The 59,258-nt window shown below is 40.9% G+C and overlaps 1 protein-coding gene across 4 annotated transcripts; it reads left to right on the forward strand.

Annotated features, from left to right (window-relative positions):
* The first annotated feature begins 473 nt into the window (after positions 1–473).
* Positions 474–44,689, forward strand: jag2b (jagged canonical Notch ligand 2b). 4 transcript variants are annotated; one of them, XM_054618251.1, is made up of 26 exons: positions 474–826; positions 1,623–1,949; positions 17,486–17,540; positions 21,487–21,744; positions 22,786–22,846; positions 25,574–25,704; positions 27,310–27,429; positions 27,730–27,843; positions 28,074–28,187; positions 29,691–29,804; positions 30,213–30,259; positions 30,441–30,614; positions 34,324–34,486; positions 34,583–34,744; positions 35,256–35,369; positions 35,536–35,649; positions 35,813–35,926; positions 36,621–36,737; positions 37,406–37,433; positions 38,060–38,145; positions 39,320–39,433; positions 39,624–39,739; positions 40,349–40,606; positions 40,707–40,838; positions 41,209–41,359; positions 41,493–44,689. In XM_054618251.1, exons 1-26 carry the CDS (start codon positions 758–760, stop codon positions 42,035–42,037), a joined length of 3,798 nt encoding a protein of 1,265 aa, XP_054474226.1. In that variant the 5' UTR covers positions 474–757; the 3' UTR covers positions 42,038–44,689. The 4 variants fall into 4 exon arrangements, with proteins under 4 accessions (XP_054474226.1, XP_054474227.1, XP_054474228.1 ...); XM_054618252.1 differs by having other exon boundaries at positions 41,496–44,689; XM_054618253.1 differs by lacking the exon at positions 29,691–29,804.
* The last annotated feature ends 14,569 nt before the right edge of the window (positions 44,690–59,258 follow it).

Raw genomic sequence — 59,258 nt, forward strand, 5'->3', positions numbered from 1 at the left:
TATTTTTTCAAAGGTTTGTTGATGAATGCTTTGAATTAATTACGCCTGATATATATATCATTATTATTATTTTTTAAAAGCAAACAGTCATACATTGTTTCCCCCTGGCTGTAATTAAATTTATGGCAGTCCTCATTTGAAAAGAATAGCCCTGCTCATCATAATATCTTCGCGGGCGGCGTTTAATTAAAGTCGACCCCTGCTTTGTTCGCATGCTGTAACGCGGCTTGTCCCAAATGAAGCTCAATACAAACCCCACCATAATACAAGTTTTGGTAGGAGGAGGAGGAGGAGGAGGAGGGAGGAGGGAGGAGGGTTGGTGGTGGTGGTGGTGGTGGGTTCGCGTACTATTGTCCGCCCCTTAATCCGGTTGGCTCAGAGGCTGCCCCGCAGGCCAATTTGTAAGTGGTTTGCGGAGCTGCCAATCAAAGCAGACATCCTCTCCTCAGGCTGTGGCTACGGCACATCTCAGTTGCTGTGTGGAGAGATTTGACGGAGGGACACTCCTGTACATGGACCATCACTGCGCTGCAATCCGCCGCCTGCTCACAGACAAACAGACGCACACACACGCACGCACACGCATGTAATGCCTCGCTGAAAATCTGGACGTACTCGGTGGAGAAAAACGCGCATGTGAATATTTTATTTTTTTGCATGTCAGGAGAGGAGGAACTAGTCGCCGGGTCCGCGGCTGTTTGTCTTTTCTTATCGCTTGTCCCCCCCTCCCCGTATGTCACTCTAATTAATCGGAGGCATGTGGAATCGCACCAGGATTAGGAATTGCTTCCCAATAGTGTGCCTGCTGTTGACGTTATGGACGGAGGTAAGAGGGCTCCTATTTTTTTTATTTATTTTTTTATTATTCCAAATATTATTCTGACGCTGCACTCCCACGTAAATAAAAAAAAAAAATGTTTAAAATAAAAAAAAAATGACAAATGTCAAAAGTTGGTGGGCGTGGGCAGATTAGCGTATTTCTCTCTCTCTCTCTGCATATTCGCATCACATTAATCGATAATTGAATTACGTAGCCGTCAGTTGTGGAGCATGTGATCACGTTACCATGAGAAGACAAGAAGTCTGAGGAATTGATACAGGGGCTTCTCTCCATTTTGGTTACAATCCTGAGAGCCCTGTACGTTTTTTTTTATTTTATATATATATATATATATATATATATATATATATATATTTTTTACTTTTTTTATTTTATTTTTTGGATTGGGCAGTGAGAATTAAACCTGAACCAATAAGTTGTAAATATTCATAGCATCAATTTGCCGGCTGCAGCGTTTTAATTTGCTCCCGTCAGAGTAACCTGATTGTCTAAATCCCCAGCCTCCAACTGTAGGCTGTTCACGTGCTCCAAGTCATGATGCAACACATTATTTGGGGAAATATCTCCCCCCCCAAAAAAAAAAATCTGAATATTCTTGTATCATTTAATTGGGAGTCAGGCACTGCTTGGCCACTTGTCCATTTTACGCACCAATGTTTGAGCAACCCAAACCATGCTGCAGCCTGTAAATATACAGGCCTAAATATATATATATATATATATATATACACACACACAGGCTTAAATTGGGTCTTTTTGTTTTTTTAAATGTTGTTTCTAGGTGTCCCAGTCGACCGGCTATTTCGAGCTGCAGCTGATCACGGTGGAGAATGTAAACGGCGAGCTGGCGGACGGGGAGTGCTGCGACGGCTCCAGCAGGGACTCCGACCTGCGCTGTACCCGAGACGAGTGCGACACTTACTTCAATATCTGCCTGAAAGAGTTCCAGACGCAGGTCGTCACCACCAGCAGCGGCACCTGCACCTTCGGAGCTGCAGCTACGCAAGTTCTCGGTGGAAATATGTTTTCTTTTAAGAGCGCAAAGAATAACGCGAATAAAATCGACGAGGCTGGCAAGATTTTGATCCCGTTCCAGTTTGCGTGGCCGGTGAGTTTCTCCAAATTTCTTTCTATAAATTCAGTCTACCTGAGTGTTTCTTCCCAGCAACATTGATCTGGATACAAGTTCATCATTTTCTGTCACTGCAAACTACTGATTTCATTCTAAACAAGTCTACACAAACATATGTTATTGATTATTCACATGGTCTAAAAAATACCTATCGCACCGTCCTAGTCATCAAACACCTCCTACTGTCAGACCTCCAGACCAATTCCAACAAAATATATACATTTGCTATCATGTGATACGAAAAGTAGCAAATTCTAACATTTTGAGAACCAGGAATCATTGGATTTTTGGCATTTACGCTGGAAAAGTGACTTAATTGATTAATCGACTTATTGTTGCAGCTCTAATTGCAGCCATCTTCCGCTACAGGAAGCTGTACAGTAGGATGCTGGACAGAAAGAAACTCTCATTAAAAGTTGACATTTTTATCAAATTATAAACTGCACCTACATGGATCATCATTGATGCCAAATTGAGCAGAAATCCTTGTTCTTGGTCGTGTGTAGGTGCCTTTACAGGGAGTATAGACTTCTTTATACTTCTTGGCAGCATCCTGTCCGCATCCCTGTCAAACGATTGCACGCTTCACAGGGATCCGATTGCAGCTACAGTGGTAGCAGTGTCATCTGGGTCATCTTTTAAAGTTGCCCTGATATATGGGGGTTGGCTTTGTTCCAATCCACCAGCTTGCACCTGCCAAAGCCATGATAGGGTAATTAGACAGAGGGAAATGCTTTGATATGTAGAACCTGGAAGGGGGGGGGAACTCTGTTACTTCTCGTATGGAGAAACGGTAATGGCAGTGCTGTTTACCTCCGGAGCATGACATTTGGCTGATTCACAACGATGTTAAGGGCAGTTCCATCATAATGCATTCCATTAAGTGGAATTTGGTTTGTTAAGACTTAAAGGATTGGTCCACACCGTTTTGGGAAGTATCCAGCGCAGTGAAGGTTGATTTTTAATGTTGAAATGGTTTGTGTTTTGGATTTAAAAAGAATACTAACAGTTTGACTCAACATTCATGAGATATCTGATTTTTACTTGTATGCAAGGCAACATTTAACTGACAAATTTATCACAGAAGTCTGGGGGGGGAATGTTCAAAATGACATGAAGTGTAGATGCAGCCTGGTTGGATGTGTTGGATGGATTCTCCAATTGATCCTCTATTATAATGAAGAATGGGTGACATCATGCTGTGAGTGGGAAGTATGTGTTCGATGCCTGCGGGCAGTGGTTCGGTACGGACCGCTGGCTGGTTTTGACACCTCTCTTCCCTCCTCTGCGCCCCACAGCTTGGTGTCCTGCTGTGGGTGCCAGGTGGCCCCTCCAGGGCAATTAAGCTCATGTGACTGCAGATAAGTGATAGCTGATGGATTAGGCACACTGGTCCTGTAGCAGTGAACACACATTTAGTTAATTGTTTGAGAGGAAGTCAATCCAATTTTTTATGACCTCTAGCTCCTTTTGCCATCGAGCTTTAGTGAATCTATTGTAAATGGTTTTGGACAATGAGATGTAATATAGTAGTGTTTTTAGGAATAAAGCTATTGTTGTGTTGCTTCATGTTTTAATTCAGAATTGTAATATAGTGTTGGTCAAAGGAACTATACTGTAATGTGAATGGTGGACTGTTGTGCAGACCAGAATATATGTGCTTTTTATTGGTCTGACGACTAATATTTGTCGATGGCTAAAAAAAGTAATAAAAAGTAAGCAAAATGGCCATCCTTTTGTAGTTCCAGCTTTTTATTTGTAGTAGTTTTGTTTTGGGATTTTGGACAGTTGGTTTGAACAAAACAAGACATTCGAAGACCTCACGCTGGGCTGTGGGAAATTTATATTTTTCACTGTTTTCTGACGTTTTTATACACCATATGGTGTATATCAATTATTTATGAAAAAAATCAGCAGAATAACTTATAATGAAATGTTTGTTGCAGCCCTGGATAAGGCTCTTTAATGATAGGTTGGACAAAACAAAACTTAATGTTTAAGTGATCAATAAAAGAAGGGAAAAAATAACAGATCCATCATCCGTTGCATGGAGCCTTGTTTTGAAGAAAAGCTGATCCAAATAATGAGCAGCTATCTATGCTGTTCTCCTGAAAGCTTGGCATTTTTTTTGCAGCCTTTTATGTTGAAGGCATCAAATGTTTGATCCAGGTTTTGTTAATGATTTCAGGGCTCCCTTCAGCTGTTTATAACAGAGGCCTTTAGAAAAACTACCAGCCTTTGCTTATGTGTTTAAGCTTGATGGGGAGAATTGCCAAGGTGTGATTTCACACGGTAAAAAGCCACATATTTAATGAGGGAGGCTTTGGGTTGGACCACCAGGTGGGTTAGGCTCAACATTTACCCCCTGGGCTAACCAAGGTGCCACCACAGCTACATGTATAAAACGCCACTCATCTAGCATTCATGCATCACATAGAATATGAACCAGTGGTAGTCTCTTGTTGGACTCATTGACTGACACCTCGAGGCAGAGGTGAAGAGGGCTATTCTGGTGTGTTGTCTTTCTCTTAAGTGGCCGCGGCTGATAACAGTGCACTATTCCAGTGCCAGATGTCACAACAAGCCTGTGGGGTCACTTGCTGTGGCGTTGTCGCTTTCCTCACTGAAGAAACAAAGATGCAGTGTACTATAAGGCTGTGTCATCTGGCCAACTGCCCATTTTAAGCAAAGAGGGCTGGACTCTTCTGTCGTCCCGAACCCAGCATCTTGAGGAAATCAGAAAAATGAAATACTTATTTTACTTTAGGTTCCAAATATTACATCTTTCGTAAGCCCCTTAAATGTCAGCGCAACAAAATAAATCTGCATATGTTGAATATCTTCCCTACAAAAGAGGGATTTTCAAATGGACCTTGAAATTCAGAGACGTTGGAACACCCTTTTGATGCCTTTTTAATTGTCTGAATAGACACTTCTCAAATTCTCAAAGAGCACTTTTCATCTTCCAGTTGAGTGTCTGGCTGTAACAGTTACACTCATCCTGCTTTTCTGGGAAAAGCCTCTTCTTCTGTGAAGGCACACAGAGAGACATCATAGCCTCTTCTCGTCTCGGCCCTGCTATCATCACACCAGTGGGATGCAGTCGCTAATGGCTGATTTTACTCAGATTGCATGATGCTTATCCATTCTTTGGAAGTCCTCCAGCTCTGGCTTGTCATGCCAGCATGCCAGTAAAGAGACTATTAATGCTACTGCCACCTGCCGCCCAGCCTACACTCAGTGCTTCCCCCACGGGTTTGGATTTAGAGTAAATGCGCACTGCTTCTGCTTTCTCTTCTCTTTTTTAATATTTTTATCTTTTGTTAAGGTGTCAATGATATTGTACTCCAAACTTATAAAACGAATACCACTCTCATGTCTGTGTGTTAAGTACAGAGCTGGAGCCAGGATGTGCTTAGCCTAGCTTAGCAGAAAGACGGGGAAACAAGGAGAAATTAAAACTCTCTCTCTAAAATAAAACAAACTTAAGAGTCTAGCTGTGTCAGGGTTGCTGGGCGCCGGTTCAAATCCCTGTACCGACCAAGTACAAAGTGTGTACCCGTAGCTGGGGGACTGTTCACCTCCTTGAGCAAGGCACCGAACACACAGCTGCTCAGGTATCCTGTCCACTGGCAGTACTCTTGATCTGACATCTCTACATATGTCCTGTTTGTGCGTGTGAGTCAATTAATACGAGTGAACACTCGATGGCCGTGTCCACGTAGGAGACTGGACGTGTACCATTTCAACCATCTTTGCTAGCACTTCACACAAAAGTACAGCTGAGGCCGATGGGAATATCATACTTTTTTAGCGTTAGCATAGCTAAAAATAAGCCTCCGACAACAAGACTGCAGGCTGTCACTGGGCCTGGCTTTCATTCATCAAGAAATAGTTCCACTCCTCCTAAAACCACAAATTATTGTTTTCACATCCCTTCCTTTGTGTACAGCTTAAACAAACAAGATGTGTGTCAATGAGCTCCAGAGGTGATTATTTTGACATTTTAAAGAGAACCAAGCTAGCTTCTCCCCGCCCCCCATTTCTAGTCTGTATGCTAAGCTAGGCTCTTCCTATCTCCAGCTCCATAGCTTATGCACATAAGACGTGGCCGGCGTAGCTCCAAGTCTCGTAAAGACAGAAAATAAGTGTATTCCCATAAATGTTTATACTAATATATTTTAAGAAACGGTGTTCAGATTTAAGGTGTTTTTCAGTGTCAGTACTGTAGCATGTGGATCACACCGTACCACGTTCGGCCGGTCTGATTGAGTTTCCATTTTGTTGGCCCATGCTGTGTGAGCACTTCAGGAGAGAGACAAGGAAAGAGACGTCTTACTTCCATTTGATCACTAATGAAATTGCCGGTGGAATTTCTCTCTCTCTCTCTCTCTCTCTCTCTCTTTGTCCCGCTCTTCCTCCCCGCCCCCCAGCTACATTAGCCGGACGTCCGTTAGATGTGAGCCTGCTTGTAACTGTATCTGCTCTGAACTCGGATATGTATCAGACCTCCCTCGGCTAGTAAATAGATGCACGTAGCTGACCTGCAAACAGCCACCAACCTCATCCGGAAGCTTGAGCAGTTGCGGATTCTGAACTAGAATTTGTTGCACTATCATTGTAGCAAGTAGTCATGACAAATTAAACCTCAATATTCCTGTAAGATTAACACTCAGCCTTTGGAGAGTATCTGTGATTTAAGGGATTAAGTGTGTGTACCAAGTTGGTTTGTTTGGTCTGTTGCTCGTGCACTCCCTTGTGTTGCGTGCTGTCAGTCTCTCGAGGCTGATCATCTCAAAGAGTGGGAGGTGTAGACGATCTCATTCACATTTAAGCGACGGGTTGATCTGCACAGACCTGCTTGAGTTTGTTTCGCTTGGAACAAACCCAAACTATTTAAATGTCTTTTGGCTCTGCGTTCTGGCCACGTTCTGGCCACGCCAAATGCACACGCTGTAGCTGTCATACTTTTCTTTGTGCTACTGTCATGTATTGTTCTGCATGTCTCATAGTTGAATTACTTGAACATGAAGAAAGTCAAGGTTTTTGCTTCTCTGAGATCATGAGCCGATTGAACTTCTATAGAAATACAAACGAATACAAAATACTTATTAATGTCCGAATTACTGTGGAAAATGTCATTTTTGAGGTACATTAGTACAGAGATACATGTCTTGTTTCTTTTCTGTTTGGGACAGAGGTTTTATAAGAAGCTTATTTAAACACTTTGACTGTGTACATGTTTCTCCTCTGTGGATGCACACGTGCTCAAATAACCAAAGGCTAACACAGGCTGCCATGATTAGCCTCACCTGATGCTGAGTTTGTCAGAGCTGTTGCTAGGAAACGGCTACATAGGCCTCTTGTAAACAATTATCTTTCCTTTCTGTGGCTCCCTCCCCCATCCTTCCTCCCCTGGTCCCAGGGCTGCTGCGTGGAAAACCACTCACGGAAGCCTCACCTGAGACTCGGCTCAGCTTTGTATTGATTATGCAATTATTACCCAGTCGGGATGAACAGCCAAGGTGAAACGACAGCGTTTCCTAAGAGCTGTTTTCTTTAGCTTAATTTTAACTTGTTAAGCTGACAACAACCACAACAATTAACAACCTACACATGTGTGCAATGAATGATACCTTTTTCTGATCTTCTGACAAACAGCTGTGGTAATTGTCGGTAAAACCTTCAGTACACGTATTGATTTCCTTTTTGTGTACGCTGCAGGTCATGTGCAGTGAAAGCTCTTTAGTAATGCCACAAGCTGCATGTGTCCATCTGCAGCTTGCAAAGTCCCTACATGAAATGGTTACCCTCACCTTAGGCTTAACTAACAAGCAATGACACTTTTGTTTGGGTGGTCCCAAAGTGTGGTCCCTTTTTTAGGAGGCATTTAGTGTGCAAATTCATATTCTTGACTTGTCACTAACTAGATAATTTTATTACTTTTTAAACTTTTTTTTTTTAACGGCTCTCCACTCATCAACAATAATGTGTTTGCTTGAATCAAAAAGCTAATACTTCAGGCACAAAGACTGCAGGAAATCTGTCTACTTTTACAATAGTACACCCTCTATTTTTGATCGTATTTTGCTTCTTGTATTATCTTTTTTTCTCCCCATAGATATCTATCATTATATGTCTGGCATAAAACACGCTATTTTTATTTTAATAAGTTCTGATGGGTCCAAGTCCTTTTTTAAAATTACATTTTTAATTAATTTTGGCTATATTGGAATTATTAGTAGTGTTTTAAAAGTCATTTTAAACTCAATCAGTGAGTGAGTAAGAAGAAAACCACTATCACTGTAACCCCATGCCCTGATTCGATATCCGTCAGACATTATTGCACGTCTTGAGTCTTAGAAATCTTACATACTGTTCCCTTACATTAGAGTTTACAAGCCTGACAGACATCGGCGTTGTTGCTTCGTTCATCAACAAAGATGCAGTGTAGTTTTCACTGTGTGATCTGGACAGCTGCCCTGTGGAAACCCGGGTGGACCGAACTCTTGTCATCGCCATCTGACTCTGACTACATTCTTGATATTAAATGGATCTGTGTTATGGTGTCGCAAAGGAGGCGCTAGGGATTTCCTCTGAGAACACTCTGTTTTGTTCCTTCTGTGATTTCACATGAGGGCACAGCATGTACAGGTGGGTAATAACTTCTTTTAGGGTCCATTAATTAAAGGATGTTTTTCCTACTCGGGGGGGGCCTCAGGGAAACAATGATGTTTTAACGTGTGCTCCATTAATGTTGTACAAAAAAAGTTTGAACAAGAATCTGGCAAATTGGTTTGGAATTAATAGCAATTTTTTGCTGTTGAGAAGGTTTATCACTTGCTTGGAGCATTTTCAGTGTCAACCATCATGAATTTTCCACCTAATTTCTATCCTTTTAACTTTTATTTTTATGATTGAAGTTTCTATGATGCTGTGAGCTGTTAAAGTGACTTTCTACTAATTTTGGACATATTTCTGCCTCTGCCAAAATGCACCAGTTTCCCTCTGGTACTGTCCTCCTAACCTAGTTCACTTGTAAAGTTGCTAGTCCGGACTACATCCAGAAGTTTGTTTTAATTAACAGTTGTCTGAAAATCAGTTGTGTACAAAATCAACCTCTGCAGTACCTGGCTTTCTTAGTCTATTGTTAGCTTTTGGCTTACCACTCTGACATGATGATAGGTTGCTAAAAGGCAGTGATGATGGAGCTAAGTGTCTAATGTCTCATGTTTTTAAGTGGAGCCATCAAAAACTGTTGGAATCCATCATGTCTGTTCCCGCTCATGTCTGCACGTTACCAACAAAGGTATTCAAAAGCAAAACGGTTGCGACGTATCCTGTAGCCACCGTGTATAAAAATGCTCTAATTACTCTCCTTCAGGTTGGTGCCTCTCTGCAAACCACAGTTTAAGCAAACCACTGCACTGTGAAAAGCCAATTTTTCATGTGTAAACCAACATTCAAATTGTTTATAGGCATGGAAAAATTTCAAATAGGATCAGGAGGAACTGTTTAAATTATTTCACTATAGTAACCTAACCCCTGCAGACCACAGTCAAGATGCAATGTGACAAGCCAGAAATATTCTTTCTTTCAAACTTATTGAGACATGGAGCTGCATTTATTGTTGATATTTGGATGATTTTGTTCAGCTCTTGTATCTTGAAATGGGACTGCACGAATGCTTTTGTTATGATGGTGCAGGTATTCCTATGGGGTGCATTCATAAGCGGGATTAAGGCGCTGGCCTAAGAGCAGACTCTCGTGGGTCTGCGCTCATGTGACACTTGACGAAGCGCCATGGTTTGTTCACGTCTGCAGTATCTAATGCCAAAAGGATGCTAATGTTTTTTTCAGTCATCCTGTTATTATGCCTGCAGTGTATTCACAAGGTGTTCTGACTGGGTTTGAAATGGTGCAGATCACACTGTCTGTCCTTAAACTGTAAGTGAACTCTTTACAAAATGTAGATTAGGAGGTTTACAGGCTATCGCCAGACTACCACCAGTCCAAACGATCAATAAGATAATCAATGGTTGAAACTTTTGACCTCTTTCTCATTTATGTCTGTTTAGGAGGCAACATTGTACTTTAGGTAAGAATTGTTTTTAAATTTCTTCAGAAACGATATTATTGCTGTTTCTATTGCAACATGAGTGAAACGGGCTTCTTTGGAAATAGCCCTTACTTTATGTGATAGCACAGCTGATCCCTTGTGAATGAATGAATCAATCAATCAATCAATGTGCTGTCAACTCAGTGGGGTGAGGTGAAACTGCAGCTGTAGATTTAGAAGCACTGCTACTACTGTAGAGGTGGCGCGTTTCCATCAATAAATCATCACTACATAAATTTTGACACAGTAATATTAACTGGCCTTCAAATACCAAGGCTGAGAAGATTGAAAACCTCCACAACATAATGCGAAAATATCGATGACTACACAACACCTACAATAATGTCCCCTTTTCTCAAACTATTTCCTCACATCCCACTGAATCTTTGTCTTTGTATCGAGTAAAACGGCTTGAAACATCAGTTGCTGCCTCCGATAAATGACTAAATGTATTACTTAAAGTCAGCTGCTTGGGTACTGCTGAACAGCTACACAGATGTGTATTGTTCTCTGCATTGATTTGTGTTTATACACCGTTTGTGCGTGTTGCTGTGGCCCGCTGCGTCCCCTGCCTCTTGTTAAATGAATGGTGTGCAGGTGCTAGAGGCTCCTTGTGGGGGTAATTAAATCACGTCATTACATGGGCAGTTAAATTGTCACTGTACTGTTGAACCTGTTTGAAATGATAATGGGACTCGGCTGGAGGCGGTGCTGTATTGCACTCCAGTCAGGCGCCCTGTTGTTTTGGATCAGGAATTAGCCTGTTAATGTATCTGAAGCATGTCAGTTGCTGTAGTAGCTCTTAGACTTCTTAAGGCAAATTTAGCACCTGAGGAAGTAAAATATATCTACGAGTCCACGAGAACTGAGCAATTAGGGGATTGTTTGAAGCTTTAAAGTTGTTTGATTCTTGGCACACATGATGATGATGATGAAGATATGTCATGAGTCTTAAAAGGTATTGTTATTACAATCCTTGTCAGACCAGTATTTTCAGATTTAAACACCTACATATTTTGATACAAGAGCAACCTGCCCTTTTCAAGGAATGGAAAAACTACTTGGTCCATTCATTTTTTTTCATTTTGAAGCATGCAAGAAATTCAGCTCAGTTTGGTGCATTGTTTGAAATCAACTCTGTTGAGTTTAACAGTAAATTACTTGATGTCAACTCGCACATATCTTTTGTTCGCATTCGAAATCATTTAGCTTTTCTATGCAAATGCAAATGTGTTGGTGTTTGTTTTACGTGTTGCATACTCTTGGATCATGCTGGTTAATTAGCACCAGGAGGGGAGGGGTTTGTTGTATTGGAAGTGCATGGGTAATGACCCTGTTGGCATAGTAGCAGCATGTTCAATGGGCCGTGTGTGTATGTGCACAGCCGGTGTACACCAGCCAGCCAAATGCCTTGCCTTCAGTGTGACATCTCTTGGCAAACGATTCTGGCAAGCAACTTGCGTGGCAGCACTCCACCTCTCCACCCAACAGATATATGACTGTCATGCAGTCCGTAACCTTTCTCAAACACACATCGTAGTCTTAGTGGTGTGAATGATTGTCAGTGGTGCTTGCCTTGTCTGCTGGGCTTCATTCAAACTAAACACCAAAGAAACTGGTAAGGATACTGGTTTGTCCATGTATCTCCCAAGTTGAAGATTTAAAATGGCACGTGGTGAAGACAATGGGATGGAGTTTAATTCAGCACATACAGTGATAGCTGACTGACGCTGGGGTTTTGGGAAAGCACAGTGGTTGTGGTGGCACACTGTGGAGCTAAAACGATCAGTCACTTAAAAGTGCTAGATTAGAAATGCAGAGCATATCTACTACCTCCACACGACTCCCAAAATGGTAACACCTGAGCCGCTGACTCGCAGTAAACGGTGCTAAAATTGCAAACAACAGCAACAGTGCTGACAGAGCTGACTGTGTTTAAATGAGGGGGAACTGGAGGTTGGCACTATGTTTCTGCGACGATGCCGTCGTTCCGGAAGGCGTTATCGGCTGTAACCGCCGTATGATTCTGCTTATGCAAGACTGTTGAGCTCAAGTTTCGTCTACGTGAAATCCTGGGACAAGCAAAGTACAGAAATGTCTAGTACTGATGTCAAACGGGGTCAAAACCTTCCAAGTTGTGCTTCTCTGCCTGCCAACACCATCCCCACATTTGCAAGGGTTTTGCCACTGGAAACCTCTTTGATCCTCTGATCAGAGTGAGGAGTGCGACCAAGAGAGATTTGAATTTGAGTCCTCGCTCCAGGCAGAAGTGATGGGAAGCTGGTGCAATCCAGCTCACATCCACTTTTTCTAAGTTCCCCTTCCATTGGGAGTCTCCCTGGTTGTGCTCTCAGAAGGTGTCCAGACTTTGTGACATTCATACAGTTTGGTGTCTAATTGTTTAGCTAATTAGACTAAAAGATGCAACTGAACATTTCACACTTGATTAACTTGATCATTTTACGGGATGGCTTTCATTCTACTATTCCTACTACTGAGACGGCAATTATCCATCACGGCCCATTAAGAGAGATGGTGCTGCTGTTGTTCATCCAGATTATTACAGGTAATTCTAAATATCATTGTCAGAAGATGTTAGAAGTTGCATCGCATGCTGTTGTGCCAACTGCCCTACCTTTTTTAGCAGAGATGCCGCAACTCGATTGCCCTTGCTGGAACAGGGTAGTCTCAGCCCGAGTAAAACCAAAAGCTGGGATTGACATCACAGATTAATGAAGATTACATGCAGCGATTACTGGCCACGGGATGAATTGTGATGACCTCATGTCCCATCAGAAGTCAATAAATCAGGAGATGTCAGAGGAGCTCTCCGTGGAGGAGTCAGGAACAGGGAGGTGGACATTCAGGTCACCTATCAATGACATGGGAACAGAAAGAGCTCACGGTTACACACAGTGTTTGTATAGGTTATACACATCTACAGTTATTGCGTGATAGGTATAAAAAGAAAGGGCTCAATCGACATTTGAGGTCCTTACTTTCCCAAAGAGTCAATCAAACGTCAGATCCACAATGCAGGCTCACCCCTCCATTGATGCCGAATTGTTGGCGGACTGGGATCTCCCACGGGATTACACACCAGGCCTGGATCTCACATTCTTGGTATTCTTCGAATGCAAACGCGCTCATCGCCCCACATGCAGAGGGCTGACCCCTCTTTTGAAAAAGAAGCGTGCAGATCCCATGCTTAGTGACCCCAATCTGCCCCGGCTTCCACTTCCCACTGCCACCTCTTTCTGTTCCCTTTCCCTCTTTTTATTCGACTGGCCACCTTCCCCTCACCAATCCACCCCTCATCTGGCGTGGGAACCTACACCTGTGGCTCTCCCCAGACATCACCAATACATCCTCTGTCTTCACCAAAATGGCCTTTTGTGATGACTCAAATAGCGGAATATAGTGAATTGATGGAGTTTGGTCCCTTTGGTTCTATACGATGCAAAGATGGCACTGTTGCATCATTTTAAGCAAACACATATTCACTGAGTAGATGACACATAAACATCAATTATTTTCCACCATGCCCCCATTCTTGTCTTGAAAACTAGGATTTCTCTGAGTAAATCCTCTAATCCATTAGGGGAAGGGCCTGGTTGGGTTTTGGAGATTTGATTGACGGAGGAATCTTCGGTGTCTCGGATGAAGTATTTCACTGTGTCCGATGTAGCTGACGTGTTTATTCTGTGTTTAGAAAATGGCAGTTTAATGAAATTAGGATATATTCTGTGGTGGATATTAGATTAAGACTCGTGCAAGAACCACTGGAAGCTTTTTTTTGACTTTGCCAATGTAACTGTCCTGCCCGAGCTCAGCAGCACACATGCTGACACTAATTGTTCTCTTGCTGACTCTGTCTCTTCATGGACAATGGTTTTGATTGGGATGGGGGTGAGTTATGATGTTGGGACAAGGGTCTTTGTTCAGTAGCCTTTCCCCCTTCCCTCCCCCACACCTCCCCTTTATCCCCCTGCCCATCCATCTATCTTGTTCAAACCATTTGGGCAGCTGTCACTTAATCCAGCTAATCAGAGTGGGATGGTCTGTGGGAAACCAGACTGTAGCTTTGCTCAACCCCAACCTGCACTGACTTAGAGAACTATTTACCCAAACAATTACAACATGGAGGCATTCGAGCAACCGGATTTTAGGCAAACCCCAAAGGTGGAGGTCACATTATGGCCACTGGTTCTTTCTTTGATTTTTGATGCTGCCTCATGACGGGGTTTGTCTGCCACACTTGCGTAGTCTCACGACACAGTCAGCCACTAATTCATTCATTGCCACTCACAGTTCCTCTTGTATGCATTGGCATATGCACACACCCACCCACATGCTCAGACTGGGGCAGCTAGCCCACCCTTTTGTGGTGGGGGGAGGGGGAATGGTTGGAAAGGTCAGAAGCCGAGCTACACGTCGTGGGATGATCCACGTTCATGTCAAATAATCCATCTTTGAGGCCGCATCTGTTGTGCGTCTGCGGTTGGACGGGTTGGCGGAGCTTCCGGAAACGGTAACGCGAGCGTCGACGTGCGCCAAAACCACCAGACTCATCACAAGTCTCTTCCATACCCCTAATCTTCTCACCCACCTCCCTAACCCCGGTCTGGTTTTGGCCTCTCATGTATTGCCGGTAGATTCAGTTTTATACAGCTGTACCCCCTTCAATGTCAAAACTCTGACCCAAGCCCTTTAGCTCACCCCTCTCCTGTCATCTTCTATCCCCTTCTCTTGTCACCCGTGGTCCTCCACAATAACACTCCCCTCCCCTTCCTCCCGCCACCACCCACAGCCAGACAAGCCTACTTAATCCCACAGCCCAGCAGCGACCAGCCTACCAGCTTGTTGGTCCCCCAGATCAACAACACAGACTGACACACACATTTTCCAATCCCCTTCCCTGCGATTTCTCTTTCCAGCTTCATTGAGGCATTGAAGTCCCTCGATTACTCGCCTTATGCTTTTTTCTTTGGTACTACCACCCCCAGGCCAACGTCCTATCAATGACAGTACAGTAGAGGTCACAGCAGTCACACTGTGGCTACTACAACTGTCACTGGTGGTGACGTAATGGGTGTTATTTAGGTCAGCTGGTTGCCTAGCAGTGTGCCCTGCAGCACACCAGCTATTACTCTTGTGATGCTGGTTAGCTTGGTTAGTTTCCGTGTGTGCGCGTGTGCGTGTGTGCGTGTTAATGTTTACTCAAACTAGTGTCAGCTCAGGTTTTTGCTACATCATTGTAAACAATTTGACAGTTTGCATGTTTTCAAGAACAATCTGTCCCAATATCCATAAGGTATAGATTAAAATCTGTACCTAAATTGTCTAAGTGTAATGTACAGAAATAAAATTTTAATCATTCAAATGATATAATCATTCAAAGTTATAATGCCACATCATTAAGAATTGTTGTACTTGTAAGCATGGTGATGTGTGCATTGGGACTGGGGATCCAAGTAGAGCTATTTTTTGTTTTTTTAATTAGTCCACAAAAAGTCAGATAGTAGTGAATAATAGCCATCCCATTTTACCAGAGCTCAAGGGGAGTCTTCAACCAACAGCTTGAAAGCAAATATATCCAATTAAAGATTATATAAAACAGGAAAGAAAGCAGCAAATTTGAGATTCTTGAAACATGTGTGCCAATTTTGCTTCATAAATGCCTTAAATCATTAATTGGTTATCATTATTAATTAGTTTCTGTTCCACTAATTAATTAAAAAACGAATCATTTTCTGCACAGGGTAGAACGAATTCAACAATGCACCACTCCTGTTATTCTGGTCAACTGTTTTACTGATAATCCCCTTAGCTGCTGATTTACCTCGCTGTCTGACAACCAAGGACAAAGCCAGGCAGAGTTCATCTCACACAGCTAATATTGGCAAAGTGACCTTCTTAATGGACATCCTACCTGCTGAGGCTTTATTTGATTTTATTCCTGAAAACATGGTGGAAGACCACAAACCTTTTAACAGCCATGGTTTTGAAACAAATAATCCCAAATATGATACTGTGTTGTGAATGGGTCAGATTAAGCCAGTTGCTAACATTCAGTAGCTAGCAAATAGTTATGAAGAGTAGATGTTTGTCAAAGGAATAGTTCAATAGTTTATCTTGGGGTGCTTATTTGTTTTAGATACCATGAAATGATAAATTGTGTTGTTTTCACCATGAAGTTGCCGGGCAACCAACAGAGACTTCAGGCAGTTCAAGTCGAGAAAAAGTCCCGCACAAAACACTTTACACTTTTATAAGTGAGCTTTACAGGTGCTGCCTGGCTAGCAGCTTCCTTTTTGTCTCTTGGCATTATGCTAAGCTAAGATAACTATTCGCCTCCAGTGGCCTCAATCTTTTCATTGAATTCTTTGTTCCAATTTGTTTTTTCACGATGTGTAAAATGTCTGCTTTTTATATGTTGTTGGTATTATTAAGTGCACCTTCACCAAGACTATCTTTTTGTATCTGTGGCATTTTCCTAAATTGAACTCCATCACACATCTCAATGCCAGTATGTTTGGTATCAAAGCTTCAGGGTGGGTGCAGGTTCATACTACCACATGAGCCAGAGGAACAGTTGGTACAGCTGAGGCTGTTTGCTGTTCCCTTGTGTCCTCTCCACATCTCAGTCCTGCAGCTTCCTTTTGGCTTCTTCCCAACATTGTATTTACCGTATCCTGCTCTCTTATCTGTGTATCATTGGGTTTCATTGGCAGTGTAACTCAAGCACACCTCGGAGTAACGGGGCCAAGTTGCATACAAGACCCTGTAGTAGCAATGAAATCGATTTTTGCATCATCTCTGTGTAGCATGACTATGCCTATAATGATCATCCACATTATTCTCTCTAGATTATAAACACAATGTGGTAATTTGTAATGTTTACTTCTCCCCAAATTGGGGAACAAAATTACAAAGGCCAATTGTTAAATGTTCCTTTTTTGTAGCGGACATTAGACAAGGCATCATGTAGTCCGCCGCAATGATGATTTGTCAAATCTTTTATTCTTCATTTGCTGTCTCTTGGATTGAAGTATTCTAATATTTACACAAATATATTAGAATAAATACTAGCAGTGCTCATTTTAAAGTACAGGGAACTTAAAAACAGGAGACTGTATGGATTTTGCAACTATGCTTAATAGTTGCAAATTTTGCTTTGTGCTTAATAATATCATTCCTACTATGCATTCGCTCAATAGGCAGCCTGAGACAGTGTTATTCCAATGGACACCAGTCTAGTCGCTCAATTAGGCTTACCTGCACATGAATGATCAAACTCTTACACCTTTTGATGTGGACATGAAGAGAGAGAGAGATGATATTTTGTCCAAATATCACCTGACTAATTTCTTTATTTTCCCTTTTCCTCCAGCGGATGTACACGTTGATTGTAGAGGCCCGGGACTGGGACAACAGCACACGCAACAGTAAGTCTAAACCTCACACAGCTCTGTGTGCCAGTACAAACTGATTCTGGCGGTTTTAAAGGGTTTTCAGTAAAAATTTCTAGAAGGACTTTAGCTGGAGTGCCATATTGATGTCAATTTTGAAAAGCGAAACTGATGGTTGTTATGAATCTCTTAGTCATCTTTTCTACTTTTGTCATCTTTCAAGCAGAAATCCTCCCCCAAAAATGTATTGCTGTTTTTTCAAACTGTTGGCTGACAAAAAACTTGGTCAGTGGAGATTCTTTTTCAAAAGTTTTTCATCATTTTCTGACATTTAATAGACTAAGGAACTTATCCAGCAATCTGCATCCATCTCCAGATGAATTGATCATTAACATAATTGTTAGAATAGTTGGAAGAGGTGTTAAACGAGCGTGTGAGCCTACCTGTCCACATCTTCAAAGGAAAAGGAAACTGAATTTCTGTTTCAACACTACAGGTTTACAGGTTGAAAACATGTTCTGTACACTGCAACCCATAAAACGCTTCATATAGAATTCAGGTCTTGGTTCTTCTCAGCTGTATTGGCTGTGGCGGTCAGGTCTGCCCAGCTGTGTCCTGTTTTCCTTTAGTTATGTCCGCTGGGTGGACTCCTGTATAACTCCTTTTTCCCGTCTGAGCAGTAGCCCAGTCTGGGAGGAAGAGGAGCTATTTAGGACTGTATGTCTAGATGTGTGGAGGTAGCTTTGATCTGTGTAGACAGGGGCATTTTTCACAAGTCTCATAATACCATTCTGTACATGAACACATTTGTATTCAGGACCATAATGTCATCTCCAGTCCGAAAGGGCTCCTTATTTATATGAGGTCATTACATCCTGTTTTGTCCATAACATCAAACGCACTTCCACTCGTGAATGTAGACAATGGGGGAGAAATAGATTTTGACATCGTAGCACTTTGATTAGACTGCTGCCTACCCTGTGTTGTTGCCCTTTCTACCAGTCAGCCTTCAGTAATTGTGTACACTTATGATAATTACTTCTGATGAAGCTTAAATGTTCCTTGAGAAACAGTCCAATTGATTCTCTGCCAGCTACAGCTACTTTAAACTAGCTAAATCAATGCATTTTGGATGTAAGGATCAAGAAATAAGAAGCACGCTTTCACCACTTCCAATTTGATTTATTTCACTGGCATAAAATGAGAAGCTCTAATCTCAAAGGGTAGAAGAAATGTGATAAAACGTTTGACCTTCTGAAGCTCACGCAGGTTTGATTCATTCTGTGTTGGATGCTGTTTGAAAGCCGCACTGAGCCTGTTGTTAGGTCAGAGACATCAGCTGACTTCAACCTTAATGTCATGGGTTCAAGAAACACGAACGTCTGGAACAAATGCTTCTTTTGACCCCGTAAGAGATCACAAGGAAGGCTGCTTTTGGATTGAAACTACTGTGGAAACGCTTATTCTGCCAGGTTGGCCCGGCAGGTGACATTCATTGTTATTTGTTTGTACATTTCATTTGTAGAAATCAGGGCCTGGTTTTCACTGTCTTTGACACATTTGTTTCAAAGACATCTCGCAAAGAAATTGGTTGGTTATTACATTTTTTTAACATGTATTTCATATACCTTCCTTAGATCGACAGAGATTTAACTTAAGCGTGATGTATCATGGGTACAATCTAACCTTATGGATCCAATTGTTAATCAAGGAATCTGATCTGATACTACGTACACTTTACGAGTGACACAGCAACAGGCTACAAGTCTGTTCCAATTGAAGCCAGTGACACAGAGCTACAAATTTGCCCTTTACAATTGTCGTAAGTGTACGGGCGTGGCGTGCAACAAATCAAAGTTGAGCTGGTCCCAACTTTTTCAACACTCCAATGAGGCGGTGCAGTGTCGATCAATCTATGTCTTTGTTTCGCCCTGTTCCATTCCATCTTTTAAAAAATGACGTTAGCCAGTTCCCAGTGCTATTTAAAGACATAGCTACGTCAACGAGCGCTTGAACAACACTTTAACCGCAACTCGACGACATGGTAGCTGGCTATTTTGTTGCTTTTGTTGCTCTTAGTGTGAACTCAGCATGAGTCGAGCATGGCCCATCAGCTACCAACAATTTACTATTGCACTTTACAAAGCTTACAGAACGAACCATGTCAACTCATGTCACAGTCAATGAAGACATTATCATGTTAAGTAACTGCAATGTGAATTTTACTATTTATTTATTTATTTGTTTTATATAGTTTGGCTCTACAAGCCTCCTGTGCCATATCATAACGTCAGACTAAAGATTGGAGCGTTTAGTCATGACTATCAGGGATGTTCCGATCCACATTGAGAGTGTCATAGGTGGTGGTGGTGGTTGTTGGATCATGTTTTTGGCCTGAGTCAGCACCAGCCTGATGTCTTGTGCTACCAGTGAGTTGGTATGTCAGTGAGATTCCTCTCCTCCGGCGTCATGTCCTCCAATGTGCCTCTCTTCCTTTCCCCCTTGTGTCCTCAGGAAAGGCAGACGGCTGTTTTTTTTCTTGTGTTTATCGAGCAGGAAGTGGACTGGACTGGACGGCCGGGCTCAATGTTTAGACACCGAGGTAGCAGGGCCCGGCTTGGGCCCGGAGCCCATTGTTCTCTATCTGGCAACTGCCGGGGTTATTTCTGTTTTTGTTGCCTAATTCTGTCTGATATTGTGTCAGTCCCCCAGCAGAGGAAGGTGTGTGTGTGTGTGTGTGTGTGTGTGTGTGTGTGTGTGTGTGTGTGTGTGTGTGTGTGTGTGTGTGTGTGTGTGTGTGTGTGTGTGTGTGTGTGTGTGTGTGTGTGTGTGTGTGTGTGTGTGTGTGTGTGTGTGTGTGTGTGTGTGTGTTCCTGCTTGCTCACTTCATAATATCTATGGTGCATTGCAGCCCAAAGCCAGGGAGAAAAAGGAAATCGCAGCAAACCCCCTATTTCCACAGAGATTGTTTGCCAGCTTCGATCCCACTGTGATAAAGATTGCTTTCTTTCTGGAAGCCGGCGCTGCAGCGAGCCCCACACAGGCAGACCATGTTTAATGTGAGCGTTGGCGCGCCAAAGGCTAAATGGTAGCGACCTCCCGACATGCCTGTGCACATACAGACAGCTCAGAGGCAGCACTGATGTGTGCTATTACCAGAAAATGGATCAATTTGCAGACAGTGAATTTCAATTGCGTACTTAAAATGCAGTGGGTTCTTTCCACACACACACACATAATGTGATATCAAAGTGTCTGTCTGCTCAATGAGAATGCAGTGCTTTTCCTCTGAGGGAGTGACTTTTACATCAGAATAAAAGAGATTTTACATAATTTTCTTTTTTTTAAAAATACCTTATTTTTACTAAATGCAGCAGCTGCTGGGGGCCTTTTGAGTTCTGTTTGTTTGTTTGTTTGTTTTGGACCTTTGGGAAAAATGGACATATATGCAGTTGAGAGGACTCGTTTCAGTGTCATGTTCTTTGATAGATGGAAAATCTGCCGATTTATCTAATCTTCGTCGTGTTTCTGACTACCTCACTGGCCCTACACCAGCACTAAAGTCTGAGGTTGTAATGTGTTGTAGATTGTGATTTGCTAGTACAGTAGATGAAGTTAATGAATCGATTTTTCTTTTTACATACTTTTGGATTGTATCCAATTCTAAAAGGTTCTCATGGACGATAAGGTTCACTGGATAATGATGGTAACATTTTATTCTCTCATACTGTGAGGATGTTATACCAAGGGTAGTGGGAGGAAATGAGTCTCCTGTAAAGATAACGGTTAAGGATTAGTCTTCCCCATTATTGTTATTCATAGTGGTCTTTTCAGTATTCAGTATTCTTCAGTGTACAGGTGATTTGTATGTAGAGGAGGGGATGTTTTAAATGTTTTATCTTCTTGGTTCTGTTGTCACAGTAGAACAAAATATTCCCAACTTTGATATGGCTGATTTGTCCTCATCTGGTTTATGTTTCAGATGAGGAGGAGCTGCTGATCGAACGCAGCATTCGCACCGGTATGATCAACCCCGGCGACCAATGGCAGACCATCCTGCACGACGGGCCCGTAGCTCGCCTCATATACCGCATCCGGGTGCGGTGCGATGACAACTACTATAGCAACAAGTGCAACAAGCTGTGCGTTCCTCGGGACGACTACTTTGGCCACTATCGCTGCGAAACTTCAGGGGCCCAGGTGTGCCTGGATGGCTGGATGGGCTCAGACTGCAGGACAGGTGAGCTGCAAATGTCCAGTAATTGGGAAAAGTTCAACATTTGAGCTTCTCAAATTTTTTTATGCTTTTCTTTGTTGCGTTTGATGGTAAACTGAATATCTTTTGGTTTTTACAACAGTTGCGTCAAAAGAAATCCAAAAAGATCACAACATTCTATTACTTTAGAGACAAAATAATTAATTGATTAATGAAGACAAATAATTGGCAGATTTAACGATAATGATAATAATCACTAGTTAGTAGCCATACTTCTTTCTATCAACAAAGTTGCAGAGTACGCTAGCCTCTTACAGTTTTTGTATGCAACTATCCATTTTAGACATTTTGAATATTTTGAAATTGGGCAATTAATTGAAAGAAACAAATCAGTAGATTATCTAATTAACATTAATGTAAAATACACCCCAAGCTTCAACTCTATGGTGTAAAGTGCTCTGATTATTTGCTGCATAAAGTTATATTATTCAAATCTTTAATTGAACATGTCATCTGATGTACTGCACTCATTTGAGTCACATCAATTAAAGCGAATCCAAAGTAGCTGTCCAGGTACTATTTAAAGAAAAACATGGTGGAAATGCAACGTGCCTTGCCTGCTTATGTTAACACGTTGAAGTGTGTGGAGTCTTGCTTGTGGGTGGTGTCAGAAAGACTGGGAGGGCCTCAATAAATCATCCAACTGACCTTAGAAGACGAAGGGTGAAAAGAGGAGGGGAGACGAGAGGGGCTGCGTTGTTTTTAAGGGGGGGGTAGTGTCGTACATGCAGGCTATAAAGTTGTCCCTTCCTCGCCTTCCTCAAACCCTGGTCAGGGTGCCATGAATTTTCACGTCTCGTTGCACTTATTAGAAAGATGGCAAACAAACAAGCTTCTCCTCCTCTTTTCACATCGTTGCCTCCCTTCCTATCTCCCCCTTTCTTTGGCCCTTATATTTTAAATAATGTGTTTTTATGGGTAGAAATGTAATGATACATGTCTCCCAATGGAATTTAATTGTCACCTTTTTAAAAGATTTCTCTCCGTCTTCTTGCCTTTTCTCAGCGATCTGCAAGCAAGGCTGCAACCTGTTACACGGCGGCTGCTCTGTCCCAGGGGAATGCAAGTAAGATTAACAGGAATAACCGTCTCTTTCATGTACATTTGCTCTTATCTATTTGTAATAGAGCCATGTTGCCTGTATTCAGAATTCAACCAAAAGTCAAACTTAATGTGAGAAAGACAAAATAATGATGGATTTCAGATGCCAAACGGGGCATCACTTCTCGTATCCTGTTTTTAAAAAAAAAAATGATGTTGGCCTTTTCTTCCCTCGTGGGCATCTCCACCTCGGTTCAGAAGAAAAGGGCAATGCCGCACATGCCTTCTTGTATGTTTAGCCACCTGAAATCCTCTACAGAATACCAAGCATCTCATCTGCTCTGTGCTGCTCCGACTGAAAGTAAGAGAGTCGTCGGTGTGTGTGAATTTGACCAAAGCAAACGTGCTGGGAATTGTCATATCTCCTCCTCATCCGCATTGCAGTCCTCCCTTGAAGGGCGGGGGGGGGGGGGGTGGCAGGAAAGAAAATTAATAGCCCACTGTGTTGTATACATTTCCCAAAAGTGGAAATGACGGTTAGATAAAGTGATGTAGGATGCCCCCGTTGGTCCACGTTTCCAGGATGTGGTACATCCCGTCGTCATTTGTAAAACCCCCTCCTCCCACCTGCCAGATGGAAAGAGTCACTCGCCTCCCATTATTAGGAAGCAGGGTTTGGCTCGGAGCCGAGGAATAACAGGGGATGACCAGTTTTAGGAAACCTTCACATTTTTGTGTGTCTGCCTCATTCAGCATCCTTATACCAGTCAGCAGACAGACCACTGAGGGGCACAGCTTATTCTTCCCGAAATGTCAAGTCCCAGTCAACAGGAAAAGTGAGATGAATAGAAGAGCAGCAGTAAAGAATCTTCCTGCAGCGGCATGAATTTAATGAAGCCTCAGGTCACAGAAAGCTGGTTTTAAATCCCTCTCCTTTCACTGCCTCTATTTCATCACAGTTTTATAGGGTTTGCCAAGGGCTTTTAAGAAACACAAAAGCCAGTACGTGCCTGTTGCTGCATCTGGGCCTGTTCTGACATATCTGTCAGAGGCTAGCCGTGTCGCTTGTGTAAGAGCTGCAACGCATTTTTCCCCACTCCGAGCTTTTGGCAAACTTTGACAAGTGCCAAGATGTTGGAATCCTGTTGACAGGAAACATCACGCCTACACCCGTAAGGGGTTGATGAGTTATCGTGCAATCAATGTGGCCGAGAATTAAACCAAGGAATTGCCTCTTTTGATAGCCTTAAAAAAAGGAATAAGTGAGTCTCTTGCTGTCAAAACCCTCTAATGCTAATCATATACAGTGGAAGAAGCATGACAAGTATTCCCCGATGCCCCCCCCCCCCCGGCCTCGTCTCTCAGATAGACAGCGGTGCCGTCTGCAGGAGACACGAAAATAGCAGTCAATTGACAAGACAGCTGCCCCGACGACACCGCAGCCTTGGAATAGCCGTGCGCTGTCATGAGGCTGCAGGCGGGTGCGCGCATACGCTGTATACACACACAGTTGTTCTCCAGCCACTCGCTCTCGGAACCGCCGTGCCGCCCTCGTAGCCCTCAGCCCCAGACTCTAACCCGGGCATGGGAGCCGCTGGAAGTATTCTTAACCCCTCCTGCCCCGGAATGTCACCCTTCACTAAGATTAGTCGGCAGGAGGCCGTGGGATAGGTTGACACATGAGTAGATTCAGTATGAGGTGTGTTTCCACTGTCGGGCAGGTTGTCCAGGATGCTTTCTTCGTCCCTTTGGCACATTTAGCAGCTCATGCAGCTCAGTGGTTTGAGTCATGAATCAATGCCTCTTCACACAGACTTTATGATAAATGTTTCTTATAATTCGTTAAACAATTTCAGTGATGGGTTTCTTCTGAGAAACTTGGCTTTTTGTGGCATCTTCTTACTGGACTTGAACACAATTTTGTTTTGCTTCATTGTGTTGTTTAACGAGCCTCTGTGTGGCATGTCTTAATAGTACTTGTCTATGTACAAGGGTGTCCTGAATTATGTTACTTTCTGTAACCTTTGTAAAGGGTAAATAATGCATAACTTTGTTATATGAATCTTGTATTCTGTTTTTAGTGTGACTTTGAAAGATCTATATAGGGACTACAGATGAAAAATAACTCTGGTGCATTTGCAGAAATGTTTTATTAATGTGTGCTGTTCCTACCAAATAAACCAATAAAATAAACAGTCACTAAGCCGGAAACATACTGGATTATCAGACACTTCATTATGTTCCAGTAATCAACTGAGAGTCACAAATCATGTTTATATCAGGTTACATTGACTTTGTTTTTCTTGGATACATCCTGGCCAGAAGTTGGAACTTTTTTTTTTGTCATTGTAGATCATTTTAAAAGATAACTCCATAATTAAACGTGTATGTCTGTCTTTTAAGGCCTTTACAATTACATCGGTGTAAAGCTAATGGATGATTTTGTTTCGACATAATAGAAGGTGTTGGTGATGATGTGTCCTACAGAATAAGAAACAACATTTTTATATTTCTGATGTTGAAAAGCTGTGAACGCTCATTTAAAGCTTATTCACAAGTGATCTTTAACATTAGCTTTTTTCCAGAATATAAACACATCTTTATGCCAAGACTGTCTTTATCTAGTATTTTTTAGAGGATGATAATTTAAGAGAAAGTGCGAAGAAATAAACACGACAGCCGATGTAATAAAAAGCGAGAGCAGGTAAAGGGATTAGATTTGTGAAATGATTTCTGCGTCTGTGTTTGACAGGTGTAACTACGGCTGGCGGGGCCAGTTCTGTGATGAATGTAGGCTTTACCCCGGATGTGTCCACGGGACCTGCAACATCCAGTGGCAGTGCAACTGTGAGAGGAACTGGGGTGGCCTGCTGTGTGACAAAGGTATGGAAAAATATTTTGTTTTGTTTCATCGCCTCCCAAACAACATGCTGGCAAAGCACCTGCTTTCACACTGTACTTTCTTTCAAGCTACAGTTTCTGCTGAAATGCTGCTCCTTGTGTTCTTTTTGGAAGACGGAAAAAACGCCAGTAACAGGCAAACCATCTTAAAGTGGCCCAGTTCTATTTAAATAAATGCTGTGAGGTGGATCTAATTTATGCCTGTGTATTGAGTGTTTCATGTGTATTTTTAAAAAAAGTCACTGATAAATATTGGAAACGTAACTGAAACTCTAAAGGGCTAAATTCGAGAACGGAATCTGTTGTGGTGGCCCCCGGCCTATCGACTGCACCAAAGCAGTCAACATAGGGGAAACACTGACAATGGTGAGGATTTCTTATTTTTAGGTGATGATAAACTGAATGTTTTGATTTTTGGCTGTTGGTCAGACAAAACGAGTTAGTCTTATGCTTTAACAAACGATTACATCTTATAGATCAAGTAAGTAGTTATAAAAGCAAAAGAGTTTTTCAGGCACTTTAAGGTGATGTAAGGAGAGAAGTTATACTATAAACCTTTATCTTGCCGGCATATTGGTTTAAATGGCAACTGGTTTCGACCTTGCTTGTTATTCATCCACTTGAAAATGGAAAAGGTAAATGTATATGCTCCATATAGGAAAATACATTGTAAATAAATTATTTATTTCATAATAAAATGACCAACAAATACAGAGAACTGATGACAGAAAACTATTAAATGATCGAAATGTCAAATAAAAATCATATCACAGAGTATGATGTATCATGAGTATGAATTTGTGCTCTGTCTTTCAGATGTAGCATTTTTTGTTGTTTTGCAACAAAAAAAACCCAGTGTTTAAAGGTACGTTAATGTACCTTAACATGAGGTCTGAATTCTCTCCTCGTTCTCTCCGACTGGAGAACAGCAGCTGGATAGTTTTACTGCCTGTGTGATACGAGCAGCAGCAGGGACACTCGATCCCCCCACATCCCTTCGTCACTGAGGGCTCTTCGGGGGATGAGAACGTGTCCTAAGATCCACAGTGGAGACAGATCCCTGCTCTTTTATTTACCAGCCTTTAGGGTGACCTGGCCTTTAGCCTAAGGATGGTGTGCAGGGATCAAATAGGGTTCCGTTGAGGTTCTTAGGTACATGGAAAATAAATTAGCAATTAAAAAAGAATAGGGACATCTAGGAGTCTGTTCAGTGTATAACTGAATAAAAACTGCAACTTAACCACTTGACTGTTTCCTGTAAATACTGTTAAACAGAGTGGTTGTGAAAACACTCTGTGCTTCTGCTCAAAGCTGACAGCTGGTGGATCCAGACTAGCTTTTTCTGGGAACTCCCGGATAAAGTGGTGAATCAAGCAAAGAGTTATCTCACAGGATTGATCCAATTAACAGAGTCTGTAGGTGTGGAACGATGAGGACGCTTAAAGGTTCCTCAGGTTAATACATGAAAGAAACATAAAGGCCATATGTACATCATGTTTTGTACATCCCTTTTGTTTATTTTAACAAAAAATAAATGAAATCACCGAATTATAGTCTTCGTGTCTCTAAATGTGTGTCTTTCTCCAGATCTGAATTACTGCGGTCGTCACCATCCTTGTGTAAATGGAGGAACCTGTATGAACACTGAACCAGATGAGTACCACTGCGCCTGTCCTCGGGGATACTCTGGCAAGACCTGTCAGATAGGTGAGAGTGAACCCACAATAGAACATACACAATTGTCTATTAAAGGCCTGTCACAATAACTACTTTTGTAGTAATAACTAATACATTTGTACACGTTGTCCCAGGAATAATTGTGATAAACCTTATTATTGTCTTCTTAAGACCATTTGATGCCATTCAAATATTGATTATATAATAGCAAAATTATGCAAGTACACCCTGCCAAAGAGCAATTCACTTTTAATTCTAAAATATATTTAGGATTGAAGAGTAATGTTTCCTTTTTTTCCTTCTTTGAACACACCTCCCTCCCTCCATCAGCCGAGCACGCCTGTGTTTCCAACCCTTGCGCCAACGGTGGTACCTGCCACGAGGTCCCGACAGGTTTCGAGTGCCTGTGTCCACCGGGCTGGGAGGGTCCGACCTGTGCCGACAGTGAGTCACTGCACTTCTTTTATCATCCACTAACTCATTTGTGGATGAACTTTTACTTCTTAATTAATCTTGGCTCCCTTACCCCCAAAGTAATCTCACCTGTCATCTCTCTCCTCCTTCTACTCTTTCACCATCATCTTGTTAAGGCCTAAAGTCTAACTCTAGTCCAACACAAATGCTGCATAATTAGAAATAAACAGAGAGTGAGTTGATGTGTGTGTTTTTCTCAGATTTGGATGAGTGTGCCTCCAGTCCATGTGCTCAGGGTGGAACCTGTGTCGACCTTGAGGACGGCTTTGAGTGTGTGTGCCCTCCACAGTGGGAGGGAAAGACCTGCCAGATAGGTGAGATATACACAAAAAAATGTTTTATTTTATTTAACCAGAGGCGGTTAAAAACAGTACTTCCTGTGTTCTGGAAGTTTTTTGGCAAACAACTCTTCATTTCTCAAGGGAAGACGTGTTTTCACAGGCATTTCTTTCCTGTTTCTTCCCGTTTCCTAAAACAAATAAAATGGCCTCAGAGACACAGGCGCACTGCTCAGATATATGTTTTTGGATTCAACTTGGCAACCAACAACCTGAGGTCCATTGCCAGAGTACAAGCCATCAATACCCCAAATAAGCTGGCAGCTGCACGGCTCTTTTTTTCTCAATGACTTTATGAGCTACTAGTGTGTCTATATCCGGCTGTTTGTTTGTCGCTTGCGGTGGCATTCGTTTTTTTTATATCGCTCCCGTCCCAACAAGCGGACGTGACCAGCGTGAAGCCAGGAAATGGATTACGACCGGTAAACAAAGTTAGGGTGTGTGTGTGTGTGTGTGGGGGGGGCTGAGGGTAGGAAAAAATCCCAAGAGTTCAGTGTCATTTTACCAGCTCAGCTTACAGGCAGCCATTGGCCTCCTGTCTTACCTGGCGTGCGTGTGTGTACGTGTGTGTGGAGTTTAGGGTTTCAGAGAGGAGACAGGTGTGTGAGTGAACACAGCAGGACTCCCTGCTGACTGCCCCCCTTCCCTTTGAATATTTGAGCAGCGGTGCTTTTCTTTGTTGTAACACTTTTCATGTGTTGTTGAGGGTTTGTAAGTGAAACTGTGCGGTTTTATACGTTTCGAAACAGATGTAATTGTTAATGTCAGCTGTTGTTTCTCCAAGGAGCTCTATGACACTTGATCACAACAAAACAACTTAATAGGGTAAATAAATTCAGTTTCAGTCAAAGACAAAGGCAGTAAATATGGGATGCGACAGAGGGACAAGTATGACATGCAACAAAGGTCCAGCACCAGAATCAAACCAGTGAGGTTGTGGTCACATGATATCAATCCTAAGGCCACCGGATGCCCTGACATTTGTCAGTCTCAAATGAAAAATAGTCCTCCAGCCTCTTAAATGTGTAAATGTGCTGCTTGGTTGTATTTTTTTGTCGTATTGTAAATTAAATATATTTGAGGTTTTTCGACTTGGAAGATTTCACCCTGGCCACATACCAATTTGTAATGGGCCGCGACCCAATATTTATGTATTAAATAATGATTTTATTTAACAACCAATTTTAAAAACTTGCTAAAGTAATAGTCCAGCAAATGTAATACTGTAAGGTGTCCGGACTTTTACTCCCTAGTATAAGTCAAGCCCCCAAAAACAATGGATACTACATTTCCCAATATGCAACCAAAAAAGCATATTTTCTAACTCAGACTTTTTTTTCCAAAGTGTCTCCAAGCACAAGCTGGGATGACTAACCAAATAACCAGGTTGGGTTTCTGGTCGCTTTTCTTTCTCTTTGTCCTTTTCTTGGTTTGTTTCAATTGATGGACTCGGTCTGCTTCTACTTCCTGCCTTTACAGATGCAAATGAGTGTGCAGGAAATCCCTGTGTGAACGCTTACTCTTGCAAAAATTTGATTGGCGGATATCACTGCGACTGTTTTCCGGGATGGTCTGGACAAAACTGTGACATCAGTCAGTATTTCTTCCCTTTTTAAAAAGTCACTTCTAAATTTCTGCTTCTTTCAAACGCCTCCTCTCACTTCCTGGACTCACAACATAGGTGTAGTTTAGCGTCAATCGCTTTCCCCCACATGTGGTAACCCGTTGCTCTCTCGTCCTGGCAAACTGAATCATCATGACTGAACTTGCATGCCCAGTTCCTTGCTCAGGATCCACTGCATGCCCAGTCACAATCTATACAAGGTTTATCTGGCACTCTATTAGGTTAACTAATTGTTTCTTTTCCAAACTTTAACATAATCTGTGCACATCCCACATTGTATATTCTACCTGGTAGTGGATAATGTTATAAATATTCCATGTTCTTCATAATGTTTGATCATAAAACGTAATCGTTCATGTCTTCTTCTTCCTCTTTAGAACTCAACGGCTGCCATGGTCAGTGCCAGAATGGAGCAACATGCAAGGTATGAATGTTTCCTTTGAATGGTCACATTCCAATTTATTTAGTTGTTTTGCATTAAACACTGCTTCCCAAACATGAACCAATATAGCTTGGAGATGCCCACACACTCTGTGCACTGGAGATCACCCGCCTTGTGTTTGCATTGCCATTGACCTCTTCATTTTTCTTTGTTTCTTCTTTAGGAGAATCTAAGCGGTCACCACTGCCAGTGTCTTCCAGGATTTGTGGGCTCTCACTGTGAAATCCAGAGGAATAAGTGTGACAGCAGACCATGCCAGAATGGCGGCCAATGCCACACAGTGTTGGACGGCTTTGTGTGTCAATGTCCACCACAGTTTGCTGGACAGCTGTGTGAGGTGAGTCTCATGTTCCACTGGTCATGGATTATTGTGGATACAGTGACAGTTTATAGGCTCGGGGTAGCCTTTGATTTTTATACCCTTTGGACTGCAGTAGTGACAATTTACGTGTCTGAGAAGAAACTAGGGCTGTCCCCAATACCAGGTCATGGGCTCCGAAGCTTTGGGAATAATCAACAGAGAATATTTGGTAGCTTCAGCCACATTGAAAGGAGGAGCGCTTTAACCTTGATTTAGTTTGCAGCACAGATTTTGTGTCATCAAGCTTTTTTGTTTTTTTATCAATGTTTCTGTAGTCGGATTAGGAGACCTTAAGAAATGTAATCATTACAGCACAGTTATCTAAGCAAACTGTCCATTGCAAAATTATGATCTGCCTAAAAGTTACGTAATATGTTTCCAGCCCAATAAGCCAAGCCTGGGTTTCACTGCAAACTTCTCCTGTCCTTGCTGCAGCCTTTTTATATCTGAGGTGTGTGTGTTGACGCTAATGTAGGTTAGCGGTGAGGAAACTGACACTTCACTGCATCCCCTTGGGTCCTGAATGGAGGACATTGCTGGTCAGGAGCCAGTCCTGTTTTAGCATCTCTACTATAAATATAAGCCTGTCTGAATGGGGTGACGCTGGATTTCTGCCCGCATACTACAGAGCCCTGATGCCTGCTATGGCACGGTGTAGATTCCTGGCCTGCAGTGCCAAAACTATGCATCATATTCCCTTGATTAGTGTCTCCACACAATTGAGTGAAATTGCTTTATTGTCCATTTCTGATTTGAATGATTTCTTCAGAAGAAATAAGGACAACTCGAGTCCAAGCGGTAATGCTTAAGAAAAAAGAGACGCATTTTGCTCACATTGGTGACATCCTGGTCTTGGTCATTTGATACCAGTTTATGGATTTAATCCTTTGTTTCACACATATAATTTATTTGGGGAGTCAAACCAAAAAGAAAACTGACTTATTTGTAGTTTGTCTTTTAACTGATATTATGCAGAATTTGAATCTTTAAGTTTTATCAGTTAAGCGTGCTAGAGTCCCTTGGGAAGTGGAGGGGCCTAATTTCAGCTTGTGTCAAGAAATGTAACAACCAGCTCACTAATGGATAAATCTATAAACCAGCACAAAAATTTCAATTTTAGTCTGCTGTGCAGACAGCTGGCTGGACAGATTGAAATAAAAGCATATCTGTAGACATTCGAGTAAAAAAACACTTCTGACATCGTCTGGTCTTGACACACCTGGGCCGGTGGGAATGATTGAAACGTCTTTTGAACAGCGTTGGAATATAGGTGCATTTGCGGCAATACAGGCAGCTTAAAACAAATTAAAAAAGAAAGTAGAACAGAGGCTTAAAGTGGCCCCCTACTTCCTTCACCTATGGTTAACATGTCCCCCCTCAATTCCTGGTTTACAAAATAGCCCCAGTGTTATGTTCTTCACAGATCTCTCAAAATAAATCCAACAAGTCACTGGTTGCTTGTTTACTCTCCCTTTTTTAAATTCTGGCTTTCTGAACCTTTGTGCCGACTTGCACCAAACATCCTTTGGCCCTTCAGCATTGAAGTCTTGGATTGTTTGTCCCTTAGGCGACACCAACATCAGTTTGTTCATCATCTGTACTCTCAGTTGACCTCCATTCCGTATTTATTCACTTAAACAGCTGAATCCCCTCTCGCATACAGATAAATTAAACTGGGGTGCATGTTAATCTAATATTAATCTATTTTTGATATGTTAAAATCTGGTTTGCACTGATGGCAACCAAAGTTCAACAATTGGTTGAAAAAAATTGGAAAAAAGACAAGTAACATCCTTTGCAGGGTAAGAGCAAACTTCAAAAGTCACTTCTGTTGTAGAATGTATTTATGGTTGACCACAAGTAAATTATATGACGGTACAAAAACATTCTCAACCTGTCTGCTGCAATGAAACAGTCCAAACAGTTAAGTTAATGTGCTGAAGATGTATGGACACTCTTGCCCTCAGACATGCTCCTCTGACCACACACATGCAAAGTAAAGAAAAAATGTATCTGGCTCTGACTCTGAGAGTAAAATAAACTGTGTGACCGCAGACTTCACCCACCCTGTTGCCCTACTCCAACTCCCTTGTTCAGCACCTTAAATGGCAAAAGGGTGCGACCCAGAGTTTATGCACAGTAGGCTTCTGTTTACAGAAACGGGGCGATTTTCACTCCAACCTCTGTATTGCTGCATGTAGAAAAGGCAAAATATGTCACCTGTGTCATGGTGGTATGACAGACGATTTATCTTTATTATATTCACTGTGGCTCTGCATGATGTTGGACTAGTGTCAATATTTGCCCTCATAATGGGCTGTCTTTCTCCGGCCTGCTCAGTGTCTCACTCTCTCTTTCTCTTCTGTCAAGCTCATGTCTCAGAATAATCTTGCAAGATTAAGCAGGGCACAGATGTAAAACCAAAAGCATGGATTCCCTTGATGAGCTTAGGGAAAGTTTTCAGAGGCTTACTTTGCTTGTCCGCTTGCCTTCGATTTGTTCTGAACAGCAGCAGTGGCTTGAGCCAAGCTAAGCCGCTCACCTGCACAGATTTAAGATTAGCTTTCTCTGTCGCTCATTCACTTGCATCTTCACTTGTTTTAATAATCAACAAAGAACCATTTTAGTGAGGCCTACCAACTCCTACAACTACCGTCCAAATGGCCTTAGGCAAGGCACTGTAGGGTTATAGAGGAGTGTGTTGGTGCTGGTTCTTTTGGATGAGGATTTATGAAACTTGTTGAATGTCAAATTAGTTACTTTCCCTGGAGAAATAGATGTAAAAAAACATACCGAGTCAAACCTGATCACGTTTTTTAATAGGCCAAATCTTCTATACCAATACAGATCATTTCATATCTTGATACCAACTTATATCACGATATAGCATGCTTGATTGTAGTTCAATAAACAGTATATGAAATAACCACATGGTGAAGCTTGTGAATTTAATATTTGACAACTGAAAAAGTACTGAGTGTTTTCTCATTTAATAAAGAACTTTAGAGAAAAATTAACATAACAGTTTGAAGTGAAATTATAGAAGAAATATAAAGAAAAAAATATTTTTATACATGTTTACATGCACACACAGGAAGTTTATGTGCATGTGAATAGCAATTTAGATGACGATATTGTGTATCATGATATCACAATTTATGATTTAATCCTGATACGATGTAAATGAAAGACGATCATTTGTCGTACTGATATATCAATAAGCCCTGCTTTTTAACCCAAAATTAACATATCATCACCTCATAAAGTTGCAATGGTAAACATGTTGGCAAAAAAAAACTATTAACTAATTACACTTGTTTGAGCTTTATTTTGGTGTCCACCAACTCCTATATGGCTCTTTAACGGTTAGAAATACTTGAACCCTTTAACCAGTTAGTATCTAACTTTGTCTGTGTGCTGTTTTGTGCTGGACAGGAAGTGTACAGTCCGTTTTCAGAGCCGATGCTCTGATCGGTGAGACTGAATCAGAACAATAAAGTTGAGGTCCATAAAACCAAAATAACCACCGTCATTCATATTAATGAAGAAACAGAGTAAAACCTTTATTAATATGAGAATTTTAATTTAAGCGGCTTTAAGTGTTTTTTTTTTTTTTTTTTTTTTTTTTTTTCAAATTGACTAGTATATATTGACTGTATTGTAAATGCATATCTTTGTCTGCTAGATCTATGGCTGGTCCCCCTCAGACGCTTGTGATCCGAACCCTTGTGAGAATGAGGCCAAGTGCCACAGCATGGAGCAGGACTTCTACTGCGCATGTCCCGAAGGCTTCGAGGGGAAGACTTGTGAACGGCTCAAGGAGAACTGCCAAACCGCTCCGTGTCAAGGTGACTGAAGTCGTCTGCAATGATGAAACAGAATCAAACTACTATGAGAAAGAAAAGTAATGTATTTGAACTGGGTTTTTTTTCTTTATTGTGCAGTGATTGACAGCTGCACTGTTGCCATCGCGACCAACGACTCAGCTGGAGTGCGGCACATCTCCTCCAACGTTTGCGGTCCACGAGGACGCTGCAACAGCCAACCAGAGGGCAACTTCACCTGCATGTGTGATCCGGGTTTCAGTGGCATCTACTGTCATGAAAGTACGTAGAGACTCTTGTTTGAGATTTTTACCGATTTTTATTAAAGATCACACAGATGACTGAAATTAAAAAAAGGTGTAAAAAAAGGTAGTCATAAGCCTTCAAAATGCTTTTTAAAATTGTCTGAAAGAAAAATGTCAATGTCAAAATCACTTAAAAATATTGCACACAGTTCTATCATTAATATTTTATTCCGCAAAACAACACGGATATCCAGTCATTTCCACCAAACTTTTTTTCAGTTTTTTTTATCCTGCTCTCCTATTTAGCGTCTAGCGTTTAGTCATATCTAATGATGCGTGAAACAATACACAGTGATTGTTTTCCCTTAATAAACACTTGGTTGTTCACAAATGCAAAATAGTGTGTTATAGGCCTCTATAAACATCTCCGAAGTGCTTATGCACTACTTATAAATACTAAATAGAGAGGTTTGAAACAAAGTGTTACTAAAAATCATAGGTCTTCTGAGTGTATTAAAAGTGTTAACGTTCCCCCCTCACTTTTTCAGATATTAACGACTGCATCAACAACCCCTGTGGAAACGGAGGGACCTGCATTGATGGAGTGAACTCCTTTCAGTGCTTCTGTCCTGACGGCTGGGAGGGCCGACTCTGCGACCTCAGTGAGTCCCTCTGCAGCATTATTTTGTCTATGCTGAATTTAGATTAACAAAAAAAACCCTGCCTGCCTGTGGTAGAGCTTCAGCCTACTCTGTTTCAGGTTTTTTGCACTAAATAACAGTCAGTTCGGGAAAGATCTAACTATGTGAGTCTCCCTCCTTCCTCTAGATGTCAATGAGTGCAGACACAACCCGTGTAAAAATGGCGGACGCTGCGTCGACCTGGTGAACGACTTCTACTGCGAGTGTGCCGACAACTGGAAGGGCAAGACCTGCCATTCCCGTGAGTTATGTCAACTCTGTGTTAACGTGTGTGTTTATGTTCGTAGCTGTGGCGGCCCTGACTTCACAATGCTGTGTGTTGGAATGATCCTTTCCTACTGATGCTATGAACAGTCATAAGAAGGTCATGTGTGACCTCCATGTTTCTCTGTAATCCTGGCCAGGCGAGAATCAGTGTGACGCGACCACCTGCGGTAACGGAGGCACCTGCTACGACCACGGGGATACCTTCCGCTGTGCCTGCCCACCTGGTTGGGGAGGAAACGCATGCAACACAGGTGAGGCCTCGGGATGGCGTCTGCCGCTGAACATATTTGAATCAAAGAAGTGAGCTGTGTTTCAGATTTCTGGGACCAGACTAGTTTAGCTTCTTAGATTCTAAAACTGCATTTACAGCTTAAATAATGCAAAAGGTATATTCAAAGATACTATACAGTCAAAGTTTGGCTATTTAAACAATTCAGATTAAGGGCTTTGCACTATACCATATATGGGTCATAAATTGGCAACATTGACTGTGCTAGGGCAGCAAGATTATTGCCATAATAATCACAATTATTTTTGATCAATATTACGATCATCTTTTTTTTTTTTCTAAATATTTGTACTGTACTTTCACATACAAATAAACAGAGCACTGCTTTCAATTCCATGTTGTGCTACATTCCTGCTAATTAAAAAATCTGCATGACCACTAGACTTTAAAATAAGGTTCTGAATAAAATATAATTTTTTGTTTTGCAAAACGAGCCATATACAGTATATCACTCTTTTACTCTGGCCAGCAGACGCAACATTAAGGAAACAATTCAGAAAAATATTAAGGAATAATTGATGATTAATTCAAGTTTTAGTATCATGTTCCATTGCCAAAACACTCTCGTATGTGATTTATTGTCCAAGTATGCTGTTTATACTATTTGCTGTTTTAAGATCTGTGATGTCTGACTAATGTTTTCTCTCTTCCCACAGCCCGGAACAGCACATGTGCCTCCAGTCCTTGCTCCAACGGTGGAACATGTGTGGGAGGAGGAGACACCTTCACCTGCATCTGCAAAGAGGGCTGGGAAGGCCCTACCTGTGATCAAAGTTAGTCTCTCTATAATAAGTGTACTTATTATTCCTTGTTGGAACCTTTATACCCGGGATGTAACATTTCTTTGTTTCTTAGTATGTTACCTTAGTGTCTTATAACCTATGCAAAATGATAATTGTGTCACTGTGTATCGAATTATCTTGGTTTACAGTATTTTATGAAGTGATGTTTCAAAGTGTCTTTCTGCCAGTGTAGCCCAGCACCAACACCGGCGATATATAGAGCTTAAAATGTCACAGTATCTAAATTATAATAAGCAAATGTGTGATTTATTCAAGCCTGCACATGTGACAGTGGTATTTAAAGGCCCACTGTTGGGGAGGGCTTCCCTGTGATGCAACAATGAGTATATAAGTTGTAAACCAGCTCACATGGGAGGTGATATTTACAATAAGTTAACAGTTTATTAACTTTTAATATAAGAGGAAATTGTGTTATTGCAAGCTAACTTAAATATATTAAGATGTTCCAGGTGTTTGAGTAAAAAATGTCAGCGGCTAACATTAAAAAGTGACACATGTAGAACTTGTAGCTAAATATTCAATATTTTTTATCTTGAATAATATCAGTACATTTTATTAAGGCAAATGTGAATGTACACACATATGGCAATGTAACAACTAAACGCTAAATGTCTCCTTTCTGTCGTTTTTATCAACAGATATAAATGACTGCAACCCTCATCCATGGTAAGTACAGTTTCCTGCCTCGCTCACTCCTGCGGCTTAGCCAAACTTTCCCCCTCCCCTCCGCTTCTATTCCCGTCTCCCTGATCTCCACACTTCACACAGACCTTGCAGGCTGGAGGGGGTGAAGGGCCGCTAAAAGCAGTGGAAGTTGTCCTTAAATCAAGCCTCAAAGGAGCATCTCTCAGAGGAGGGGGGGGGGCTTGGATATTGAATAGGACAGGCAGAGATGGAGAGAGGTTTTCTGAAGGGGGAGGGGGGGGGGGGCAAGAGTCCCACCTATCCCATGGTGAATGCAGGTGGGGGTGTAGTGGCCGGGGGGAGGGGCGTACGCGTCCATTCTTCCCGTGCGACCTGGGGGAGCTGGGCTTTGAGGAGGAATGGAAGGAGAGACGTGATGAGAGGAGGGGGGGGGGGGGGGGCTGGACACGCCAATTAGCATCTGAAAGGTGGAGGCTTGTATTGATGAGTTGAATTGAGCCTTGTGACCCCCCCCCCTTCTCCACCTCCACCACCACCACCACATACACACACCCACACACAAGAAACTATGTGCTTTGTTGCAGCTGGAAAGGATGTGGCTCTTGTACTGCCTCATCTAATCGTTTTTTATTTCTTTCCTCTCTCAGTTACAACGGCGGCATCTGTGTGGATGGAGTCAACTGGTTTCGGTGCGAGTGCGCTCCGGGATTCGCCGGACCAGACTGCCGAATCAGTGAGTAATGATACCAGTTACTTTACATGCTCTTTAATGCAGAGCAAATATGCAAAACCCCCAACTAAAACTGTTTTAAATCAAGATCCTGAACCTCATACTTCATTTATAAGACCCTAACATTGCCATGGCAACAAAGCATGATTAAGAGTATGGATAGGTGGAGCAAGGAGAGACCGAAAGGAAAAGGGGCGACAAGGACTAGATGGACACATTGACACCTAAATGTAAGACCGGTACGCCGCCCATTCCCTTTTTCTTGGTCCCTTAATGTCTCGGAGGTCAGAGGTCGTCCCTCCTCCATACTCACACAGGCTCACAAACACACACGGAAGACAAATTACTCAGTGACCCTGAAATTCTTCTTCTATGCTCCTTTGTTTCGGCTGGATAAAGTTCACCTTTTCTGTCAGGCTTGAATTTGAGAGTTCTCATCCAGACTGGCCGGGGACTCTCCGGCGATTTTCAGTGGGAAGGAACTATTGATATGTCGTTCAAAGAACTGCTCAAATTAGAGATGGGTCGGTTGTCAAACCTGTTCACAATTTACTCATTTATGAGGATTTCATTTGGTGTTTAAAATGTACAATGCTTGGTTTTATCCAATAATTAGCTTTGTGAGTTATTTTGCACAAACTGGATTTTTTTTTTTGGACCAACAAGATGAAGAGTTGGTAATAGGAGGAAAATACAGTACTGCCAGAAAAAAGTTTATTTATTTTCTGCATCAAATGGCCAAATTGTGCAGCAAAATCGGTTAATTCCATTGACATCGCCATGGTTAGTGGATTCACTGGCAGGGTTGAAGTAAATCTGTGCACATTTTTCATGTCGAGTTCGACTTCGTTGACATTAGGACAGTACAATAGCAAGCTTTCTTGACAGTGTTGACCTTTAGCCAAGAATGAGAGTCAGTTTCAAACTTCTCTTATCTGAATATATAATATAATATACTGCCCCACAAAAGAGGAAAGGTTTGCAGACATTTCTCAGGCTGAGGTTGATTGTACAAAAAGCCCTACATGTAGTTACTATGTCACCAAACTTATATTTTGCTAAGACGTGGTACACATTTAGCTGTGCCTCCCTCTGGTTTAATGGGGGTCATCAGCTAAACATGTTAGGATCCAGGGCCTACATCCAACTTAAATTGATGCTCCTCTTCCCTTCACAGACATAAACGAGTGCCAGTCTTCACCTTGTGCCTACGGTGCCACCTGTGTGGACGAGATCAACGGTTTCCGCTGCATCTGTCCGCTTGGTAGAACAGGAGCCCGATGCCAAGAGTGTGAGTACATATTTTTATTCTTTGCTCTTTTAAGTCATACTCACTCATTGATTCCATTCTGTAGTTTATATAGACACAATTTGGTATCCTTGTGCAGGATTTTGACTAATATGATTCATCCATTGATTTAGTCATTCATTACTGCAGCCCTCTTGCTAGAGAAGTAAGACATGTCTCTGTCTGTATGTAGTTATAGGTATTGGGAGGACTTGCCACTATGCTGGGCTGCAGTTTCCCCATGGCAGCCGCTGGGAGGAAGAGTGCAACAGCTGCCATTGCATCAATGGCAAAATGGACTGTACAAAGGTAACATGGCCCTTCTTAAAAAACACAGTTGTGTTTTAATGTCTGACAGGTTTCTTAGATTAGTTGTATGGTAAAGTACCAGCATTTCCCCACATGAAAAAACTAAGCTAAATAATTCAGAAAATGCGTTGTTGTGTATCATTTTAAAATCACGTCAACTAACAACTTCCCATCACAATCGTTCAAATTAGAAAGCTGCTAAAATGTGCAATTGTGCTGTGACTGTAAACAAGATCGGAGTTGAAACAATAACACAATTAATAACCAAGTAATAATCCATCAATCCTTCGAGTCATTTTTAAAGTAAAAATACCAAACATGGCAGAGATGGTTTTGCTGCTCATCTTGGTCTTAAATTATTACTTTACCTCTTTGACTGTTGGACAAAAACAAGCAATTTGTAAAATATTTTCTGACATTTTTACAGGAAAAATTGTCAATTTATTAATTGAGAAAATTGGCACAAAGGTTTATATAGGTTATTTACGGCTCTAAATCAGATGATAGCTAACATTCTCTGGTTGCCATAATAGGGAATCATGCAGGGAAATACCATTATAAATGTGATTATAGGTGAAATAGGTGAATATTTTAACTCTGTGACACTAGGTGCTGTGTGGTCGCCGTCCCTGTCGGCTCCAGTCTTCAGACCAGGACCAGAAACAGCAGTCCTGCCCGGCTGGACGAGAGTGTCTGGAGCACAGCTACCTGACCTGCTTCTCCCCTCCTTGCTATCAGTGGGGGGTTTGTTCCAAGGCTGGACCCTCAGCTCCACAAGCAACCACCAAGTGCCAACCAAACACCGGGCATTTGGACAACAGCTGTGGCCGCATAACACTTGTCTTCAACAGAGACAAAGTACCAACAGTGAGTTTTCCCTTCACATACATTTTTGCCGTTTGAGTCATGAACACATTTTCGGGCTGTGTTTTTGTATTGTTCCTGATCCGTTTGTGTGTGTGCGCAGGGAACAACAGTGGAGAACATCTGCTATGAGCTGAGGTCTCTTCCTGATACCCGAAGCTTGGCAAGAGACCACGCCCTTCTCCTTTTGTGTGACCTCTCTCATTCCAATCAAGATGCTGTAGAGGTGGCTATAGTAAGTGAATGTTCTACGTTGTGTCCGCTATGTTCTTACTTTGTACAATGTTATTAAAACCCCATTTAGGCTGAGAAGCACAGTGTTGCACAGTTTGAGTTGGTGGGGACCCAAAAACCCAAACAACTAGTGCTGCTCTTTGGCCACTTGCACAAACAGTTAACCGTGTTGCATTCACATTCCTGCAATGACCTGGGTTTGATTCCAGCCATTGGACATTTGTTAACCCCTTCTCTCCCCGTTTCCACTCTGTTTGAACTCTGTCAATACTGTTTGACATTTTGTTATATATATAATTACAAATAAATGAACCATGTAAATATTCCAGGTGTTATGTCTCATTTTCACTGTTCTCTGGTTTTGTTCTCAGTCTTTTCAACCGGAGGATCTACCAGACCACAGTCTGATCCAGGAGGTAGCCAGTGCCATTGTTGGCACCTTGTCCAAGCGGCACAACAGTACGGTAATGCTGGCCGTCATTGAGGTCAAAGTGGAAACACAGGTCATGCCCCCCTCAGTAGGTGAGTAATAATTAACAAAGGTGTCCTATAAGGTTTTGTTCTGGGCCCCGTTGAGTTCCTCATTAGTGACTTCTCACTACTTGGACTGATTTCTATTCCTTGTCCTTTCCTCCCTTGAACATCTTGATGTCAGCAGACTACCAGGTGCCTCTTCTATGTGTGGTGTTCTGCTTGCTCTGCCTCTTCTGCATTATCGTATGTGTTTGGTGGACTCGCAAACGGAGAAAAGAGCGCGAGAGGAACTCACGACCAGTTTCGGACGACAATGTGAACAACCAGTGGCAGCCACTCAGGATCGTTGTGGGGCGTCAGCAGCAGCAGCAGCAGCAGCAGCAGCTGAAAGAAAGCAACAGGGACGCCGAGCAGGAGCGCAAAAAGCTCATGGGCCCCTCCTATCGGACGTCTGATGAGGAGGAGGAGGAGGAGGAGGAGGAGACGGAAGGCGAGCTTGAGCTCGATGAGGAGTGTGGTGGAGCAGAGGCGGGAAAACAGTCTGTTTATATGTACTCCAAGACTGCAGTGCAGTCCAGTGGGGGAGTGATCTGTACCATGCACAGTTCCAGTTCACCCCTTAAAGCACCCCACCGGACCCCAGGCTACAGCCCCAAAGACAACCGCTGGAAAAATGTCAGTGCCGTCTTGACCGGTCAAAAAGACCTCAGAGACCATTGTGTATAAGACATTCAAACAAGGACTCGCAATGTGGAAGCGAGAGAAGCTGCAAGGCAGTGACTATTCTTATTTTTTGACTACTTTTGGGAAGAAAAAAAAGGCTTTGTGTTTTAATAAGCCATTCTTTGCTTTGTTCCATGTTTTTGTCACTGTCACCTGAAATGCTTTTTTTTGATTCAGGAGGCTAGAGCACAGTGAACATCCTTTTTTTGCTTCTGTTCACTTATTTTTCTTTAATTATGTACAAAAGGGGCTGAAATGTTCCGGCGGCCCAAGAAGCTCTCTGCAATTTTTTGTTTATGGAATTGTACCATTTAAGAAATGATGAATCATTGAAAAGGAGAAAAAAAACAACCTGTATAAAGATTTTTTTGTTTGTTTACAGATGTTTATGATTTTGTTAAATTGTCAGCTGGCTCCTGTTCAGTGTCTGTGGGGGAGGGGGCAGATACACATTAAAGGGACAGTAAAGGAAGGGTCTGGAGGGAAATGGACTGTTGCAGCCATGGCAACAGAGGAAGTACTCCCTTCGCTCTGTCTCTTTCCGGCTTTGCCCACCAATCCACCCGTGGCCGTCATGCGCCAGCCTTACCAAAACACTTGGCCTGGAAAGGAGAGGGGACAGAAACCCCAGTGCCTACTATGTGGCCTTCCATTTTCTTCACCTGTCTCTCAGCTCTCTTGGCTGAAAGCTCTGTTTGAGGATTTTTTGCAGTATTTGAGTTGGTAGCAAGTGCCTTTCTGAGGGCCGTGTCGAGGCTCCAAGTCGCGCTGCCCAGTTTGACCTCCTTGTTCTCAAATCTCAAAGGGAAGTGTACATCTAGAGAGTTCAATTTCACAGCAACGCCATTCAAGGTATTTGATCAAACAGAAATTAATACTCTGTACATATGTGTAAATACTAAAGGAGTCGCTGTGTATATTTGAAATAAGTAACTTAAAGACAAGTCACACATTTTTATTATTATTATTATTGTTATTATTATTATGAATAATATTATTTTTATTTTTTTTACAACGCCATTCCTTTTATTTATGCAAGTCGAATTAGGCACGTTTTATAAAACTTCATATCCAGAGTCCCACAGTTAAGAACCTTTACGGTAAGGTACCACCTATGAAGGAATTTATGAAGGGTTTATAAATGGTTAGTCATGAGGACAAGTTTTTTTTTTTTTTTTTGTTGTTGTTTTTTTTTTGTGACTTGCTGTATCAAGAGTTGTGGCTATGTCTTAAGCTCTTAAGCGCGTTTTAGTTAGGGCAAATCACTGAAGCTTTTCAACTTCAACACTTTACCCTTTCCATGAAATACCTGGCCAGAAGATTGCCACTTCCATTTATAATTTCAATGATAAAACACTTTTTCCTGGATATATATGGTCAAATATAACTAGATTTCGTATCGGTCTTCTATTAGCTTGGCAAAATTAACCTATTGATCTAAGTCAACAGTGGTTTGACAGCAGAAATTATGGCCACGATAAATAAATCCCAATTCTTTTGCACATAATTTTGTCAATTGAAGCAATCCTGTAATAATATTAGGAAGATGTATTAATGACTCATCTGTGTTCTTAGAATTTCACAGTTCCATTGCAAAACATTTGAATACAACTTTTTAACAACATATGTAAAGGGGAAGTCAAAAATGTGTCAAATAGGGCAAATAAGCTGCTGCCGCACTGCTCTTTATCGACGGAAACTTTCTAAGCAAGTCGCCCTTATGGCCACCCCTCAATCAGTGATGTGACATCACAAAAAGGGGTGTGCCAAGAAATGCAAATTGCTCATGATTTTCTGTCGGTTGGAAGCATAGCAGCCGTCTACTTTTACTTTTGATCCATGCTTTAATCACGAGTCATTTTTAACAAACTCTCTATCACTGATTTTGGTTGTTTAATCAGGATTTGGTTAAAAACAAAATTCAGCCGTAGCTTTTGCCAGACAGTGTTGCAAAGCTACCAACATTATAGCCTTAAAACGTTCTCAAACCATTTCTAAACCCATCACAAACCCTTTTGCTTCAGGTGCCTTAATGTAATGAGTAATGCATTATTTGTGTATCAACGGTCATCTTTTTATGTTGTTGGTTTGTTTTCACTATTAAGGAAAGTAACTCTTTAAAACATTGTGTGGTGTATAGTGGCGTGTTTTATTCGCCTGAGTAAAGTGCTCTCCTTGTCTCGCTTTGCTGTCATGGAGATTCCTGGAATAACACACTTTATGGAGGATTAAAAAAAACAAATCAGGCCACCATGACCCTTTTAAGGTTCATGAATGTGGACGTCAGTAGGTCAAATGTGGACATCATGCATTAGCTTCATGTTTGGTTTAAAGGCTTTAATGAAGGGAACAATATTTGCAGATGTCTTTGCTACCATGCAGGTGTGTTATTATTATTTTTTTAAGATACCAACTCAGTTCAAAATGACCGTCTTTTTCATATCATGTCATTGTCTCAAAACGGCAATCGTATTTTCTGTAAATGGGACACAGCAAAATAAAGAATTAAAGATGCATCACTGCTGGTGTTAAAAGCTGAATATGCATATTGTATACATTTTATTTTCCAAGGGACATACGTTAATTTTATACAAAGGTGTCCATTCTTTTAGTGGATGTTTCATTGTTCTAAATAATCATCCCAATTATTTATTAAAGCAGTTTTGACACATGTTGATCATGCTTGTAATATTTGGTTTGCAGTACACAACATTGGGAATGCTGCTAGACATCCATATACCAAAAAATGTTGACATTGTGAGAGGAAGTCTGAATTCACAAAACATTTGAGCTAATGGTCCACTCACTTGTGCTGCAACTTTCGACCATCTCAGCCTTCATCAGCGGATGGAGTTTGCTCAGTTGTCATGGTACTGTTAGATATTTAATCCTTTAGGAGCTTTCATTCGTGTTACAATTTATTCTTGACTTTGGGATCAGCAGTTGACAAAACTTGTAAATTGGATGTAGTAATTGGTTTTTAATGTGTATTTACACAACAAAATTGTGTATCCTGACACGCATTGAAATCATCCAATCATCCGATAACAGTGAAAGAGTTAAACATGTCACCATGCCTTAAAACTGCAGTATTGAATGTTTGTGTACAGTTGATCAAATTACTTTATAAAATGAGCCACAGAGAATTATTACTTGACTGCGGCTCCAAAATATGTTTTAGATGCTTTCAGTTCATTGTTTTGGTTTTATGGTCAACAACTTTTATTCACTCTCACCGCTCTCACAAAACCCTTTTCCAGCTCCACCAGGTTGACTTTTCCACAGTAAATGCTCCAATAAACCTATTGTCACTACCTGTCCAACACAAAACAGCAGGAAGTCAGTCAACTTTGATGTAATTTAGCAAGCTACAAAGCTAAATATTTCCCTCAGGAGTCGGTGGAGACCAAATACAGAGCTAAAAGAAGAGTAAATATTAGTAATATTGGTGAGGGGGGCAGAAACGCATCTATCATCAAATGAATGCTATTGTAGCCCCTTGTCTGCTGGATTTGTAAGCAGAAAACTGCTAACACGCTTTTTTTTTTAAAACAGCTTTTAAAAATGTAAATTAATGCTGCATTCGCTTATTGAGATCACATTTTATGTTTTACCTATGCTTATCTTTGTGTAGAGGTTCTCAATCTTATTTCAGACAATGGTCACCTGACTCAATGTAAAAAAAAAAAAAAAGAAGCTAATTTGCCCACTTCATAGGACTATTTATTCAGTAGAAAGCAGTTTCAGATTATTCAGACCAAATGTGACACAATGTAACATCGACCTTTTCAAATGAAATGTTTCAATGTTTTAAACACTAGAAGTAAAACTGCATTCACCTCCATAGTACTGGTTTGGAGGCAGAAAGATTAGAAACAGATATTTCAAACATGGATGAATCAAAAAATCAGCTCTGCTCAGCTTAATACCGCAGTTATATGTATTAATACATTAAAACAAATAACTTATAACCTCTTACTGTGGCCACTGGCATAAGAATAACATTCTTCTAAAACCCTGCAGTCCTTGCCCTTGCCCTCGTCTGTGTGGGCCGAAGATGGCCTGGATCGATCGATCCAATAACCTCACCAGCCTGCCATCACTCACCAGTCTCGCTCTCACCGCACCAATAGGACCTCATCTCCTGTTCTGGGCCGATCTGGCCTCCGCCAATGGGAGGCTAGCGTGATCATCCTGGCCACATAGAGATGTGAATGTTTCATGAGTAATGTTATGATGCTGGGTCGAGTGGTGGTGGGGTGGGACACTTTTCCTCCTGGCTCCCATGGGTGCCCCTGGCTGGCGCTAATAGGACCTTCCCTTGTCGGAAAGGCTGGATCGAGTTACACAGCTTTGTGGAAGTGGTGGAGTCGAGGGAGGGACGGGAAGGGAGATGATAATGCTTACAACATATATTCATATATGGATGACTGTAAATTCACTTTCGGTCGATTTTGGTCCTGTTTTGCGAGCATTATTTGATACTATAAAGAGACATTAACTCTTTTGGATATGATGGAATATTGTGTTTGTTTTAATTCCTCCTTTAACTCCTCCCAGACAGCATCAGTAAACTGATACCAAATTCCAAAAGTGGGTCCTTACAGCAGCCAAAGACATCTGAGTATACTGCATTTGTAAACACGAGCATTCCCATGCAGAGGGAAGAGCCTAAATGTAGAGGACATGAATGCTTCATTTGTTGTTGCTGTATTCAAGCAGAGAAGGTTGGTCTTTAAAGGTCCCCTTTAAACACACATGCATCTTTTGTACACACTGGAGACTGCGGTATACTGACTGACTGTGAGTTGGTATTTTGTGTGCACTCCTGCTCTATGTCGCTGCTCTGTACATCTGTTGATGTGGGTCTTTGGGACCATCTGACAGTGGAGGCAGCTGGGTGACGGGATTTTAAGCTAAGCCCTCCGTCCCATTAAACACACACGCGCACACACACACACACACACACACACACACATACGCAGTTGTAAACCAAACATGGCCCTGATGGGACATCAAGCTGGCACATGCTGGTAGGCAGCGGGCTGCAGCTGGCACTGTGGGTAGACTGGCGGGAAAACAAGCATGAGTGTACTGACTATATCTTTGTGTGTTAGTTGGCTGGCACTGCAGGTCTGCCTTGCTGCTGCAGTAACCCTCACATGTACCCTTGGCCCCAGGAGGTGGGGAGGGGGGTCACCAAATTGGCAGAGGGGAGGGGGGAGTCAACTGGGAATCTACAGGGCCATAGCAACTTTTCTGGGACAACTGTTCAGTGTGTTGACTTGTATAAATAAACAATTGTCTTAAGAGGAACTTAAATGATTTGGGCAATTACACTTGGAGTAACGGGACACAGAAAAGTTTACTTCACTTTGAATTTAAATAAAGGGGCTAAGGATTGAAGCCCCATGGGATAATCATGTATGATAATCAAAAAATTGAACAACAAATCTATTGATCTTATTTATATAAATATGCAAAAAGAAAAATAGGGCTGCAACTAATGATATTGCCATTATCGATTCATCTTTTAATTCCTCAATTAACCAATTTATAATTTGATTTAAAGAATGTCAGGAAAGAGTAAAAAAATCCCAATTCCTGAGAACTCATTGTGGTGTCTTTAAATATCCAAAACCCAGCCAAAACAAAGAAAACCAAAATAATTTAGATTTAAGAAGCCAGTAAATCTTTGTCGTTTTTTTGTTAAAAAGTGAACGTAATTGGCTTATCGATTTTTAAAATTGTTGCTGATTCGTTTTTGGTTGACCAGCTTATCAATTGACTGCCTTAATAGTTTTAGATCTCAGTCATAATGTGCAAAAGATGAGCTGTCAGATAAAAGATGCTAAAGATGTGAACTTTCAAACACCATATTTCATGAATGTAGTTAATTCTTCTGCTTCTATGGGACTTAAAGGTTTCACCATAAGCCCTAAAATACCTCTGGTGTCTGGTAGAGACAAATCTTTTCAACCATGGTTTTAGAGTAATTATACCAAAGAATCCCAATAAATCTGACAGTGACATATTGATGCTACAAATGTCATCCTTAATAGACTGGCCTTATTTTTTTGTCTATCTGCTGTAAGCAGATCACAGCCACGGAAGTAATTTAAAACCCACATGTTGGATTTTGTAGGGCAGAAGGAAAAGTCAAAGGTCAGAGGAGGGTAAACAAACTGTGAATTTGCATCCACATCCCCACCTCAGCTACAACGGTATGATGCCATGCTTGTGTACTCATCGGCCGTTTGGATATCACTGGTGAGAATCTGGCCTTTAGCAGCTGGTGGGTGAAAACAGAGCACAGGCTCATGTATCCTGCATATTTATAATACTCACACTTATAGCCCATGTTTACATGAACAGACAGATGGAAAGATGTTGCACTTCACACTGTGCTTTTTTGAGATATCATGTAGTTTTCTTTCCTATGTTTTCCTCTACATATTCCATGCATGTCTGTTTGTACACGCTCAAGTGACAGTGTGCAGTGCAACCCGACACCATGTGCAGTGACATGCAAGGTCAATTTGCACCTCTCTCAGCATGAAAGACATCAGGGAGTGTAAACCACTCTGAAGCAAGTAACAGTATGTACCGTACACCAAAATTAAAAAGCTACTGAATATGTGAATGGCTAGAAAGCTACACTGACATTCTCTGAGTTTTCAGACAATTGTTAACCCAACATCTGAGGTTCACTTACAGATTAAAGAAAAAGTAACAAAAAAGAAAAAAAGACTCAACATAGGATCTTTACTATTTTACTGCACTACATTTATTTGACAACATTAGATTCTTGTTACTTTGCAGATTCTGATTAATAAAAAAAATATATATAAATCAAACAATACATTATTATGCATTATTATAATTAAAATACCAGGCAGAATATAAAGTAAAATGATCTCTGCATTTACCAGCTGCAACATTTAAAGTGATCTACACATCATTGCATCAATAATCATAATCCAGTGATATATTAGGATATTCATCTTAAACTAGCCAGTCTGCATAAGAAGTAGCGTTACTTTTACTTTTGGTACATTATGTATATTTCTATATTTTTTCTTGGGGAGATTTTGGAAGCAGGATTTGCACTTGTTATGTGACAAACTGGCTTTGAAATGCAATATATCGAACGCACCCTTTTAAATTTGGCGGCCTATTTAACCTGTCTGAGGGGCGGTATATATGGTCTTCAGGTGTGCTATGCGCTGCTGCTCAACTTGTTGGCTAACTTTGCACAAATGTTGCTGTACACTTGGTGCTAATGTATATATAAAATTAGCATTTCTTTTAAGTCGAGCTAGCATGCTAACAGTGGGGTGATGTTGGAAATGATGGCGCTCGCTCCTAGCTGAGTTAGCTTTTGTAAGCTAACAGTGCTGCTGACTGTTGGTTCTCTTGGCTTGTGTCTCGTCGTCTCCTGGCAACACTTTTGCTCGCGGGCAGTATGTGCATTTGTTGTGAAATATTCTCTTGTAGCAACTGAGCTCGTCTTTATTTTGGTTGTGTTTTGGCAGCTGCATTATGATGCTTTCATGTTGGTTTACAGAGTGGTGTAACAGATGATTACTAAGTAGCAGGTGTTATATTTGCTGTGCACAGTGGCGGGATAATTGCTCTTTTTGCCCAAGTGAAAAACAGTAATACCACACTGCAGAAATACTCTTGCAATATTGCATTAAAAGCATCCAAATATATTCCAAGTATCAAAAGTAAAAGTACTCATTCGCATAAACATTATTGGAATATAACTATGGATGCATTAATGTGCAGTGTTGCCACTATATAAGTCTTGTTAGCATGATCTAATATTACATCATATCATGTACAGTACACTGTTATAGTTTTATTCATTATTTGAATAATAAGTTAATAAGTTGGTATGATAAATGCAGTGGGGTCAAAAGTTAAGTATTATATTTGCCTCAAAAATGTAATTGTATAGTATAAAATGGAATGATTCTTTATGAAAAGAACAAATACTTAAATATTTGGACAAACAGGACACCCGGAAAGTACTTCGGGATTTTGCACTTCTGTTGCAGCATATTTCATCCTAGTTGTTGCAAAGCTACCAAATGACTTTGGTCTCACGTACAGTTGGATATGTAGTCACATTTTCACCCAAACTATCATATTCAGCTAATTATTGAATTGCGTCTAAACGGATACACTCTTGTTCCTTGGCTTTCACTGAGGGCCAACCTAAAATTCATATAATAGCTTACGTATTAAGCACATGCCACATATTTTACTACATCCACAAAGTATTATCTAAGTGTACACTCATATCTTTGAAATAAGTAAAACTATTATTTATTGAATAACTTCGTCAAATACTCACATCCATTCAGAAACATACCCGTGTGTTGTGTTTAGAAATAGAAGTTATCAGAATACTCTTAAATTACCATGAGAAAAACCCCACAGATGGCAACACTAAAATTCTCTGACAATAAATTTAGGGTGTTGGGAACTTGTTGCATCTTGTTTTCCATTTGACGTGTAGGAGTTTGTAGGAGGATTTTTGGCAACAGAAGCACTAGAGCATGACTAGTTGCAATTTGTAGACTCACTGATATAGCCAGATGTTTAAAGATAATTGCTGCTCCCGATAATTTTTCTGATTTTGTGCTTGGTACAGAAATATGATTGCACCTAACGAAATTTTCCATTCTTGATTAATCTGGCAAATATTTTTCTCAATTCATCTATAATGGTTTCTTCTATAAAATGGAAGTGGAAATTGAAGTTTGTTTGTCACTAAACATTATGTAATATGATCAAAAGCTCCAGAACTGCTACTAAATGGGCCTTGTGGTGAGGGGGCCTTTTTAAACTGATGTTTCCAGGGTCCAGAATGACCCTTTTTTTTTTTTTTTTTTTTTTTTTTTTTTTTTTTTTTTTTTTTTAAACTAACATATAGGAGAAGTTTTTTTTTTTTCAACATCTACAATTCCAATCACAACTTAGTAGACTGCCTCTGCTGATGAAGAATAAGTGGGTAAGTGAACTTTGAGTGGGGATGATAGTGTGACTGCTTGAGTGTGTTAGGTTTTGGTAATGGAAAGAGAAGAACTGTCTATTGTACATTTAAGCCTTTTAGCCAATATTAACATATTGGCACCAACCCTGTGTGACTCACTCGGTCCACAATGAGTAAAGAAATAATGAATGTAATATTACACATTCCTTGGTTAGTTTGGGCATGTCACAGAAATATGTTGCCTTGAGCCATGTCAAGTACAGGTGAGTCAATGCGTTTGAACATTAATGCTGGAGACAAAATGATTGAACACAATCAAATATAGTGAAAATCTCAACTGTAGCTCTGATTAACTTTTCAAACTTTTTACTGATCTTTTGTTCCACATAATAGAGGGTGATGTTTTGTACCTTTCCTTCACGTTTAAATAGTTTAATGCAGTCAATGTGTTCAGAATTCTTATTTTATTAGCTCAAACGCTGCATGTTGGGGCTTGATGTCTTACTAAATGGTATTTTGGGAGAGGCATTTATTGAACGTCCTGCATTCCCTTTACACAGCCTCACAGTGTTCTCTTTTAATGTTCAGTCAACCAGTACAGGCAGGGGCATGAGTGAAAGTAGAAACAAACGATCACATTTTTTTTTTCTTTTAATTATTATTATTATCTATTTGCTTGATTATCTGATTCATTTATTTGGGTCTTGAACTATTGGTTGGACAAAACAAGACATTTGAATACATCGATTTGGACTCAAAAAAAAAATTCTGACATTTTATGTCATGGATTTTAACAATATATAAATTATCAAAATGGTTTAGATTAACTGTCAGTTAACTAACCACTTAATAGATGAATCAGTTAAGATCTAAATGAAATAATAAATACATATACAATAATTCATATCATGAATGATGACTGAATATTGTACAATATCACAGTTGTTCAAATTAACTTTATGTAACAGGATAGAAGACACAGTAAGTTTGAAATACACTGACAATACTCTTAGTTAATAGTTTAAATAATCAAAGAAGACATTTTTGGAAACTGTTCTGATCTTAAAAAACATTCCATTTACCAACTGTGGAGGTCTGATTGTTTAAAAGTTACTTATTGTTTTTGCTCTTTGTGTTGATTGATTGTGGTGAAAGTGACACTCTCCAGAAGAAAAAAAAAATCAATTCATCAGAAACCCATTCAATACTTAAATCAATTTTTCTCAACTTGACACTTGACAGACGCAACCTTAGATGTCTGATCAGAGGTCAACTCCATCTGTACTCAATCAATTAAATGACAAAGCCTGAGTGAAAGGATAATTGAAAGTTACAGGGGGAATCCCACGTAAAGATAATTGATTGAATTCTTTAGGGCTTTTAATCAGTTTCATCCTTCAAAACTCTGTGCGATTTTTAAATCCAAGTTACATTTGGTTGCAACTATTGTCGTTCATTCATGTGAGAACCCACCAGAGAAGCATGAAAGCTTGATGAAGAGACTTTTCCTTCTTAAATGAATAAGTATACATTAGAGATGCACCGATTGCAACTTTCTTGGCCGATTCCATTGCTTATTACGATTTTACTACTGTCTATGAACTATTGACACATCATATTATGATCACAATAAAACATTGTCTATTATATAACTTCTACTGTCTCCAAATTAAAGTGCTCCAGGTTAATAAATAAACGAAATCTAACAGTAAATTAATTGAAGTATATCCCACTTTTGTGAGCTTCATGTCTTTTTAACTCGCGCTACAGAACCTCCACATCGATGTTATGATGCGTGTGTGTGGCTGTACTGTGTGCTGCATAAGTGTGGAAATAGTGTTACATTTTGACAGGTAAAAACTGTATGAGACTGGTCACCGTTCATGTCTGATCTTGACGGGTGAGTCTCTAGCCAGATTTTGAGTTTTACCAGGAATCAGATTTTGGAGAAAATCCCTTAATCAAGGTTGTGTGAGGTCATGCGTGGATTCGGCGTCGGCGTTGAGTGATAAGAGCACAGCTGGTAACAAGGAGTGGATGGATGTGTCACTTGGCATGGTGCCCGATGTGACAGCTGACTTAATAAGGAAGGCCTTTTATCCGGCAGACAAGCATGTTTCTCTGCTGCTGAGGCTGAGGGGGGGAGGGAAACCTGACCTGTTATCGGAATAATACATGATAATATATATTTCCAATTATTCATTATCAGGCCCAACATATAAAGTGCATCCCTACTGATTATCAGAAATGTTTTTAAATTTTCTGTCATTACTAATCTATTCATCAATTCAGATAGAAATGTCAGCTCGTTACATCCAAGAAAAACATGCCAGCCATTGGTTAGTTTTGCCCAAAGCAAGTTAAGGTTTTTAGAGTATTTTTTTTCTCCTTTGACCCCTTCATTACAGACCTAACCCTCACCCTTAACCTAATTTATTTCTAATTCACATCCTTATTATAACCCATAACCCGAGTCCTAATCCTAAACAAGCTAATTGAATAGGTAAGGACTGACAAAATGTCCTTACTAAGGAGGATTTTCCGCATCTTTCTATTATTATAAGGACTACACGCACACAAACATCCACCACAGTCAAGTGAGTTATCCACTCACCCACTGCTCCCCCTTTCCTCCCCCGTCTGTCTGACTGAGTTCCTGTTCCCATCTACCCAATAGAGCCCATCCACTGGAGAAAGGCATACTTTGTGTTTTTACGACATTAAAGGCAGGCTTCCTTGTAACATCGTGGCTGTGTGTGCGCTACCTTGTTTGATAGGGAAATCGGATCTAGACTTGAGAGAGGAGTGTAATGCGGTTAAAGGCATCATGAAAAGCCAGCTGTAACAGGATTTCATCTTCTGTAGGGCTCCAACTGACTGCTGCCGTGAGGCAAGTCATTAGGGGAAATCCATGAGTGTGTGAGTGTGTTTCTCTGCCTCTGTGCTGATACTGTATGTAGGAGGTTATGCATTCTCCAGAGCGTGAGTTGGTGAATCTTTCAGGACGTAATACCACCTTGTACCTGGCAGAGTTTCATATGTGTCAGATCAAAGATTAGTCATACTGCAGAGGAGCTGAAGAACCCGTGCCTTAAAGCTAGGGTTGGTAATCTTCAAAATATTTGAGATTTTTGTGGAAATTCTTGTTACATCCTGAAAGCATCAATGACTAAAAATTCCACAAAAAAAATCTGGTAATTTCACAGGAGTGGCTTTGGAGGGAGGCCTGAAGGGATGGGCTGTTGGTGTTGCGGACTTGGTGACTTTCTAGATAGATTTAGCAACTTCTAGAGCTAGTGTGGCACGATACTTTCATTGGAAAAGTATTGGAAACACTGGGCTGAGTTTTTTGATTGGAAATCTTTATAAATCTAGCATACTCTTTTTTTCTAAAGATAACCAACCCTAGCCTAAAAGAAAGGATAGATGGATAGAAGACAATCAATATAGATTTGATACAATGTGGTTAATGGATTTAGTACCAGTTGGTAAAATATAATGGACTGATTATTATATATCAGCCATTATTAGTTTATTGCAGAACTAATGTTGGTATCGGAACTTGCAATACTACGTTTGAAGTCTTAGTCATAAAAACATTGTCTCTCCATTACATTGTTTTTTCACCAGAGAGCACTGACAAGTTTTCAACTGCAAAATGTTTCACTCAGTGTGAATCTCGGTTACAATACAATATGGTCGATAGAAGGAAACATTCTTCAGATAAGTAGAAAACACCTCTGGTCTTCAGTGCACTAATTTGTGTCTTTTTACCCGCCACCCTTTTTGTTTTTAATCTAGAAGCTTGCACTGAAACATGTTTTGCTGCATGCGAGAGTACGTTTTTTGTTTGTCAAGGTGACTGTATATGTGTGTTCGGTGCAGAACAGTTTTAATAGCTCCTGGCCAAGGTCAGCGCCTTCGCTGTGCTATGTGTGGAATGAGTGAAGGCCTCCGCTTGCAGTGCCTTCAGCTGACTCCAGAGAGTCGCGCTCATTGTGTGGCAGCCCGCGGGGAACAAAGACATTTCCACTGGAGGAACTTTGGGTTCCTGTCGATAAGGAGGGCAGCGTTTTGAGTCCGGGCCGTGTTTATATGCTTGTGTACAGTGGGGATCGACGGAGCAGCACAGGCTTGCACTTTCCAGACAACAAGTGGTGGCTGTATAAATAGTCACCCTTGGAGAAACTTCAAAGGGAGAAAATTCCACCCGATGATCACGATATTCTCAGCCTTGAATGAAGTGTGTGTCTTAACTGGGGTTTAGGGTTTAAACCAAGGCCATTTTCAAACAAAACTTGAACTCAAACCTGACTATCAAACCATTTGAAAACAGCTGATGTTCAGAAATGTCAATGTGACGTCAATGTGATGGACCAAATGATGGTCAGTTGTGTTTTATGGAAAAGTTTTTTTGTTCTCTTTATCGACTCCAATACATTTGTCACATTTACCCCTAGATTTTTCCTAAACACATATTTATCATAAGCAGTGGAAGGTAAGGTATGTTTACTCATATGATGAGATACTTTTTTTTTTTTATCCTTTTTTTATGTCTTTTCCACTAGATTTCAGTTGGAAATGTTATTCTCATAAAATGTTATTCTCATAAAATGTTATTCTCATAAAATGTTATTCTCATAAAATGTTATTCTCATAAAATAATATTAGCATCAATGAAAATGTCCATAAAGTAGTTAAAATAAGCTCTGGCTCAAACTGCTGCAACATTAATGGGTTGCTTTAATGCTAATCCCTCAATAATAATAATAATAATAATAATCACATATTATAATTGAATATAATAAAACAATATAAACTCTTCAAAAGGTTCATTCTGCAAAATTTTGAATGTAGGGATTTTACATTTACTTTTAAATAATGGTATTGTTTCTATTACTAAGGACTCCCACCAATGCTCATTATAACCCTAACCCTGGTCCTATTCCTAAAAATCCTAATGCAAAAATATCTCTCAATACCCACTTAGAGTTATTAACAGCCTAATATGAGAGCCCCATTATCACCACATAAAAACGACCTCTTGACAATGCGACCTCTTACCCTGTCGTCCACCGTCTGTCAGCCACGTTGGCATTGTGTTAAAACTCTTTGACAATTCTTCAGTGGAAGTGATTCGACGGTTATTCACATATCCATTTGGCCTTCCCCATCAGAAGTCATTTATTCAGCTGTAAGTCAGAATCTGCTGATGAGAGACAGCAAGTTGCCACGGATCCAAATTCATATATAAATACATTTTTAACAAAAATACACAGGTAGCTTTCTGCACAGTTCACATGTGTTACATTTTCCCTCCTAACAGTGTTTGTGAATCGGATTATTATTTCAGCTGGGCTGATTGACGGCAACATTTGAGACAACGTCTGGGTCTGTCCATAAACCCATAGATGTCTGCAGATGTGTTTAATGCATTTGAGCTGCATCAATCATATAGCCGGTGTCTGTGTCTAGCCTAGTGGTAGCAATAAATTAGAAGAATGTAATCTTTGTAAAAAATCAGTTGGTTACTGCTTTTCACAGGCTGTAATCTATTGTGTTTGCTGCAAAACCCTGCCTCTGATTTTATGTGTCAAAATGCACCCAGTGAAGAAGTGGCTGTTAATGTTTGGTAGGCCATGTGAGCTGCTTTAAAGAGATGCTGCTATATAGACGGAAAATGTTTCAAGTGTGAGGTGGTTCTAAGCAATCACCGATGTTTTTTTTTAGCATTACACTTATCAGTGTGGCCAGCTGAATACAGACTTAAACATTATTGGATTTCTAATTCTGTAAAATCAAATAACGATGACTGACAGAGAGCAGATGAAACAAAGTCTCATCTGCACATGGAAGGACATAAAAAACTGTGACTAATGGAGTATAATCAGGGATTTCTGACAGACTGAATGTATATAGTGAACATCGTCTTTGTTGTGTCTTCTTCCGTGGATTGTTTGTGGATGAAGTTTGGGGTCTTGTAACTCTTAAAAAAAGTTGGTAGCCTAAAGACCCCTCTAACAACCTGCATTCCCACTGCCTCCTGGGCTTGCTGGTGTTAGCGTGCGACAACATTAGCGTTTTATCCTCATTCTGTTGAGACCAAGCTTTAATGTTGTATCCAAGCTTTCTGGAGACATTCACACACTGTCTGCTGCCTTTCCTGACCACTTATCAGCAGCTAATTGCCAGTAATGGTGAGGAGACAAAGTTTGATCTGAACTGGTCATTCACTTATCCCGGTGTTGAGACACAAGCTTTCATGTCCCGTATTCCCACGGTTGGCTTTCGGGACTTTCCAAAACTCTGCAGACAACTCAGGACAGTTTCAGCTGAGCTACATTAGTATTGGTCTCACAATCATTACATATTTTAGTTTAGTGACGGCAACTTTGTGTATGTCAAAGTATATCTTATGGCTTATTATGCAGATGTTGTGAGTGGCATTTATTTTTTCCTGACTGATTAATCCAGGAGTTTTAAAGCCACTTTCTACTCATAAATCTCCAAGAATAAGCCATACATTTACAGTCAGTTGTGATTAGCAGGTCAAATTCATGTTTAACGGTTTACTCATACACTCATCCGACTACACAAAGATGCATCAATGTATTGTGTGTATTGTCTGTATTCTGCGATCTGATATATTGACTCCCAAAACAAGCAATCACAGAGTTGCACCTTAGCTTAATAAAGGGATCAAACTGACACCAGATGCGGAGAGTAAGCTTTTAGTCTATTATATGTTTAATGGTTTTGACATTTTAGAGTATCTAAAAACTTAAAACGGTTTGAAAATGTATCCAAATTAGTGTGAAAATTGCCTTAAACATAAACTAGATACATCACATCTGCCACTAAACCTCAGACCACCAACTATGGACAAACATGATATTTGTTCACGGTGATGGATTATAGACTATGCAGTAGAGATGAAGGTATGAGTTGCTAAGGGAAAACACTTGGTCTTGAGTGCTCTACTTTAATCCATTTGAAAGTATTTGATTATCTTTGCTACATTTTTTTTCTCTTTATTTGCACATTTTTACAACAGCATAAAAGGAAAAGAGGTCAAGAATACTAAACTGATAAATAGATGAATGTAAATGATTTGGCAAAAATACAAATAAATCCTATAATTTGCACTTGGACTAGAGCTCAAAAAGCAGGGTGTGTGTGAAGGGAAATGGACTGGCCTTCAGTGACACCAAACCCACATCTGACACCTGATAAGAAGCTTGAGAGCAGCAAGTACACCAGCAGGCATGAAGCCAAAGATACTCCGGTGGCGGCACATTCATGATGAGCGCTGAGAGTGCTGAGAGGTGAGAGGCATGTGTGGAAAGGGGAAAGGCTGATGTCTTCACATTAGGCCTATCAGATTGTTCCTGTCTGTGTCAAGCATCTTTGAGTTTGTGTGTTCAAATTCCCTTTATGCATAATGTAAGTTGACCGTCGTCCAAGTCTTTCTTTAGCCTTTTTTTCTCTGCGTTTTGCTCATTTTTTTCATGTTTGAAATCGAGATCATCTTTATCATTTGGATGCCAATAAATGTACATGAAAATAAGACATACTAAAGTGTACATTTAAACATAGATGTAGATAAAATCACACCAGGCCTAATACTTTGTGCTGAGACTACGGTTGCATCCTCAATAAATCTTGTGCTGATGGGTTTCATAGTGTTACCAATACTCCTTCCTTCAGGCTGTTTTGACCCTTGCTTATTGATTTTCTCCACAGAAGGAGTCAATGCAGAGATGAGCACTACTGCTGCAGCAAAGAGGGTCAGGAAGTTTACAGCCAAAGGAGGGATGGAAGGATTTCTACCACACACACACACACACACACACACACACACACACACACACACACACACACACACACACACACACACACACACACACACACACACACACACACACACACACACACACACAGAAAATAAAGAAGAGGAGGCAAGAAGGAAGGTTTCTCTCTCATGGGGAGCTGGTTTATTTTTAAACTGTGGCCTGGGATAACATTTTAAAATATGATCATATTTGTGATTTGATATGTAGAGACTTCTATGTACTGTAATCTATGTCTGCTTTGTTATATATCCTTTCAATTAAAGAAGCATCCTGGCTATTGGATTCTGTCGTGCAGGTGGTAAATTTGTTCGCCCACAATGGATTAGCCGCTGGTATTTGTAGGAAAACCACCATGTAAACTAAAAGA

The sequence above is a fragment of the Anoplopoma fimbria genome, chromosome 18 (assembly GCF_027596085.1).
Source record: "Anoplopoma fimbria isolate UVic2021 breed Golden Eagle Sablefish chromosome 18, Afim_UVic_2022, whole genome shotgun sequence".
Classification (NCBI taxonomy): domain Eukaryota; kingdom Metazoa; phylum Chordata; class Actinopteri; order Perciformes; family Anoplopomatidae; genus Anoplopoma; species Anoplopoma fimbria.

Bases quoted from the DNA above. Each gene is read 5' to 3' on its own strand.
- jag2b (XM_054618251.1), top strand. From the start codon at position 758: ATGTGGAATCGCACCAGGATTAGGAATTGCTTCCCAATAGTGTGCCTG. The intron at 21,745-22,785 runs GTGAGCTGCAAA...GCCTTTTCTCAG, and splicing joins GGGCTCAGACTGCAGGACAG to CGATCTGCAAGCAAGGCTGC. The intron at 34,487-34,582 runs GTGACTGAAGTC...TTTATTGTGCAG, and splicing joins CCAAACCGCTCCGTGTCAAG to TGATTGACAGCTGCACTGTT.